The sequence below is a fragment of the Citrus clementina genome, unplaced genomic scaffold (assembly GCF_000493195.1).
Source record: "Citrus clementina cultivar Clemenules unplaced genomic scaffold, Citrus_clementina_v1.0 scaffold_33, whole genome shotgun sequence".
NCBI classification, from domain to species: domain Eukaryota; kingdom Viridiplantae; phylum Streptophyta; class Magnoliopsida; order Sapindales; family Rutaceae; genus Citrus; species Citrus x clementina.
The window spans coordinates 1-58,728 of record NW_006262318.1 but is presented as its reverse complement, the minus strand read 5'-3'; the positions used below and the strand labels follow the sequence as shown (position 1 = coordinate 58,728).

At 34.8% G+C, this 58,728-nt stretch overlaps 3 protein-coding genes and 2 pseudogenes across 3 annotated transcripts; all 5 read left to right on the top strand.

Moving 5' to 3' along the window:
• The first annotated feature begins 671 nt into the window (after window positions 1-671).
• On the top strand, window positions 672-3,714 carry LOC18045752 (receptor-like protein Cf-9). Its single transcript, XM_024186868.1, has 2 exons — window positions 672-1,287; window positions 1,418-3,714. Exons 1-2 carry the CDS (start codon window positions 672-674, stop codon window positions 3,712-3,714), a joined length of 2,913 nt encoding a protein of 970 aa, XP_024042636.1.
• Window positions 3,715-11,260: 7,546 nt separating this feature from the next.
• Window positions 11,261-12,142, top strand: LOC18045751 (annotated as a pseudogene).
• A 21-nt stretch (window positions 12,143-12,163) lies between these two features.
• Window positions 12,164-12,678, top strand: LOC112099519 (anthocyanidin 3-O-glucosyltransferase 4-like; the record flags this gene model as incomplete). The annotated part of the gene is given in 2 exon segments (XM_024186867.1): window positions 12,164-12,215; window positions 12,218-12,678. Coding segments are annotated over 2 exon segments (513 nt in total), but the record flags the coding sequence as incomplete, so codon positions are not given.
• Window positions 12,679-26,812: 14,134 nt separating this feature from the next.
• On the top strand, window positions 26,813-41,531 carry LOC18045755 (annotated as a pseudogene).
• A 10,471-nt stretch (window positions 41,532-52,002) lies between these two features.
• LOC18045753 (receptor-like protein 12) lies at window positions 52,003-55,098 on the top strand. The gene is made up of 2 exons (XM_006439084.1): window positions 52,003-52,618; window positions 52,802-55,098. Exons 1-2 carry the CDS (start codon window positions 52,003-52,005, stop codon window positions 55,096-55,098), a joined length of 2,913 nt encoding a protein of 970 aa, XP_006439147.1.
• Window positions 55,099-58,728: the final 3,630 nt, after the last annotated feature.

Below are 58,728 nucleotides of genomic sequence, written 5' to 3'. Positions count from 1 at the left end.
GAAGTTGACCTTGAGAATAATTAAGTTGAGGAGGTGTCATCACTCAACCATCGAGTGCGTAGTTTACAAAGAAGAGTGACAGTGATAATATTGCTAGTTTGGAGATAATATCAACATGCCGTGGGGAGGAAAATTTTTGAGTTGTAGTGAAAAGTCATCAAGCCAATCACATAAACTCGAGTATGCAGAATACGCAACTGGCCGTGAAGGGAAATACAAGCGGGGAAAGGAGAAAAAAAACAAAAAGAAGCAAATTAATGCAGAAAATGAAATTATAGAAAATGAAAGGAAATATAAACACAGGTCAAGTTCGATAGATCCTATTAAAGAATTGTTTTTTTCTGGATAGATTGTTAATAACACATTAAATCAATTTTTTTTTTTGTGGGATATCACATCAAATAATAAAAAATAAATATTATTAAGACTAACTTTTGTTGACTTAAAAAAATAAAAAAAGAGTCCAATGACTAAAATGTTTGAATTGCTGCAATTTGCCTATAAAAGCAAACCAAGATCCTTAAATTTCTTCACATCTACAAAGTTAAACAAATTTAATTTTTTAGAAAACTATGGGTTTATCCTCCATATGTTTATTCACAATATTCATACGGTTAGTTTTTCCTTTCTTTTTCTTTAATTTTACAATTGCTAACTTCACTGCTTCTTCTATGCCGCCACTCTGCCATGATGATGAGCGCTCTGCTTTGTTGCAATTCAAAGAAAACCGCATCAGTGGTGATTTTTATGCTTGGAAATTTGACTGTCATCCTACAATGGCATCATGGAAGCCAGAAGAAGGTAACGTTGATTGCTGCTCTTGGGACGGAGTTCATTGCAATAAGAACACTGGTCATGTCATCAAGCTTGACCTCTCCCATAGCTGCCTTTTTGGTTCTATCAACTCTAGCAGCAGCCTTTTCAAGCTTGTCCATCTTGAGTGGCTTAATCTTGCTTTGAATGACTTCAATTCCTCCGAAATCCCACCAGAAATCATCAACCTTTCCAGGTTATCATACTTGAACCTCTCTGGAACTTCTTTATCTGGCCAAATACCATCAGAAATTCTAAAGCTCTCCAATTTGGTGTCCCTTGATTTATCACTAAATGATGTTCCTGGCGGTAGACTTGAACTCCAGAAGCCTAGTTTCGTAAATTTAGTCGAGAAGTTAAGCAATCTAAAAACACTTGACCTTGGTGATGTTTCTATTCGGTCAATGATACCTCATAACATTGCAAATCTATCTTCTTCGATGATTATTTTTCTTCGAAACTGTGAATTGCAAGGTAATTAAATTTTATATATTTTCTCCTTAATTAATATACATGCAATATTAAATTCATTAGTAAAAACTATTATTATTTTTAATTTTCTACTTAAGCAATGTGTTCTTTTTTCTTTTTTAACAAATTTCAGGAAGAATTCCATCCTCACTCGGTAATCTATCCAAGCTCCTTCATTTAGACCTTTCACTAAATGAATTACAGGGTGAGCTACCTGTTTCCGTTGGTAATCTTCATTCATTGGCAGAACTTGATCTCTCTGCAAATTTTTTGTCGAGTGAGTGGCCTATTTCCATTGGAAATCTTAGTTCTTTGAAAGAACTTGACCTTTCACAGAATAGATTTTTTGGTGAATTGCCTATTTCCATGGGAAATCTTGGTTCTTTGAAAGAACTTGACCTTTCACAAAATGGATATGTTGGTGAGTTGCCTACTTCCATTCGAAATCTTTTTTCTTTGGAAAAACTTGACCTTTCATTCAATAATTTTTCGGGTGAGTTTCCATGGTCCACTGGAAATTTTAGTTCTTTGAAGTTATTAGATCTAAGGTCATGTAGTTTTTGGGGCAAAGTTCCACATTTGATTGGTAATTTCACCCAGCTACAATATTTGCTTCTTGGATTGAATAATTTTTCGGGTGACTTACTTGGTTCCATTGGAAATCTTAGATCATTGGAAGCAATACATATCGCTAAGTGTAATTTTTCAGGTCAAATTACATCTTCACTTAGGAATCTTTCCCAACTTTTCTTCCTTGACCTTGCTCAAAATTCTTATAGAGGAACGATAGAGTTAGATGTTTTACTTACTAGCTGGAAAAATTTGGAATTTTTTGCTCTCTCATTAAATAGGTTGTCAATGCTCACCAAAGCCACTTCTAATACCACTTCACAGAAACTTAAGTATATAGGACTGCGTTCATGCAATCTTACTAAATTTCCAAATTTCTTGCAAAACCAACATCATTTGCTGGTCCTGGACCTTTCTGACAATAGAATTAATGGAAAAGTACCTAAATGGTTGTTAGACCCCAATATGCAGAATCTCAATGCCTTGAACATTTCGTATAACTTGTTAACTGGGTTTGATCAGCATCCTGTTGTTCTTCCAGGGAATAAAGGTGATTTGCTGACTTTTGATCTTAGCTCTAATAATTTACAAGGACCATTCCCAGTTCCACCCCCCGGAACCATTCACTATCTAGCTTCAAACAATAACTTAACAGGGGAAATTCCATCATGGATATGCAATTTGAATATTCTTGAAAGCCTTGTTTTGTCTCACAATAACTTAAGTGGCTTGCTTCCTCAGTGTTTAGGCAATTTCAGTGATGAACTTTCAGTGCTCGACTTGCAGGGGAACAACTTCTTTGGGACCGTCCCAAATACTTTCATTAAAGAAAGTAGATTAGGCGTGATTGATTTAAGCCATAATCTATTTCAAGGAAGAATTCCAAGATCATTGATCAACTGTTCAAAGTTGGAATTTCTTGGTCTTGGGGACAACCAGATTAGTGACACTTTTCCCTCTTGGTTAGGAACTCTTCCAAACTTGAATGTTCTCATCCTACGATCTAACATATTTTATGGCATTATAAAAGAACCCAGAACTGATTGTGGATTTTCTAAACTCCGCATTATTGACCTATCTAACAACAGATTTACTGGAACGCTTCCATCAAAGAGTTTCCTGTGTTGGAATGCCATGAAAATTGTCAATACAAGTGAGCTAAGATATCTGCAAGATGTGCTTTCTCCCTATGGACAAACGTCCAATGATATACTTAGCACTTACGACTACTCAATGACAATGAACAGCAAAGGGCGAATGATGACATATAACAAGATTCCGGATATCCTAGCGGGAATTATTCTCTCAAACAATAGTTTTGATGGGGCGATTCCAGCATCGATTGCAAATTTAAAGGGACTTCAAGTTCTAAACCTCCAGAGCAATAATCTCCTGGGCCATATTCCGTCATGTTTGGGCAATCTAACAAATTGGGAATCATTGGATCTCTCAAACAACAAGTTTTCAGGACAGATTCCTCAACAACTAGTTGAGCTCACATTTCTCGAATTCTTCAATGTCTCGGACAATCACCTTACAGGACTGATACCACAAGGAAAGCACTTTGCTACATTTGACAATGCTTCTTTCGACGGCAACTCAGGATTGTGTGGAAGGCCTTTGTCCAAAGGATGTGAGAGTAATGAAACTCCAGCAAATGAAGATCATACTGAGGGCTCAGAGGAGTCTCTGTTTTCAGGCGCATCTGATTGGAAAATCATTCTGATTGGCTACGCGGGCGGACTTGTGGCAGGATTGGTTCTCGGGTTCAACTTCAGCACAGGAATTATCGGATGGATTCTGGAGAAGTTGGGAACGCAGCAAAAGGCAACGAGGAGGAGGAGGAGACGTAGAAATTGAATGCAATTATAATGTTGTGGTGATTTTCGTTTCTAATTCTGTCATTGTAATGTTGGTGGTTTTTTTTTTATAGGATCCTTACATTCCTCCTCAAAAAATAAAAATATAAACTAGTTTATTATATATTAAAAACTGGTTTCTGGTTTTGTCGCTTTTCAAATTTAAATCACTACTAGGTATGAATAAAAAAATAATAGTGTTTGGTAATTAACATGTTATTAAATGATAATTGTGGGGGATTAGGTTCTACTTCTACCATTAAAAAAATTATAATAATAATAATTTTGACAACAAAAGTAAAGATAACAAATGTTTTTATGCAACAACTATGGGTTCGAATCATCTTTAACTTTGGTTAACTTAAAACGGTGCCCCTGCATCTGTCCTTCGTCATTCCTATCTCAAAACCTAAGAAATAAACAGCATCTATATTAGACAAAAATGACAATTTGAAAAGCCATTTGCATCCCTACCTGTTCCAACAAGTGATCAAGATTTGGACGTCTTCCTAGAAGTGATATTCCAGGATTTTGCACATACCTACCTATGCTCCATCCAGGTGTTCATAGTTAGTCCCATATCCCTCAGGTGCAGGAGAAGCAAAGGCATAACTCTAATAACCACGAAGTAGACTCCTCATTATTATTATTATTATTATTATTCATGTCCACGTGGCATTAAGTTCGAAAGCTCAAGTAAAGTGAAGACGTAGTTGACAACTCTAGTGTCAAATTTCAAACATGACCAACGATATCTTATTTATTGGATTGGATGGGAGGAGGAAGCATGGTTGGCTCTCCTTCCCAATCACAACTAACAGTCTCGGTGGGCAACTGCCTACGTAACTGGTCTCTCTCACACAATTGAATTATTTTTCCTCAAATAAATGTTTTTCATTTATTGAAAGTGCTCTGCCGTTTTTCATTCATCAAGCATGGTTGGCTCTGCCGTTTAAGTGTCATTTTCATAAGAACACCACGAGTGACAAGTTTTCACCTTTAGGCAACGACGATGACTTAAGTGGCGGGAGTGAGGTTGAAAATCCTGCCTCTGATGAAGATATGGAAGATATGAAGCAATAAAGTTTGATCATAAATTCTGGGCTCTGAACATGGGAACCAACACTGGTGATTGCAGTTCAGACTCGCGCCTCTTCCATAACATTGACTCATTATCATACCATAAACAGGTCTCATTCATCTACTGTTAAAGACCGGGGAAGGAATTTTTCTCACCACGGCCTGAGGGGTTTAAGGCTGCAGCCGGCTATCCTTCTCTCTGATACTTAACAAAGCAATGAGAAAAGTTGCAGTATTGCATTATCGGCTTTTCTGTGTGTATGTTTATATATTACCTCATATAGATCCTGATAAGGAGCTAATGGTAGTTAATATTCTTGTCAATTACTACTACTATATCATATGCTTCATACTACTAGATACACATATTCCGTCTACTTTTCGACTTTTGCCAACCCCTCTGAGGCCTTGGCCCTAGAGCTCTCTGCTTATGTCCTGGTGCTTGATTCGTAGATTTGGATTGGGCTTTTTCGAGAGAAAATACCTAAAGAGAAGTGTGCGAACACTCACTCTGTCAAGTGTAAAATATGTGGTCTTAGCGCCATTGAGATTTGATCGATTGATTTTAACGGGTAGGTCCATCGTGCACCCTCAAGTCTTGACCATATAATCAAAGCAAGATGGCAACCTCCCGCGTATTTTATATTCTAAGACAAAGCCTTTAATAAAGGAGAGAAATCAATACATTCATTCAAAAATAATGCAAAAAAAAAAAAAAAACGTTTCTTTTATCGATATAAAAAATTGGGTATAAAATTATCCTCGTACCCTCCCCGAATGGGAAAAATCCCCGAGAGTACCCGTCCCCGTGGGGATTTTTGTCATCCCTATTGATAATAGATTATTTTTGTATTAGATACTTCTTTTAAATTAAAATAAATAATAATCATCATTTCACCGACAAATATGATTGTATTTGGATAAAGAAATTATACTTGGATAAAACTTAGTTTACAAAAAAAAAAAAATTGATACTCGAGCAGTTTCTACACTTTAAGCAGTTTAGCAATAGACTAGGATATTGATAATCGTTTCTTAAAAAAAAAAAAAAAACTATGCTCATAAAAATAACAAGGTGAAAAATATTATCGAATGTTTTAAAATGATTGGTCTTTAAAATAAAAATGATCATCCATTTAAATAATTTAAAGTTATATTTTGTATAAGATTCATAAGGGATCAAATTGTTTCATAGAAAACGTTGGTCAAAAACTTTTACAAGAATCTAATTTAATGTCCTTTTAGTGATACGTCCATAACAGCCATGTTGTTGCAATGTTTGCTTTATTCCACCTCGAACAAGACTGCAAATAGGCACAATACTTCCTTTCTTTTCTTTCTCTTCTTTTTTGTTTTTTTTTTTTAATTTTTTTGTTTGTTCTTATTTTATACACGCAGGCCAGACGGCCCAGACCCCACGTATCATTAAAAAAAATTGCCAAACACGGTCTTGTGTTTTTATCCATTTGGACTCGGCAGCTTGCGTCGGTGCAAATCATTTACAAATGTGACGAATTAATTGACGGTAAATCGATGACGAAAATTGAACACCCAAGCATTCCAACATCAAATGGTAAATGATCAAACGGTGGATGATTTGAGTCCCAACGAAAAAGAATTCCACATGCATCACGCCATACAATCGTTGAATGCGAAAAATAGAAAGATATGATAATAAAAATTTTAGTAATAAGAAAATTAATCATGTTAGCGAATGGTAGTTATCAAATCGGTTGGAAGGTTAATGTAATGGTGGACATTGGAACTTATGATGTACAACATAGTTTTTAGTCAAAGATTCGGAGATTTAAACAGTATTATATAAATTAAAGAGTGGTTAATGTGGCAATTAGTTGATTAATTAATTATATTCCATTTGTTTAGTTATATTCCATTTGTTTAGTTATAATTGATTAAATTGATAAGATTATCTTTCATAAATAAAATTATGACATTCAGTTTGATTCTTTTTTTTTCCAGATAAAAATCAAATCGTTTCTACTTTCTCTATTAATGCAAATTTCTCACAATTAATCTCACGGTGGAAAGTTGTCAAAAAAAGAATAAATCTGAAGGTGGAAAGAAAAAATAACCTGATGCATTTAAATTGGTGATAATAAGTAGTATTCAATTTTAGATAAAAGACCAAAAAAACCCACACGCTTTTGAAACTGTGTGTGTCTGTGTGATATTCATTTCGCCTCTATGCTGCCCAATATTATTTGATTTTATACCAATGTTATTTGATTCTTGCACCAACATTATTTGTGTATGCTGACCTACATGCAACACAGCTAATAAACTTCATCAACGTAATAACTCCTAAGCAGTAAAGAGAATATGGGAATTACTGAAAGAGAACCTCACATTATTGTTTGATCAAAATTATGTAACACATCAAACTTTCCAGACTCATCCGAAAACCTCAATCATCTTGATGAGGGTTGATCCTCTCAACTCTTTCAAGACTTCCAAGCCAGCGAACAAAGTCAACATAGATACCCAGCACTACAACAATGCCCATCTTCCAATACATCAAACAATTTTCAAAACCTTGGATGAGTCTACTAAACAAACTAAACATGATGCAAACACGACCAGTACTTCCTCAAATTGGTTTCATCTGTATTATATACTTGCGACACAGGGCAATAAATGAACTTAATGATAAACCAGACTACCTATACTAACTATATTATATACCTAACTGCTTACAAAACTTGTTTCTCCCAGCCCCATGAGATTCCTGCATTGCCAAATCCATTATGGCTAATTGGACCACAAGAATTCATTGAGTTCCACTGGGTTGGAGAATGTTTTCCAACCCGGAAATGGTCTCTCACAAACAAAATTAGACCTCTTATATCCTCTTCTACTCTTCCAATCCAAGGTCAGATCAAACTTCTTCTTCCTCAAGTAATTCTGATTCTAATCCTTCTTGTGAGTTAAATTCAAATTCTAATCCTTCTAGTGAGTTAAATTCAAATTCTCAGGTTCTTAGTGATCTGGACATGCCTATTGCTCTTAGGAAAGGTACTAGAAGTTGTGCCAAATACTCATTGTCTAATTTTGTTTCATATCACAACCTATCACCTTCTTTCTATGCATTTACCTCACAACTTTCTAGTGTAGAAATTCCAAAGAATGTGCAGGATGCTCTAAGTGTACCTAATGGAAGGCAGCTATCCTTGAAGAGATGAATGCTCTTGAGAAGAATCAGACTTGGAAGGTGGTCAATTTGCTTAAAGGAAAGTCGACAATTGGCTGCAAGTGGGTATTTACTGTCAAATACAATTCAGATGGTTCACTTGAGAGATACAAGGCTCGCCTAGTGGCAAAGGGGTTTACGCAAACTTATGGGATTGACTATTCAGAGACCTTTGCACCAGTAGCAAAGTTAAACACTGTACGAGTTCTCTTGTCTATCACTACAAACCTAAATTGGCCATTACAATAGTTGGATGTGAAAAATGTGTTTCTCAACGGGGATTTAAAAGAGGAAGTATACATGGATCCTCCTCCTGGTTTCTTTGAAAATTTTGGGTCAAATGTGTGCAAATTGCAAAAGTCCTTGCATGGTCTCAAACAATCGCCTAGGGCTTGGTTTGAGAAATTTACTACGGCTGTGAATAGACAAGGTTACAGACAAAGTCAGACTGATCATACAACGTTCACTAGAGTTTCAGCTAAATGTAAAATCACTGTGCTTATAGTGTATGTGGGTGACATTATTCATACTGGAGATGATTTAGTTAAAATGGATAGATTGAAGCAAAGTCTAGCCACTGATTTTGAAATCAAGGACTTAGGTGCCTTGAAATACTTTCTTGGAATGGAAGTTGCTCGTTCCAAGAAAGGTATAGTTGTCTCACAAAGGAAATACATCCTTGATTTATTGAAGGAAACTGGAATGAGTGGCTGTAAGCCAGTGGATAGACCTGTGGAGTACAATTTAAGGCTAGGTGAAGGAGAAAAAGCCCTAGTAGATCTACGACGTTATCAAAATTTGGTGGGAAAACTTATTTACTTGTCTCTTACTAAACCAGACATCACTTTTCCAGTCAATATAATAAGTCGCTTCATGCATCATCCTCGGGAAGAACATCTTGAAGCTGTTTATAAAATTCTCAAATATCTAAAAGGTACTCTAGGAAAGGGACTTTTGTTTAGAAAAACAGAGAATAGAGGTATTGAGGTATACACTGATGCTAATTGGGCAGGTTCAGTTACAGACAGGAAGTCTACTACAGGCTATTGCACTTTTGTATGGGGTAATTTAGTGACTTGGAGGAGTAAAAAACAAAATGTAGTTGCACGAAGTACTGCTGAAGTTGAATTTAGAGCTATGACACATGAGCTTTGTCAAGTATTGTGGCTAAAACAAGTTCTAGAGGATTTGAAAAGACCTACAGTTCTACCTATAAGGTTATACTGCGACAACAAGACAGCAATCAGCATTGCACATAACCCAGTGCAACATGATAGAACCAAGCATGTCGAAATTCATAGTCACTTCATCAACGAGAAACTTGAGAATCATATTATCTGCCTATTGTTTGTTCCAACAAAACAACAAATAGCAGATATCCTAACGAAGGGATTCGTCACACTTAACTTTGGACATCTTGCAGCAAGTTGAGAATGATTGACATCTACACACCAACTTGAGAGGGAGTATCGAGAAGTTAGGATTTTTCAGTTAGTTTTAAAGTCTTATCAGAATAAAGTTTTAGATAATTAGTTTTATTTTTAAATTCAAGTTTAGATAAGTATCCTACAATTAGGGGATATTTTTTAGGAGTTTGTTTTCTGCATTCTATTTAAGTGTAACTTGTAGAATGAATGAAACAAGAAAAAATAGTATTTCAGACTCTAAATATTCACACAAATGATAATTTTCCTTTTTTAATTTAAAACCACCCTAAGGTGGGCGGGTTAGGCGGGACCCTCTTACCTGTAAACTATTGAAACAAAAGAAAGTACATATGGAGAAGGACACAAACTAAAAGCTCCAAGCAAAATAACAACACAGCCAACAAATCCAAAAAATAACAAAAACATTATCAGAACAAATAAGAAGTTAAAGATAATTAATTAATGCAAATGCCTCAAGACTGCCTACGATACCTGTGACCAGTAACTAATGCGAAATCTTTTCTCGAACAAGAGGAATGTGGACCAACAACATTGAAGTTGGGGTCAAGATCACGCCCTCCAGAATGCTCAGGCTAAGACATAAAATAATCATCAGCCACAAGATTCTCATCAGAGCTAAGCTCCTCATCCGACTAAAAATGAATATATGTATAATGGGAATTAAAACCCATAGTCATGGATCGAATATCCTGCAGCTCAGAAAAAAGTAGTACCAGTGGAAACCCTCTGAATACTTAGATCATCCTGAATAGAAGAAGAAGGCTTAGCTATCTCAGCCCATCCAGCATTATCTCTCAAAGCAGTAGCTGTACGAGATTGGGCTGAGGAGATGGTCAATGGCAGAAGGTGGTCCTTATCGATGGTAACAGGTGTGGCGGCGGCGATGGGCGATATTTGAGAGTGCGAACACGTTTTTGGCCTTCGGTTTGGGTGTGAGTGCAGTTGTGATGGTTGTTGCCGGCCAAAGGAGAAGTCACCGGTGTGTGGGGTGGTTCCGGTATTGGCAAATCACCACCACCAGCCGCCACTAGAGCAATGGCGGCTGGTCAATGTTCGGTCAAATAGTGGGCAGTTAAGAGAACTTTTCTAACATTGCATTGGCTGATATTAATTAATTTATATATAATTAATTTAACAATAACTTTTTGATAGTACAACTTATAATTATAAACATTAAAAGAATATATTTTAATGCAGTCAATTGCAAGTAAATCATTATATTTGTTTATTGATGATACCCTACAAACTGGTTTGAGTTAATTAAAATTATAAACAGGTGCTCGGCCAAGATTCCTTGATAATCAGGGAATAATGCATGTCTGATCAATGGATGAGGACAGATTTGACAATAGTACCATAATAGATAAGTGAATTAACCTCTCAAAAAAAATAATAATAAAAGAGAAGCAAGTACGCATGAAACAAATTAAGCAATTAATCTCTCATGCGTTATATATGTTGGTCATCACCATGCGGCGGTTGCATGATATCTTGGATTAATAGTTTGATCATGAGGGAAGAAGATCCTGTTTCTTCTGTTGCCCTTTTTGCCATTATGTGGAATTCTCTGCCTCTTTTTCTTCTGTCATTTCTTTCCCCTCCTTCATCCATAAGTATGTTAATAGCCTTTACAACATCTTCCTTCTTTACCAATACCCCAATCTCTTCTTCCTTCCCAAAATCTAAGGGAACTTCCACACCAATCCTCTCCCCAATATTTAGAACTTGCACAATCAACTTTTCATTCCAAAATTGGTCCCCAAAAAGTGGCCATGTGATCATGGGTACGCCGGCTGATATCCCTTCAAGAGATGAGTTCCAACCACAATGTGTTAAAAACCCTCCAATTGAAGCGTGTGACAATCAGGGGAGCAGAACAATCAGCAGATGGAATTGTGGTTAATACTTTCGAAGAATTGGAAGCAGAATATGTCAAAGAATATACAAGGACCAAAGGTGATAAGGTTTGGTGTATTGGCCCGGTATAAGTTGAACACAGATAAAGCTGAGAGATGCAGAGGTGAAAATGGATCAACGGTAGATGATTATGAACAGTGCTTGAAATGGCTTGACTCATGGGAACCTGGGTCTGTGATTTACCCTTGTCTTGGGCGTATATGTGGCCTTGCTACTTGGCAACTTTTAGAACTTGGGTCAGGCTTAGAAGCATCAATCAGCCGTTCATTTGGTTAATAAGAGGAGGTGAAAGATCTCCCCTCTTAAATAAGTGGATCCAAGAAGAAGGATTTGAGGAAAGGACAAAAGAGAGAGGATTTATAATTCGGGGATGGGCACCTCAAGTGTTGCTATTATCTCATCGAGCAATTGGAGGGTTCTTGACACACTGCGGTTGGAATTCAACACTAGAAGGAGTGAGTGCGGGAGTGCCGTTAGTAACATACCCTTTGTTTGCCGAGCAATTTTATAATAAGAAGTTAGCTGCGCAAGTATTAGGGATTGGAGTGAGTGTTGGAATTGAGGCTACAGTGACATGGGGTTTGGAAGACAACTCTGGTTTAGTGATTAAGAGGGAGAAAGTTAAAGAAGCTATTGAAAAACTGATGGATAGAGGCAAACAAGGAGAGAAGAGGAGAAAGAGAGCAAGGCAGCTTGGGGAGATAGCAAATCGTGCTATTGGAGTAGGTGGATCTTGTCAAAAGCAGCCATCTAGATGGTTTGAAACAGCCATCTAGATCAATCAGCGTCATTGGTTAATAAGAGGAGGTGAAAGATCACAAGGGTTTAGAGAAGTGGATCCAGAAGAAGGATTGAGGAAAGGACAAAAGAGAGAGGATTTATAATTCGGGGATGGGCACCTCAAGTGTTGCTATTATCTCATCGAGCAATTGGAGGGTTCTTGACACACTGCGGTTGGAATTCAACACTAGAAGGAGTGAGTGCGGGAGTGCCGTTAGTAACATACCCTTTGTTTGCCGAGCAATTTTATAATAAGAAGTTAGCTGCGCAAGTATTAGGGATTGGAGTGAGTGTTGGAATTGAGGCTACAGTGACATGGGGTTTGGAAGACAACTCTGGTTTAGTGATTAAGAGGGAGAAAGTTAAAGAAGCTATTGAAAAACTGATGGATAGAGGCAAACAAGGAGAGAAGAGGAGAAAGAGAGCAAGGCAGCTTGGGGAGATAGCAAATCGTGCTATTGGAGTTGGTGGATCTTCTCATCGCAACATAGAAATGCTCATTGAATTTGTCATCCAACAAACCAGAGGGTAATTCATTTGATTAATTCATGAACAATCATTTTCATTCATACTACAAGGCGGTTTGATCGATCTACTTAATTTGTCAGCTTATGAGTGATGTCCTGTTAATTTGATGATAATTAAAAACATCTGTGGGTATTTGTTTATATATTTAGTTCTTCCTTCAATAAATGGAATATATTCCAAGAAGAGATGGCCATATTGGGCTGAATTTATTTAATTATTTATTTTATTCAGCAAACTTTGAGGGGATGACAAGATAATATTGCTTTAGAAGTTCACGGTGATTGCTATATTGGGCTAATGTTTCAAGCCCGCCGGCTGGCCCGCTAGTGTTTTTCGAGACAAACTATCTGTTGAATTAGTCTGTTAAAATGGAATATATTATGAGAAGAGGACTTGAACTTCCAAGATTTCATTTATTAAAGTGAGACCATCAAATAATCAAATCACACTTATTTTTCAATAATCTTTTGTTAAATCTATTATAATATTATAAATAAATTACTTGGAATATTAAAATATTTTTTTTATATTTCATTATTTACAGTTCTATAATCTAAACTAAATTCAAATAATTGTACCAAACATTTAGGTTGTATTTGGTATTGTTTTTCAATTGGTGTTTTCTAAACTTGTTTTGCAGAAGAAAGATGATGTTTTTGATGGGTTGTTTCGATATTTGAAGATACATTTGGTAGCTTATTTCTAAATTATAATTTATGAAAAAAAATGAAAATACATTTAGTATTTTGTCCAAAACATTTCTTTTTGAATAATGTGTAGGTAATTTTTTTAAATATGTATATTTATTTATTTAAAATTTTAGAAATTATCATGTTTTAAATTGATAATGATAAATGTAATTATTTTTCTAATTGTCTAATCTTTAATGAACTAAAAATGTTCATTTATTTTATCATAATTTATACAATTTAAATTTTATTTGACTATTTTAAATTTTATTTTTAAAAAATGAGATAAAAAATAATTTAAGAATATCTATAAAATTGCAAAATGTTGGAGCAAAAATAAATCTTATCTGACAAGAAACCGTAAATTTATGAGTAAATAGTAAAATATTGTGTTGATATTATAAAAAAAAAGGAAGAAATAGAGGGTTAAAAGCTTAATAAATATTGGCAATGGTTCCAAGCTACAAAAGTGAGGCAAGTAGTGTGTGTGTTTGTATAGTAGAGAATGCCAATTTCTGTTCTGCACTCTCTTTTGTGAAGTTGAGAAACAAGAACAACTTTTTTTCAGTTGATACATTTACTATTAAAAAATAGACCTAAAAAAATTTTTTTATAGTTTTCATTCTAGGAAAATGAAAAACTACAAAACAAAAACTATACTAAATGCACCTTATATTTTCCTAATAACTCTTTTTGATTTTTCAAATTTAATATTTTAAGGCATAAAAGACACTAGTTATTTTAGCTCATTTTTTGTCAAGCCTCAGATGAACTAAAATATTTAAGGAAGTAGCTTTCAGGCTATCTTGAGGGTGAACTTTGATAACTGGCGGGAAAGTTCAGCTTTGAAGAATAGAGCCACCAAAGAGGGTGCTTGATTTATGAGGGACCTTGCAAACGATGAACCTTGAGTTCAAGGATGGCAAAATTATTCATCATCCCACAAAGCAGTCCAAATTCGTCTATAAAACCTTACCTGCTGTGAATAATTTTCTGGGTTGTGAGTGGGTTTAGTATTTTAAATTGAAATCCGCTGCAGGATGCGAGTTGATTTGGTATTGAGAAAAAATCTACTGGATACTCACGCCTACATTCTTTATTTTAATTATTTATATTTTTAATTTTAATCATAAAACTTACATTAAAAAAATTAATCATAAATGAATGTCAGCTAGAGTTCTTAATTTCTAAACCTAACTTATCTCAGCGCAGCATACACACACACACACACATAAAATAAGCTTTTAATAACTAAAAATTTTATAATTTTTAAACTTAATATTACTGATATCTTATTTTAATTGATAGATTTTGTTTGTTTTACTTTAGTCACTTGAACCTAATGATTTCTTACTAAAGTTGGATTTTTATTTGTTTAATTAATTGTTAACGATAATTTTACATAATTTACTTGTTAACATTGTTGATAACACTTGTATGTTGATTAAAAGATAAAGTAAGGTATTGATATTAATGATGATAATTTACTAATAGCAGAAATATTTTGTGTCAAATTAATATATTTTGTGTATCTCTATTTATGTTGAAATTTTAATTTCTTATTTACAAGGCTATTAGAGGGCGATTGCTGGTAGTGGTCAGTGATGGTATTTCGATAATCAAGTCAATATTGTGAAGAAAGTAACCCCATCTCAAGGAAAAAGATGAATGTGAGTTGGATCCGACCTTTTGCATCAAGGCATCTTTAATCTTTTGGATACGTGGCACAACCTAATTGGTCACTTTCTTCCTTAGATAGGGGTACTTAAATTGTAATTAAATTATCTCAAGCTTCTATTTGTCCAACCATATTTTTATCTCCAACACGAATAATCCTTCTAAACTTCTTTATAAAATTAACAATCTAAATTTCAACAAATTGTATTTAATAGTATACTCAACAATTGAAAATTAATATGACGTTAAGTAATGATAATATAAATTTAAATCAATATGTGGCAAATTTTATTGGATTTAAAATTATTAAATTCAATTACAATTACAATTTGAATTTAACAGTAACTTTTTTTAAAAATTGGGAAGTTATCATTCTTATACCCTATTTTTGCTATATTATAAAAAATACTACAACATTTTGAGGGTGTAAAATTGTCCATCCTAAATTGACAAAAGCTATCTGCAGATCACTAAACTGTTAGCTGCCGTTTGAAAGTTAATGAAATTATAGCATTTACATTATCAGATTTAGTGAGGTCTAATTTTGTTTGATCAAGCATGGTTGGCTCTTCGGCATCGTAAACTTGATGAAATCGTAATAACTACGTAGAAGTATTGAAAGTGCGAAATTCAATACAATAAAATTTAAACAAATGCCCTCTCCTCTCCTTACTCATGTGCGCAGGATTGAACCTATAAATTAGTTCAAGAGATTTTACTAGTTTAAGTAGGAGCACTCATTCTAGTTATAAACATTCCATAACTATTATAATTGCTTTAATGGAACTTATTTTAGGATGAGAACATTAAAGTCTTTTTGACAATTTAAAAAAAAAAAAATGTTTTTGGCCAATAATTAGTATAATATGGAAATCTGATAGCTAGTGCAACAAATAGGGAGAACTGGTTCTACCCTTTTCTGTTACTTTAATCCTCCTTAATTACACGAGGAGAGTCAGAGTAGAGAGTTCAAGAAAATGCAGAGACATCGGACAACAGAGCCAGAGTTCTCTGTCTACGTACTGGGAAATCAAATCCTCAAATGAAACACAACATACAAGCATTGATGGAGTAAAAGATCTCATTCAAGGCACTGCTGTAGGATACGGAATACTCAACACGCCGTGAAGGAAAAGTTAAGTGAACTGGTAGTAGTGGGGAAAGGAGAAAAATGAAGCAGATTTACTAAAGACTAATACCTAAATTGATGCATGACTTTGACTCCAAATTAGCGATATTAACATCCATTATAATGACATGGCGAATTTAACATTGACTGACATAGAACGGCGTTCATTTTTACATCTCTCCTTCGTCATTCCTATCTAAGAAACTAAGAAATAATTTTCTGACACGACATATGCATAGAACACGCAAAGACCTAAAACAGGATGCTGATCAAACCCGGTTAACAAGTTATGATGTGTTAAATTTGTGTTTGGATCCTGTACATTGGGACTTAACCGCTGATGTCAGCTGAAATTTTTCTAAGAAGAGTCTTCAAGTTGTTCCAATGTACAGGATTACCAACGGAAACAGGTATTTGTCATGAATCTTACAATGACTCCGGAAGAGCTTTTTTTTTTTTTATAAAAAAGGAAAAATAAAAATTAACGCCTAATGAAGATCACAATAAAGTTCAAAAAGTATATTAATGAGATTATAAGAAAGTGAATTTATGATACCGAACTAAAGACTGTCTGTGTGTTACAGAAACAATTTAAAGTTTTATGTGTCGTTCTAAAAGCTTTAATTCACTTTACTGAAAAGTCTGGGTGAAGATGTGCCATCAAGTGACTACATTGTGACTGAGGCTTGCACCGGAGCTGGAAGATTTCAAGAGTTAAAAAAGATGTTGCTGTGTTTGTTTGCCTAGAAAGTGAAGAGAAAATATTAAAAGTTTTGATAGAAAAATAGTGAGCCAAATTGCTCAATTATTTAATTTAGTATGTCCGCTTTTTTTTTTATAATTTTTTTCTGAATTGCAGGATTTCACTGCTTTGTTCCCTTTCGAATTCGATTTCTAACATCAGGTTTGTTCAATTCTTTACTTGCCTTTCCATTCAATGTTTAAAAAATGCTTGCTGGCAATGGTTTGTCTGAATGTTGTTATATTTTGTAATTTTTCAGTCAAAGCTTGCATGTGTGTGAACTGATTTTGCTTTGATGATATAGCACTTTTCATTAACTAATGTTTTTTATTGTAATTTTGAAAATTATCCCAGTAGAATATTTTTATTTATTATTTTTTCCCCACAAAACTCCAGATATTATCATATTTTTTAGTGTGTTTTATCTATCCATTCAAACTCAGTTTAAGTTTTGCTTCGGTTTGTACATGATATGGTTATCTAATAAAGATCATACAACAAAGCATAATAAAATTAAAATGTAATTAATTATGTATGCTTGGGCATGTGGATTTTGTGAAGCAGATTATACGCCAAAAGCCAGAGCTTGCTGGAAAGTTAAGACATAATTTTGGAAGATATATTAATAATCATTTCAATGCTATTATATGGATACTAAAAGAATTATGTGTGTGTGTGTGAAAGAAGGAGCTTTTATTTTTCCTCAAGCAAATAGTCCAGAAAATTTTCCATAAATAAGCCTCATGGTAAGAACAATGGATGTATATTATAATCAAGAATATCTTTCAGAAAAATTTGCATAATTAATGAAATTTGCACAAATAAATCAATAGCAATAATTCATATACATTGTAAATATAATACATTGTTACTTACTTCACTTGAAATACTTTTAATCAAACACTTAGTTTACTTGAAATACTTTTCCAGCAAACAATAATGATCATAGCCCACGAACAGAAACAATTACAAGCAATTCAATAAAGCAACAAAAGACAAACCAGACAAGGAAACAAAGAAATTCAACTAAACAATCATCATAACCAAGAAATACATCTAAAGTCTGAGTTTTGCCATGATACAAAGAACTGGAAACTCAAATCAAAATTACAGAATTTGAGGCAAATGAACACAACCCAGATAATAGCTATCATAAACACAAACATTAAGAAAACAACCTATACCACTCATAAGTGCATAATATATATTACAAATTCCACAGGTAAATATAAACAAAATTGAAACTTGTTAAAATATCAGGGCATGAACTCTACTCAAAGAAGTTTGAGATGGATTTTTATTAGGGGAATTTCATTAAACAAGGCTGTGCATGTCTACAAAAAGCAACTACAAAAATAAAATCTACAATAAAAACAGTGGTTACAAGCAGCAAATAAATCACGCATGACCCATCACCCATCAATTTATTCTAAACAAAAGCCCCAACATATTATGAACAAAGAGGAAGAAAATGAAAAATTGCATGTAATAGAATAAAGGAGCACTAAAAAATGAACAACGGGTGAAGGAAAACGCACCACTGACAGAGGCGTATGAGAGTGGCCGGTGTCGGAATTGCATCAATTAGAACTGCCACAGTCGGAATCGTGCAGATGAGAATGGGCGTTTAGGGTTTGTTTCACAAAAAAAAAAATTTGATTTGAAATGAAGTTAAAAAATGAGGAGGATAAAATTGAAATTGAATAATATGTAAGGCTAATTTAGTAATTTAATTTACAGCTGAAAAAAAAATTGTTAAATTGCCAAAGCCTAGCTACAAGTGTTGCCCAGCTACCTCACCACACTCCCAAACAGGCTCCTCGAGTTGTCAGTCAACGCATGACTTTGACTAAATGAAACACAACACACAAGCACTGGTGGAGTAGAAGATCTCATTCGGCACGCCATGAAGGAAAAGTTAAGTGAACTGGTGGTAGTGGGGAAAGGAGAAAAAAGAAGCAGATTTATTCCATGAGCCTTTGCCACGCCCTAGTCATACAGACAATACAAATACAATCAACGCATGACTTTGACTCCAAATTAGCGATTACTTTTGCATCCACGCCTTTCATGCAATTTTCAGTAACGATAGACTCTCACTAGTCTGGAGTTTTCATGAGCCTCTGTCACGCCATAGTCATACACAGAGATGGTAACTTATGATACAATTAATACATGAATCCAACTCCAAATTAGCGATTTTGAATTGACCTAAATTACTCTCACCATTATTATCTGTGTTATATTTTAAAAAATTATTTTCTTTTTTTGGGTTCAAATTTTTTTTGGTTATATTGTAGGAACCAATTTTAATTTTAGTTGACTAAGAATAGTGTCCAAAAATACATCACTCTTTCGTCATTCTTATGCTAAAAACTAAGAAATAATTTTCTGACACGGCATATGTACAGAGCATGCAAAGACTTCTTATTACTAGTCTTGAGTCTCTGAAATTGATCGTCTGTTGACTATAATTTATGATGATTAATAGTGGGTCCGATGATACGAAATGAAAGGTTTTTAATTGATCTAAGTTGAAAATTGAAGAAAATTGTAAAACTGAATAAATGCTGCTGTTTGGCAGCTGAGAAAATGCAGAGGAAAATTCTTTATTTCAGTAATGAATTGATATTTTGTACATACAAACAATCACGAAACGTGCAGCTATTTATACATGCTACACTTGCTAACTAATTGCTTACTAACTAATTATTAATCACAAGCTCACTCAGCTAATCAAATAACAGAATACAGAGTATGCATTGTGATGTTAGTTAGGCTGGTAACTACTGCTGACGTGGACCTTATGACGTGGCACAAATGACAGCTGGTAACTTGATACGCTGACTCTTCTTCCTCACTTCTGCACAATGAGCTATCTTCACAGCCCCCCTCAAACTCAAAGGACATGAACAGACATTGAGTTTGTCCCTTAAATAATTGAACTGAGGGGAAGATAAAGGCTTGGTTAAGATATCTGCAATCTGATCTTCACTTGGCACATAACAGATTTTGAGATCACCAGATAACACTTTGTCTCGAATAAAATGAACATCAATCTCAATGTGTTTGGTTCTTGAATGGAACACAGGATTCTTTGCTAGCTCTGTTGCACTTATATTATCACACCATATTGTTGGTCTCTCTACACAGTATACTTCCATTTCCAGAAACAATGACTTTAACCAAGCTATCTCTGAAGCAGCTGAAGCAAGTGCTCTATATTCACTCTCAGCTGAAGACTTAGTGACTACTGTTTGCTTATTTGAAGACCATGAAATCAGATTATTTCCAAGATACACACAGTAGGCTCCAATCGACTTCCTATCATCCAAGTCACTTCCCCAATCTGCATCAGTGAATGCAGTGATTTTCAAATCACCATCCTTTACAAACTTTAAGCCATAATCCTGTGTCTCCTTTAGGTATTTAAGAACCCTTTTGCAAGCCATGAGATGTTGCATAGTTGGTGCAGAAACATATTGGCTTAACTTGTGAACAGAATAAGCAATTTCTGGTCTTGTCAATATCAGATACTGGAGACCACCTACAATGCTTCTATAATGAGTTGCATCTTCAACATAGTAACCCAATTCTCCTTTAACTACCTTCTGTAACTTTGAGTCTTTGCCACTGCACATTGGTGTTGTCACTCCTTTGCACTCAAGCATGTCTACTTTAGCAAGCAAATCTCTGATATACTTCTTCTGAGACAAATAAATGCAATCCTGACCATACAGCACTTCTATACCAAGGAAATAGGACAATCTTCCTAGATCTTTCAATGCAAAAACAATATTAAACTGTTGAATGAAGCTATCCAATTCTTCACTGTTAGGTCCAGTAACTAATATGTCATCAACATATATCAATACCATAATGAGTGACACTTTAGTTTTTCTTAAGAATAAGGAAGAATCAGATTTTGAATTTCTGAAACCCCATTGAAGAAGACATCCCCTGAGCTTTTCAAACCAGGCTCTAGGAGCTTGCTTAAGACCATATAAAGCTTTGTGTAATCTGCAAACATAGTTAGATTTACTCTTATCAACAAAGCCTTCAGGTTGCTGCATAAACACTTCCTCTGATAACTCACCATTCAAGAATGCATTGTTGACATCCACCTGTCTAACTATCCACTGATTCATCACTGCAAGACTAAGAACTACTCTCACTGTTGCTAGCTTTACCATTGGGCTAAAGGTATCAAAGTAATTCACACCTTCAATCTGTTGAAACCCTTTTGCCACCAATCGAGCCTTATACTTAGCTACACTGCCATCAGTGTTATACTTTATTCTATACACCCACTTATTCCCAACAACTTTCTGATTTTCTGTTCTTGGTACTAGAGACCAAGTTCTGTTTTCAATTAGTGCATCATACTCATTTTTCATAGCTGTAAACCAATTTGTGTCTTGCAAAGCTTCACCAACTGAATCTGGCTCTTTGTGAACTAACACTGCAGTATACATTTTTGGCTTAAAAATACCTGCTTTTCCTCTTGTGGTCATGGGGTGATTGTTTTGAACATGTTGAATATTGTTTGAGGTTATTTGGGACTGAGATGGTAATGGAATTTGAGTAGGACCTGTAGTGTTTGGTGAGTCTAGATCATGAACAGGTTCAAGAGCAGGATTGAGATTTGGTGTTTGACATTGTGTAGCTTCATTTGCTTATTGATGATCTGCTGATGAGAACAGTTCTGTGCTGCTGGAACATGCTGGAGAGTAGGATTCAAAATTGCTGTTATAAGGATTTGACACAACAGGAAGATTGGATAAATGGAAAACTTGATGAGGGGACAAAGCAGAGCTGGATATTGATTGTGTTTTGTTCTCAGAATTGAAAGCAAGATCTGAAGAAAAAGGAAATGCATTTTCATCAAATATGACATGCCTTGCTATGTATACACGACCAGAATGATGAAGGCATTTATATCCTTTGTGAGCAGAGCTATAACCAATGAATATGCATTTACTTGTGTGAAAATCAAATTTATGCTTATTGTAATCTCTCAAATATGGATAGCAAGCACAACCAAAACATTTCAGCATCTTATAATCAGCTTTATGTTTGAAAAGTTTTTCATATGGTGTCAACATTTTAAGAGCTGAAGTTGGTAACCTATTGATATGATAAACTGAAGCATGGAAAGAATCCCACCAAAAATGCAAAGGAAGTTTGGCTTGAGCTAACAATGTAAGACCCAATTCTACCACTTGTCTATGTTTTCTCTCAACTAAGCCATTCTGATGATGAGTATGAGGACAAGAGTGCCTAAATAAAATGCCACACTGATTTAAAAATTCAGTGAATGATATGTATTCTCCCCCCCAGTCAGATTGTAGTATCTTAATGGTTGTTTGGAATTGGTTTTCAACTTGTAACTTGTATAGCTTAAAAACCTCTAAAGCTTCTGATTTCAATTTCAATGGGTAGATCCAAGTATATCTAGTGAAATCATCAACAAAACTAATATAATATCTAAAACCTTCTCTTGAAATAACTGGTGAGGGACCCCAAAGATCAGTGTGTATGAGCTCAAGAGCTGATTTGGTTTTGATTTCTGTAACTGGGAAATGCAACTTGTGTATCTTACCCAACTGACATGCTTCACAGAAATGTTGTGTTGGTTGCTTAACCATATTCAGAGAAAACTTATTAGCATGATGGAGTTTAAGTAAATGCAATAAGCTTTGAGAATTTGGGTGGCCAAATCTTCTGTGTAGAAGAGCTATTTTATTAGGCTTATCAGAACATACATCAAAACCATTCTGTAAACAATTGTTTGAATTATTTATGTACTTTACAGATGGCATATGAGAAGCAAGATGACAGAATGATAACATTGACAGAGGTTTATTAGCTTGACTATGAGACAGAGGAGAATTCTTGGTAGAAGACATAGGTTTGACTAGCAGTTTATACAACCCTTTCTCAGCAATGCCCTGCATTAGAACTTGTCCCTTCAGCAAATCCTTCACAACACAAAATGATCCAAGAAATTAAACAGAAATATTATTGTCAGTGGTAAGTTTTGAAATGCTTATTAAGTTCTTGGTGATAGAGGGAACAAGCAAGATATCTTTAAGTGCAATATGTAAATCTGCAGGTTGAGATTTTGAATTCTTGAATGAAAAATAAGAGCCACCAATATGAGTTATTGACAAACCTTCACCATTGCCAATAATGAGCTTCTCATTACCTCTAAACTCATCTCTGATATTCAGATTTCCCATGCTGTTTGTCAGATGATGAGTGGCACCACTGTCCAGGTACCAACCTTCATCTGCAGGTCCTTCACAATATGCAGCAGAAGCAGTTCCAACCCAAGGCATACCAGAATTATTAGATGCACAAGGATATCCAGACTGTGACATGTGTAATCCATTATTGTTGACAGACCATGGATTATCATTTGTTGGATAGTAAGGTATGTATGCAGGTTCATAGTTAGCTATGTAGGCAGACTTTGAACCTTTTCCTTTCTGAAATTGTCTTGGTGACTGAGGTATGTAATTCTCTTCAAATCTATGCCAGCATTCAACAGCTGTATGTCCTACTTTGAAGCAAATCTGACATGTATTCATAGAATCATCACTGTTGGATACTTGTGACTCAAAAGGGGGTAAATTTCCAGTACCATTGAAACCAGTACTGCCAAAAGAGCCTCTTCCAGAAGAACCAAATCTATTGCTTCCCATCATCATTTGATTTCTTCCTTGATTACCAAAATGACCAGTTCCAGCAGGAAAACCCCTTGGATGAGAATTCAAAAACATTCCTCTACCATTAAACATACCATTTCTACCACCTGAGTGACCATTATAATTACCCTGGACACCTCCTGTATATCCTCCTCTCCTAGTATGACCTCTTATTTGAGCATAGTATGCATTCATCATACTATTATTATTCCAGTTAGACATATTAGCATAGTTTTGATGGGTGTCGAAGCCAACAAAAATAAATTCTTACTCTAAATAAATTGTGTATAGTGATTGAGCAGGGTCGTGTCCACAGAGATCGGTAATTATTTAAATCCTTTTGAAACGTAAAACGTAAAATGGGGGAATTGTTGACAATAATAAAAATCAAATTAAAAATAACAAGAATGCAAATTAAAGTTGTAATTCAAATTGGAGAAAGCTTTGGTTGACGGAATTAACTCAGCTTGATTCGACTACTGATCATTGGTTCAAATATAGATTATTATTACTCATGAATAGACCGGTTATAGCTACTGAGACCCTCTAATAGCCAATCTCTCCTTAACTAGTCGATAACCAAGGTACGACCGTTGGTTATTTCCCTAATCAATAGACAACCCTAGATACGATCATAGAATTTAATCAATTGACAGCCTGAAAAACCAGAGAGACCCAAATCCTAATCAACACATATGATGATTCATTTAAATTAGATTGTTTATTCTCACAACACAACTCTCTACTATGTTATTTGTCACAAACATTAAATTCTTCATACGATGAATTCTTTAATTGACAATAGATTAAGTTGATAATTAAATAGTGGCCAATTACCTAATTAACAAACATAATCATGAAAATAATTCAGAGAATAAACAAATACCCAAAAAGTAATAAAACAATTAAAGCACAAGAAAGATCTCACAGTAGTGATGAATCAAAGCTTCATTAACCTGCAACCAGAAAAATGGGTTTAGTTCCTCATAGAGAGAAGAGAAAAATTAGATCTAGGGTGTCTTTTTCTCCAATCCAAAAATCCCCCCTTTTTTCACAATAGATTCCTCCCTTAAATACTCTCTCTCTCTTCTCTTTTAGAATTCTATTTAAAATAAAATCCTAATATCTGAAATATTAAATTCGTAATTACAAAAATAACCAAAAATACAAAACACGTTAAACTAAAAACTGCAGGTCCGCAGTTGACAGCACGCGCCCACGCCTTATCAACAAAGTTCTTCTGACGCTCATAATTTCTCCAAGAGAACAATCATCCTTAAACATCATCTTATAGCTCAATTTTATCATCAATCAATAGAATTGCACCTACAAAAGTAAAACACAAGTAAATCACTATTATTAAGTGCAAAACATTGATATTAAGGGAAGTAAATAATGCAAAACTAGTGCATAAATTGCACTCTAACAAGTTTGCATTAATCATGTGCTTTTCACTTTGATTTTGTTCAAGCCTAGCCTCATGAGTAAGTAATAGGGCATAAGCATCATCATAATCCAATTTGCTTGCTGTGATAAAGGTAGCTAAATCCAAATAGCCAGCTCCTAGACCATTGAGGATTTGCTGCAACATATCTCTATCTGATACAGGACTACCAGCACATGCTAATTTGTCTGTAATTTGTTTCATTTTTAAGCAATATTCTTCAATACTTAGTGAATCTTTTCTTAAGACACTCATGTCATACTTAAGTTGAAGAACTCTAGCCTCAGATTGTACACCAAACCTTTTCTCTAGTGTTTTCCATATATCGAATGAAGTAGTGCATGAGTGAACTAAACTGAGAATACCTTCAGTTATTGAGCTAAGAAGCCAACTGAGTAATGTTTGATCTTGAGATCTCCAGATTGTGTATTCAGGATTCTCGATCTGTTGAGAAGAGCTAGCAACTGAAGATGCTATGAATTGGTTTGGTGCAATCTTTTCTCCATTAATGTATCCTTCAAGTCGATTTCCTCTAATGGAAGCCAGGACTTGATTTTTCCAGAGCATGTAATTAGATCTATCCAATTTGATTGGTGTGATGAAAGAAAAAGTTGTATGATTCGTAGCTACTGTATTTTGATTGTTTGTAATAGCCATGATTGGCTCTGATACCATGAAGAAAATTGTAAAACTGAATAAATGCTGCTGTTTGGCAGCTGAGAAAATGCAGAGGAAAATTCTTTATTTCAGTAATGAATTGATATTTTGTACATACAAACAATCACGAAACGTGCAGCTATTTATACATGCTACACTTGCTAACTAATTGCTTACTAACTAATTATTAATCACAAGCTCACTCAGCTAATCAAATAACAGAATACAGAGTATGCATTGTGATGTTAGTTAGGCTGGTAACTGCTGCTGACGTGGACCTTCTGACGTGGCACAAATGACAGCTGGTAACTTGATACGCTGACTCTTCTTCCTCACTTCTGCACAATGAGCTATCTTCAAAAATCATGTCAACTTTGGTAAATCCAAATTCATTAATTTGTCTTATGTTTGTGTCTGATTAATTAGTTAATCGTGCCGAAATTGTCACTACTACTATTGTGACTTTGTTTCCATTAAAATTAATTTAATTATCATCTATTTTTCACTATTTTTTTAATTTAATAAACCTCGGTTAAGGAATGGAATTCACCATTTTTCGCCTGTTGTTTGTAAGATTTGTTTGAATTTTGAGTTGATATCATATCCAAATAATATTAATCATTTTTTTTCTTAAATTTCAAGTGGTCTGGACCACTTCGGAATTATGTTTTTCATTTTTTTCAAACAAAAATAAAAATGAATGTATTACTCATTTACTCATTTTCATTTTTTCCCTGTGCTAATTAATTAATCCTCACGTTTGCTATAAACGTATTTTCGGTGGTGAAGGAATGGTAAAAGTTTACGACATCACATCAAATAATAAAAAATAAATATTATTAAGACTAACTTTTGTTGACTTAAAAAAAAACAAAAAAGAGTCCAATGACTATAATGTTTGAATTGCTGCAATTTGCCTATAAAAGGAAACCAAGATCCTTAAATTCCTTCACATCTACAAAGTTAAACAAATTTTATTTTTGAGAAAACTATGGGTTTATCCTCTATATGTTTATTCACAATATTCATACGGTTAGTTTTTCCCTTCTTTTTCTTTAATTTTACAATTGCTAACTTCACTGCTTCTTCTATGCTGCCACTCTGCCATGATGATGAGCGCTCTGCTTTGTTGCAATTCAAAGATAGCCGCATCAGTGGTGATTTTTATGCTTGGAAATTTGACTGTCGTCCTACAATAGCATCATGGAAGCCAGAAGAAGGTAACGTTGATTGTTGCTCTTGGGACGGCGTTCATTGCAATAAGAACACTGGTCATGTCATCAAGCTTGACCTCTCCCATAGCTGCCTTTTTGGTTCTATCAACTCTAGCAGCAGCCTTTCCAAGCTTGTCCATCTCGAGTGGCTTAATCTTGCTTTTAATGACTTCAATTCCTCCGAAATCCCACCAGAAATCATCAACCTTTCGAGGTTATCATACTTGAACCTCTCTGGAACTTCTTTATCTGGTCAAATACCATCAGAAATTCTAAAGCTCTCCAACTTGATTTCCCTTGATTTATCACTAAATGATGTTCCTGGTGGTAGACTTGAACTCCAGAAGCCCAATTTCGTAAATTTAGTCGAGAAGTTAAGCAATCTAAAAACACTTGACCTTGATGATGTTTCTATTTATTCAACGATACCTCATAACATCGGAAATCTATCTTCTTTGACGTTTGTTTCTCTTCGAAACTGTGAATTGCAAGGTAATTAAATTTTATATATTTTCTCTGTATTTAATATACATGCATGTTATTGTTAAATATATATATATATATATATATATATTTTACTCGAAAATTACCAATTGCAATGTTAAATTCATTAGTAAAAACTACTATTATTTTAATTTTCTACTTAAGCAATGTGTTCTTTTTTATATATACAAATTGCGGGAAGAATTCCATCTTCGCTCAGTAATCTATCGAAGCTCCTTCATTTAGACCTTTCACTAAATGAATTACAGGGTGAGCTGCCTGTTTCTATTGGTAATCTTCATTCATTGAAAGAACTAGATCTCTCCGCAAATTTTTTGTTGAGTGAGTGGCCTATTTCCATTGGAAATCTTAGTTCTTTGAAAGAACTTGACCTTTCACAAAATAGATTTTTTGGTGAGTTGCCTATTTCCATAGGAAATCTTGGTTCTTTGAAAGAACTTGACCTTTCACGAAATGGATTTTTTGGCGAGTTGCCTACTTCCACTCGAAATCTTTTTTCTTTGGAAAAACTTGACCTTTCATTTAATAAATTTTTGGGTGAGTTTCCATGGTCGACTGGAAATTTCAGTTCTTTGAAGCGATTAGATCTAAACTCATGTGGTTTTTGGGGCAAAGTTCCACATTCAATTGGTAATTTCAGCCGGCTACAATTTTTGTATCTTGGAATTAATAATTTTTCGGGTGACTTACTTGGTTCCATTGGAAATCTTAGGTCGTTGAAAGCAATATATATCGCTAAGTGTAATTTTTCAAGTCAAATTACATCTTCACTGAGAAATCTTACCCAACTTATCGTCTTTGACATGGCTCAAAATTCTTATAGAGGAACGATTGAGTTAGATGTTTTACTTATTAGCTGGAAAAATTTGGAAGTTTTAGCTCTCTCATTAAATAGGTTGTCAGTGCTCACCAAAGCCACTTCTAATACCACTTCACAGAAAATTCAGTACATAGGAATGCGTTCATGCAATCTTACAAAATTTCCAAATTTCTTGGAAAACCAACATCATTTGCTGGTCCTGGACCTCTCTGACAATAAAATTCAAGGAAAAGCACCTAAATGGTTGTTAGACCCCAATATGCAGAATCTCAATGCCTTGAACCTTTCGCATAACTTGTTAACCGGGCTTGATCAGCATCCTGTTGTTCTTCCAGGGAATAAAGGTGATTTGGTAACTTTTGATCTTAGCTCTAATAATTTACAAGGACCACTCCCTGTTCCACCCCCTGGAACCATTAACTATCTAGTGTCAAACAATAGCTTAACAGGGGAAATTCCATCGGGGATATGCAATTTGAATATTCTTGAAAGTCTTGTTTTGTCTAACAATAACTTAAGTGGCTTGCTTCCTCAGTGTTTAGGCAATTTCAGCGACGAACTTTCGGTGCTCGACTTGCAGGACAACTTCTTCTTTGGGACCATCCCAAATACTTTCATTAAAGAAAGTGGATTAGGTGTGATTGATTTAAGCCATAATCTGTTCCAGGGAAGAATTCCAAGGTCATTGATCAACTATTCAAAGTTGGAATTTCTTGGTCTTGGGAACAACCAAATTAGTGACACTTTTCCCTCTTGGTTAGGAACTCTTCCAAAATTAAATGTTCTCATCCTACGATCCAACATATTTTATGGCGTTATAGAAGAAACCAGAACTGGTTGTGGATTTTCTAAACTCCGCATTATTGACCTATCTAACAATAGATTTACTAGAAAGCTTCCATCAAAGAGTTTCCTGTGTTGGAATGCCATGAAAATTGTCAATACAAGTGAGCTAAGATATCTGCAAGATGTGCTTTTTCCGTACGGGCAAATGTTTTTTTTTGTTTTTTTTTGAATTTTTTTTGTTTTCTGTGTCTGAATTTTTTTTGTTTTTTTTTAAACGATGAAGATGCGTTTCTAAAGTCACTACACTCCATATTCAGCCATCTTCAACACAAAAAGTTAACAACAGTTAGTTTCTACAATAAAAAATCAATAAAAACTTAACCAAGATTCCACAATTGTCGACTATTCCCTCCCCCCAACCAGAACGAAACATTGTCCTCAATGTTTTAAAGGAAATAAGTAGAGTTTAGAAGACATCACCTGGATGGTGCAATATAGAAAAAAATATTTACAGGCGGAGAGTTAAATGTAATTTGTACTTCTTACTGCGGCTACTGTTACCATCATTATTTGGACGCTCCAATACAAAGGTCCAGGGGTCTGGCTCCGGTCTATAAGCTTGTAACAGATCAAGTAGCTCATTAGCAGTGTGGGCACAAATAAAAAGTTTTTTCGCATTGGAAGGAATGAAATAGTTTTTTATTGCGTAGTTAAGAAATGCGATGAAGCCATCATAAAAGTTATAGATATTTAACAAACCGATGGGTTTTTGGTAAATGTGCAGATGGGCCCAAAATGCTAGTGTGATAAGTGCCTCTAGTGTTGCAAGATCTCCTCGAAGGAAAATAAAAGCATCAGCATGATTAAGCATTTCAGTTATTCTTTCTTGCATACCTGAGACGACTAACTCTTCTCCAGTCGGTGGGTCAGACAAACTGCCCAAAGGTTTTAGGGCTCTTGGGATGATGCCTAACACTTGACTTCCTCTGACAAAAGCAGCTTTTGAGACCAATTTTGATAACCCTCGGTTACCTCCACCATACACCAAGTGTAATTTTCTCTCTGCTATGCTTCGCCCAAGATCTATGGCTGCCTCAACAAACTCTTTATGTTTGCCATAATTAAATCCAGAAAGCACACAAAATGTTCTTAAATTGTCTGTTGGGAGTAGCTGCCATTGGAATATTTCTCAAAAATAATTTGTGAGTGCTTAACAAAAAGTCATATTTAAAAATCTTGGTGACAGTGGGTCACAACTGTGTATGAGGTGGCATGTCAGTGTCAAATAACACGTAAAGCACATGGCTCGCGAGTCAAAAAGAAAATAGTAAAAAGAAAAAGAAACAATGATAAAATAAAATTATTAAAGACAATAATGGAAAAGATAAAACAACAGTGAAATAAAATAACAGTGAAGTAAAAGGATATTTACAAGTAGTTGCGACTGTGGCTCACATCTTCCTATGGTTTTACGTCCAGAAACGGCTTGAGCCCTCTATGGGCCGAGGATAGGCTTCCTATCCAGTTTTCTTATAAACTGGCAAACAGGGTCGTTTATGGTCAGATTCTCGAGACTGTATCGTGCATGCTCTTTCTGAAATAATGGCCATAACTGGAGAATCGCTCCTTGCACATATCCACTGGGATGCGTTTCAAGAGATAAAAGGATATCATCCAATGACTCCTTATTCAAGCCATCCATAATGAATTGAATCTTATCTTTCCTGTTATCAGACATCATTCCTAAAGAACATGGTTTTTTATCGCAACTCATTCTAGCACATTTATGACAAGCAACAGAAATTCTTTGAGCTCGTCGTTTTCTTGCATAATTTCCTTTACCACAACCAGGCATGTATGCAATAAATTTTGGAGGTAACTCACCTGCCAATCGTACTTTAGCCTCGATTAACCAACGGATGTCAGCAGGTATGTTATCCCTCATGAGCAATCGCATGCGTTCGGACCGAGCTTTATAGATTGTAAGGAGGGCATTTTGAGGAAGTGAAGGGAATCGATTGTGAAGCTTTGCTAGAATCTCGTTTCTGTCCATACCTTCGCCTCAGAATATTAGTTATTATGGGAAACTGAAGTAACCGACTTGATTGTCACGGAGTACCGTTATCCGCCACTTCAACGGGGTAACAAATTAAAGCACACAAATATAAAAACAAATTAAAACATACAAAGAAAATTAAAATCTCCTCTTATTGAAATTACCTCAAGCTCCAACTGGATGTTGTAAACACTTCTTTCAATGTCTCTGAGTTGGCTTTCTAAATCCTCAACATAGGATACTAACTCTGGTGGTTGTCGAGCCCAAATACGATGTGTCTTACAAAATTGAATCTGCCTTTTGAGATGAGATTTTACACGTTGAAGTGGTTTAAGAATGTTCAGGAGGAACTATTTAAGTATGGTACTCATGATTAACAATAATAAGAGAAAACTTAATGGTTAAACAAACACACTTATGCAAAAATAATTTCAATTAGCAAAAGAATAATAAAAAGAAAGAAAAAAATCAAATCACCGAAAAAAAAGAAAAAAATCAATTCAAATCTTGTGGGTCACTCAAATTTATTTCGATGTCCTCTCCATGTGTTGGTAATCTAGATATGGCTTTAATCTTTGACCATTAACTTTAAACGTGACACCGTTCTTTGGCTCCTTAATTTCAATTGCCTCATATGGAAAAACAGTATGAACAATAAAGGGGCCATACCATCGAGAGCATAACTTACCTGGGAATAGGTGCAAGCGAGAATTGAATAAAAGCACTTTCTAACCTGGAGTGAACGATTTTCTCATAATTTGCTTGTCATGGAAGACTTTCATTCGTTACTTCTAAATCTTGGCATTTTCGTATGCATCATTGCAAATTTCTTCAAGTTCTGCCAGCTGTAATCTTCTTTCTGAACTAGCTTGCTACATGTCAAAGTTGAATTTCTTGATGGCCCAATATGCACGATGCTCGAGTTCCACAGGTAGGTGGAAAGCTTTTCCATACACTAGCCTGTAGGGTGACATCCCAATCAGGGTCTTGAAAGCCGTTCTATATGCCCATAATGCATCATCAAGTCTTAATGACCAATCTTTTCTGTCTGGCCTCACCGTCTTTTCTAATATGTGCTTTATTTCTCGATTGGAGATGTCAACTTGGCCACTGGTTTGCGGATGATATGGGGTTGCCACTTTGTGAGTGATTGAATACTTCATCAAAAGAGCCTTGAATGCTTTATTACAAAAGTGGGCACCACCATCACTGATTATTGCTCGAGGGAATCCAAAGCGCGAAACAATGTTGTTTTTCAAAAATCCTATCACCACCTTGTGATCATTGGTTCTACATGGAATTGCTTCTACCCATTTCGATACATAGTCAACAGCAACCAATATATATTGATGGCCAAAAGAAGGGGGAAAGGGTCCCATAAAGTCGATACCCCATACATAAAAAATCTCAACCACTAAAATTAGATTTAGTGGCATCATGTTCCTTCGTGTAATGCTCCCCATTCGTTGACACCTATCACATGAAGAACAGAAAGTGTAAGCATCTCGAAATATAGTTGGCCAATAAAAACTACATTGTAAAACTTTAGTTGCTGTTTTCTTAGCACTGAAATGGCCTCCACAAGCTTGTTCATAGTAGAATGAAAAAATATTCTGAATTTCATTTTCTGGGACACATCGTCTAATAATTTGATCTGCACAATACTTGAACAAATACGGGTCATCCCAAAAGAAATTCTTTATTTCTGTAAAGAATTTAGCCTTGTCTTGCTTGGTCCAATGCTCTGGAAGTTGACCTGTAATAAGATAATTAACGATATCAGTATACCATGGTAATACTTCCACACTCATCAATTGTTCATCTGGGAATGACTCATTCAATGTTAAAGGTTCAGTAATTGTATCAAATTGGAGACGAGAGAGATGGTCTGCCACAACATTTTCTGTGCCTTTCTTATCTTTAAACTCCAAGTCGAATTCCTACAAAAGTAACACCCAACGAATTAGTCTAGCTTTTGCAACTTTCTTTGTGAGAAGATATTTAAGAGCAGCATGATCTGTAAACACAATTATTTTACAACCAATGAGATAAGATCGAAATTTTTCCAATGCAAACACTACTGCTAGCATTTCTTTTTCAGTAGTTGAATATTTCAACTGTGCATCATTCAATGTCATACTAGCATAGTAAATAACATGGGGAATTCGATCAACTCTTTGTCCTAACACTACTCCTACTGCATAATCAGATGCGTGACACATGACCTCAAATGGCAAGCTCTAGTTTGGGGGCTGAATGATGGGTGATGATGTCAACAACCGCTTTAATTTTTTCAAATGACACAAGACATGAATCATTAAAGACAAAAGGTACGTCCTTAGCAAGTAGATTGCATAAGGGTCTAAAAACTTTGCTAAAATCTTTAATGAAACGTCTATAAAAACCAGCATGCCCAAAGAAATATTTTACTTCTCTAACTGTTTTGGGTGGAGGAAGATTATAAATGAGATCCACCTTGGCTTTGTCAACCTCAACACCTTTGCTCGAAATGATGTGACCGAGAACAATACCTTGTTTTACCATAAAATGGCACTTCTCCCACTTTAAGATCAAGTTCTTTTTGATACATCTCTGCAGAACTAGTGTTAGATGATGTAAACATTGATCAAACGAGTCACCAAAAACAGAAAAGTCATCCATAAAGACTTCAAGGAATCGTTCAACCATATCAGAAAAATACTTAACATGCATCGTTGAAATGTAGCAGGTACATTACATAATCCAAATGGCATCCTCCTATATGCAAAAGTGTCAAAAGGGCAAGTGAAAGTGGTTTTCTCTTGATCTTTTGGTGTTATAGGAATCTGATTATATCCTGAGTAGTCATCTAGAAAATAATAAAATTCATGGCCTGCCAATCTATCAAGCATTTAATCGATAAATAATAAAGGAAAATGGTCTTTACGCGTAACAGAATTCAACTTTCTATAATCAATGCATACACGCCATCCTGTAGTCACTCTAGTTGGTATCAATTCATTATCGGCATTGGTAACTACTGTGACTCATGACTTTTTGGGGACAACTTATACAGGACTGACCCATGTACTATCAGAAATTGGGTAAATGATACCTGCATCTAATAGCTTAAGGACTTCAGTTCTAACAACTTCTTTCATATTAGGATTCAACCGACGTTGCATTTCCCTAGTAGATTTAACATTTTCATCAAGGTGAATGTAATGCATGCAGTCTACTGGGTTTATACCTTTTATGTCTGCTATGGTCCATCCTAATGCTCCTTTGTGCTCTTTTAAAATATCCAACAACTTACTTTTTTATTCGTCATTTAGAGATGATGAGATGATTACCGGCAGAGTGCTTTCTTCTCCCAAAAATACATATTCCAGAGTGTTGGGTAATGGTTTGAGATCGAGTTTCGGTGGTGATTCTGATTATGGGATGAGTTTCTTTTCTGATGGTGCTAGTTGTTCAACTCTTGGCTTCCATTTATTAGTGTCCATGGATGGTGCTGAGTTAAGTAGAGCGTTGACCTCATCGACCGATCTGTCAATATCAAAATCCAAACCAAAGTGAGTTAAACATATTTGTAAAGGATCATCACTAAGGTTTGAAACAAAAGTATTATCAATTAATGCTTCTATTAAATCCACATCAACAATTCCATCATCTGCATTGTGAGGTTTGGCAATGTTGAAGATGTTCAGCTCCATAGTCATGTTGCCGAAGGACAACTGCATATTTCCAGTCTTGCATTAAAAATGAGCATCCGAAGTTGCCAAGAAAGGTCGGCCTAGAATAATGGGGATGTGCTTCCTTGAATCCTGTATTGGTTTAGTGTCAATTACAATGAAATCAACAGGAAAATAAAACTTGTCTACCTGGATAAGCACGTCCTCCACAATACCACGAGGTATTTTTGTGGACCGATCTACAAGTTGTAACACCACTAGAGTTGGGTGTAATTCTCCCAGTCCAAGTTTCACAAATACTGAATAAGACAACATATTTACACTAGCTCCTAAATCCAACAAAGCATTCTCAATTGTGTGGTTCCCTATACTACATGAGATAGTGGGGGAGCCTGGGTCTTTGCATTTTAGAAGAATTTTGTGTTGGAGTATAGAACTAACGTTTTCTATTAAAAATGTCTTCTTTTGAACGTGAATGTTTCTCTTTTTAGTACAAAGGTCTTTAAAAAACTTGGCATAAGATGAAACTTGTTTTATAGCATCAAGTAAAGGGATATTAACACTTACCTGTTTGAAGATTTCAAGAATCTCACCTGTGGATTTTCCCTTCTTTCTTTTAGCTAACCTCTGAGGAAATGGAGCTTTGGGAACATATTCTCGTGGGTTGGTTTCTTCTTTCTCCTCCGATGGTGAGTCCTCAATATTCACAGGTACAATTTGATTTTCTTTTGTCACCGGCATCTCCACTTTATTGTCGACTTATTTTCCTTTTCGCAAGGTCATGACTGCTTTGACCTCTCCATGCTGTTGTGGTGAACTGGTACTTGCTTCATGTACTCCTTTAGGATTAGGCATTGGTTGACTTGGAAATTTACCTTTCTTAACAGTCATTGCCAAGGTCTGAACTGAAGAAGCAAACTGTCCCACTATCTTCTCAAGGCTTGAAACTGATTGGGCTTGTGAGTTGAAGCCTACTCTCAACTCATTTCGTAGTCCATCAATGGTGCGGTTCTGTTGCTCAATCGTAGAGTGAGTAACATTCTTGAGATTCTAGAATGCATCATCCCATGGTCTAGGTTGAGAGTAGTTCTGGTTCTAATTGTATGGTCTAAATAGTAGCTGAGAGGCTTGAGGAATTTGAGGATTTGGTTGCATTGGTGGAGCTGGAGCTGCTGGTCCATTCTGTTGGAATCCTTGAGACCATGAAAAATTGGGATGGTCTCTCCATCCAAGGTTATATGTGTTAGAGTATGGGTTGTAATTTGATGGTTTTCTCATTACACCTATGACATTGGCTTGATCTGAGTATGAGTCATGGTCGTGTGGCTCTGTTGATTTAGCAGTCGATAACGATGCTATTTGTCGAGAGAGACCTTCAATTATCGCTTTGACTTCTTTAATTTATGAACTTGACTCGCCAATGTGAACCTCATTCACTCCCTTAATTCTTCTAGTATTCCTGAGTGATCGACTCCGTTGTTGGGAATTATCCACTTGTCGCTAGAAGAATTCCCAAATTCTGATGCACTTTTTGACATTAGCTCTCCTCCACTTGTTGCCATTAGCCATTCTTGCACATTCGACAATAATCCCTCCAAAAAGTATTTGCATTGGTGCCATTTCTTGTACCCATGATGTGGACACTTCAAAAGTAGCCCATTGAATTGCTCCCATGTGTTCGAAAAACTACTCGTCTTCTCTCTGGGTAAACTCCGAGATTTTCCTGCGAATAACATTGGATTTATGCACTGGGAAATATTTGTTCAAAAATTTTGTTACCATTTGTTCCCATGATGTAATGCTATTAGCAGACAAAGTATTTAACCATGAACGAGCTCTATCCTTTAAAGAAAATGGGAATAGTCTAAGTTTAACATCATCATCTAAAAAATTCTCATCTTTAAATGTTTGACAAACAGTATGAAAATCATTCAAATGATTATATGGGTCCTCATTTTTTAGGCCATAAAATGTGGGGAGACAATTTAGCACACTAGGTTTTAGTTCAAAACTCTTAGCAGCTACATTTGGGTATCTTATGCATGATGTGCTCAAATTAGCTAAGGGACTAAAGTAGTCCTTAAATGGCCTCTCCTGTGGTGCTTGTTGTTGTTGCAAATCCATTTTATTTTTAACATGTTTGTGTGTGCGCAGTGTTTTTTCTAGTTCAAGGTCTATAGGTTCCAGATTAGGTAATAATGACCTACAACCATGCATGCAAAGAACAAAAAATAAATGGGAACAAAACGAATAAAAATAAAGAAAAAGGAGAAATTACGATACTAACCTTATCGCGCTATTACAAATACACAAAAAAAATGAAATAAATTAACCAAAAAAAATTAGTAAGATAAACAAAAATTACAAAGAAAAAAATAACTTGAAAATTAAATTACAGAATTTTAAAGAAGAGAAAAAGAAAAGAAATACTAACCTCTAAATGGAGTTCATTTTTTTTCTTTTTCTTTTTTAAAGAAAAAAATACAAGAAAACAATTAAAAGAAATTATTCATAAAAATTAATTCTATGAATTAAAATTACTTACCTCCCCGGCAACGGCGCCAAAAACTTGTTGTGCAAATTTTATTGAACTCCCAAGTGCACGAATCTATTGTAGAATAGAATAATGATGACGAGTGTCGATCCCACGAGGAAGTGAATTTTAATTGTGTGTAGAATTAATTTTGTAAATGGGTGGTTGGATTTATGGTGAAATTGATTTGGAATATTCTAAAACTTAAATTAAAATGGCGAGAATAAATTGAAGATAAATCTATTGAATTGATGTACTTGGGTATCTGGATCTGTATTAACATGCACCATGGGCTAAATATTCATTATTAATACCAATTAAATCATGAAGGGGGGGGGGGGGGGGGAGGTTTCCACACCTCATGAACCATGCTCTAATCAATATGGTGCTAAGGGCTTATCGTGCCAAATAACAATAACCTTGTATTAGGGAGCCGGTGAAACCAAGACGGTACTAAACAAGATTATTATTATTTGTTGACGAGAAGTCAAAACATCCACAAAAACTAGAGAGGAAGAGAAAATAAATTTATCAAATAAAGGTCATGACACATGTTGAGACTTCACCTTCAACCCAAGCTTGAAAGAAAATTAGCTACTCATAATTGAACTAAGGGCAAAATAGAAATTTATTAAAATACATAGAAAATACAAGATGGAGAAGGAATTACAGAAAATGTAGTCCAAAAATAGATTCAGAGCTATCAAATTAGGGGGGGAAGGCCCCCTTTTTATAGATACACTGAGTAAATCATGGCTATCAGATTAAAAATAGTTTGGACGCTCAGGATTGCGCCACGTCATCAATCAACAGTACACGGTTTGAACAGTAACACGGTTTGACCCGGCTTGAACAGTAATGCGATTTGGTTGAAAATAATCCTGTGTAATGCATGTACCGTACGCGTGATTTTTGGTCCACTAATATGCTGCCACGTCACCAATCAACAGTGCATAAGAATTTTAGCCCAACAGGATCGTGACACCTCTTCAGTCAATGCCACATCATCGGTCAATGCCACGTCATCGATCCGTCTATGTGAACAGTGTCGTGAACAGTATCGTAGATAGTACCGTACATGTGAATAGTACCGTACATGTGAATAGTGCCATTTTTCCTTTTGTGCTCCTCCTAAGGTTTTCGACTGTTCTGAGTTCAAAAGTGATGTCCGTTTTGCCATCTGATCTCTTGTTCATTATGAAATGACTATAATGCCCCTAAAATACATAAAATACTTAATTAAAATAAAACACACATAATTAAATCACAAGAAGGTTAAATACATAAAAGTAAGGGTGTTAGTAAAACTTGAAGTGTAAAATGACGATTTTCTCCTTTATAAATATACATTTTCTAGCACTCAACACCGGTACAACATGATAGGACCAACCATGTTGAAATTGACAATCACTTCATCAACGAGATATCCTAACCAAGGGACTCGTCAAACCTAATTTCGGATATCCTGTCAGCAAGTTAGGAATGATTGACATCTACGCACCAACTTGAGAGGGAGTATCGAGAAATTAGGATTTTTCAGTTAGTTTTAAAGTCTTATCATAATAAAGTATTAGACAATTAGTTTTATTTTTAAATTCAAGTTTAGATAAGTATCCTATAATTAGGGGATATTTTTTATGAGTTTGTTTTTAGCATTCTATTTAAGTGTAACTTGTAGAATGAATGAAACAAGAAAAAATCATATTTCAGACTCTAAATATTCACGCGAATGATAATTTTCCTTTTTAATTTAAAACCACCCTAAGGTGGGCGGGTTAGGCGGGACCCTTTACCTATAGACTATTGAAACAAAAGAAAGTACATATGGAGGAGGACACAAACTAAAACCTCCAAACAAAATAACAACACAACCAACAAATCCAAAAAAATAGCAAAAACATTATGAGAACAAATAAAAAGTTAAAGATAATTAATTAATGCAAATGCCTCAAGACTGCCCGCGATACCTGTGACCAGTAACTAATGTGAAATCGTTTCTCGAACCAGAGGAATGTGGACCAACAACATTAAAGTTGTGGTCAAGATCACACCCTCCAAAATGCTCAGGCTGAGACTTAAAATAATCATCAGCCAGAAGATTCTCATCAGAACTAAGCTCCTCATCCGACTAAAAATGAATATCTGTAGAATGGGAATTAAAACCCATAGTCATGGATCGAATATCCTCCACTACAGCTCAGAAAAAAGTAGTACCAGTGGAAACCTTCTGAATAGCTAGATCATCCTGAATAGAAGAAGAAGTCTTAGCTATCTCAGCCCATCCAACATTATCTCTCAAAGCAGTAGCTGTAAGAGATTAGGCTGAGGAGATGGTCAATGGCAGAAGGTGGTCCTCATCGATGGTAATAGGTGTGGCGGCGGCGATGGGTGATATTTGAGATTGCGAACACGTTTTTGGCCTTCAGTTTGGGTGTGAGTCCGATTGTGATGGTTGTTGCCGGCCAAAGGAGAAGTCACCGGTGTGTGGGGTGGTTCCGGTAGTGGCAAATCACCACCACCAGTGGCGGCTGGTCAATGTTCGGTCAAATAGTAGGCAGTTAACAGAACTTTTCAAACATTGCATTGGTTGATATTAATTTATTTATATATAATTAATTTAACAATAACTTTTTGATAGTACAACTTATAATTATAAACATTAAAAGAATATATTTTAATGCAGTCAATTGCAAGTAAATCATTATATTTGTTTATTGATTATATCCTACAAATTGGTTTGAGTTAATTAAAATTATAAATAGGTGCTCGGCCAAGATTCCTTGATAATAATCAGGGAATAATGCATGTCTGATCAATGGATGAACACAGATTTGACAATAGTACCATAATAGATAAGTGAATTAACTCTAAAATAATAATAATAATAATAAAAGAGAAGCAAGTACGCATGAAACAAATTAAGCAATTAATCTCTCATGCGTTATATATATTGGTCATCACCATGCGGTGGTTGCAAGATATCATCACCACGCGGCGGTTGCATGATACCTTGGATTAATAGTTTGATCATGAGGGAAGAAGATCCTATTTCTTTTGTTGGCCTTTTCTTCTGTCATATCTTTGCCCTCCTTCATCCATAAGTATGTTAATAGCCTTTACAACATCTTCCTTCTTTACCAATACCCCAATCTCTTCTTCCTTCCCAAAATCTAAAGGAACTTCCACACCAATCCTCACCTCAATATTTAGAACTTGCACAATCAACTTTTCGTTCCAAAATTAGTCCCCAAAAAGTGGCCATGTGATCATGGGTACGCCGGCTGATATTACTTCAAGAGATGAGTTCCAACCATAATGTGTTAAAAACCCTCCAATTGAAGTGTGTGACAATATCAGGGCAACAGAACAATCAGCGGATGGAATTGTGGTTAATACTTTTGAAGAATTGGAAGCAGAATATGTCAAAGAATATAGAAGGGCCAAAGGTGATAAAGTTTGGTGTATTGGCCCGATTTCGACTTGCAATAAGTTGAACACAGATAAAGTTGAGAGATGCAGAGGTGAAAATGGATCGACGGTAAATGATTATGAACAGTACTTGAAATGGCTTGACTCATGGGAACCTGGGTCTGTGATTTGTTCTTGTCTTGGAAGTATATGTGACCTTGCTACTTGGCAACTTTTAGAACTTGGGTTAGGCTTAGAAGCATCAAGTCAGCCATTCATTTGGGTAATAAGAGGAGGTGAAAGATCACAAGGTTTAAAGAAGTGGATCCAAGAAGAAGGATTTGAGGAAAGGACAAAAGGGAGATGATTTATAATTCGGGGATGGGCACCTCAAGTGTTGCTATTGTCTCATCGAGCAATTGGAGGGTTCTTGACAAATTGCGGTTGAAATTCAACACTAGAAGGAGTGAGTGCGGGAGTGCCGTTAGTAACATGCCCTTTGTATGCCGAGCAATTTTATAATGAGAAGTTAGTTATGCAAGTATTAGGGATTGGAGTGAGTGTTGGAATTGAGGCTGCAGTGACATGGGGTTTGGAAGACAAGTCTGGTTTAGTGATTAAGAGGGAGAAAGTGAAAGAAGCTATTGAAAAACTTATGGATAGAGGCAAACAAGGAGAGAAGAGGAGAAATAGAGCAAGGCAGCTTGGGGAAATAACAAATCGTGCTATTGGAGTAGGTGGATCTTCTCATCGCAACATAGAAATGCTCATTGAATTTGTCATCCAAAAAACCAGAGGGCAGTAATACATTTGATTAATTAATGAACAATCAGTTTCATTGATACTACTGTTGAGTTGATTTTATTACTACTTAGTAAAAAAAAAATCCTTATTGTTAAGGGTGACGTTATTTGTTGATTTTAGTCTTCCATGTCTTTAGGAGTCGTTAAACATAGGTTCTTGTTTTGTTGCTTGGTTCGTTATGTAAGGCTATTTAATAGCCAAAGTTATTCTCATTTTATAACAGTGAAAATTTTTTCAGCATTTAGAATTCTTCCATACTCTGTAGCTTTTAACATTTGGTATCAGAGCCCCAGTGGGCCTGAGAATAGAAAGCTGCAGCTTTCGAGTGACTTGTATTCAAGAAAAACCAGAGAAGAAAGAGATGGCAAGTGAAGGGAGTTTTGTTCAGCCTACGATTCCACATTTCGATGGTCATTACGACCATTGGAGCATGCTGATGGAGAACGTCTTTAGGTCCAAAGAATATTGGAACCTTGTGGAGACTGGTTTTGTCGAGCCTGCAGACGGAGCTGCTGTAACGGAAGCACAACAAAAGAGCCTCGATGAGATGAAGTTAAAGGATAGGAAAGTGAAGAATTATTTATTTCAAGCAATTGATAAGACCATCCTTGAAACAATTTTAAAGAAGGACACCTCAAAGCAGATTTGGGACTCGATGAAAAAGAAATTTTAAGATAATGCTTGGGTGAAACGTTCCATCCTTCAAGCACTAATGAGAGATTTCGAGACCCTTGAAATGAAACCAGGTGAAAGTGTTATTGATTATTTCTCAAGAGTCATGTCAGTAGCTAATAAGATGAGAAATTATGGAGAGGATATGCAGGATGTTAAAGTGGTAGAGAAGATTCTTCGATCATTGACTGAGAAGTTCAATTATATTGTTTGTTCAATTGAGGAGTCAAAGAACATTGATCAGCTTTCAATTGATGAGCTAGAAAGTTCATTAATTGTTCATGAGCAAAAATTTCATAGGAATAGTGGAGAGGAACATGTGCTGAAGATAACACATGAGAATAGTTCAGAAGCAAGAGGTCGTGGTAGAGGAGGTTTTCGAGGAAGAGGAAGAGGACGGGGCAGACAACAATTTGACAAATCTACAGTGGAGTGTTATAATTGTCACAAACTTGGACATTTTCAATGGGAGTGTCCAAGTAATGAGACAGGAGCAAATTTTGCAGAAACTCAAGAAGAGATGTTATTGATGGCATGTGTGGATGTGAACAAGGACAACAAGGAAGATATGTGGTATCTTGACTCCGGTTGCAGCAATCATATGTGTGGAAAAAAAAGAATATTTTTAAGATCTGAATGAAATTTCAGAGATTCTTTGAAGTTGGGCAACAACTCAAGCATGGCTGTAATGGGAAAGTGTAACATCAGGTTGCAAGTGAATGGAACAACACAAAATATTACCAGAGTTTTCTATATACCTGAATTGAAGAGCAACATGTTGAGCATTGGGCAATTACAGGAAAAGGGGTTTACTGTTCTGTTCCAATATGGAAGGTGCAAGGTGTTTCATCATGAGAGAGGTTTGATCGTGGATACGAAGATGTCTGCAAATCGAATATCCATATTGCAAGCTATATCTCAACCTATAACATCTATTTGTTTCAATACAATTACTGAGGATCTGGTGCAGCTCTGGCACTGCAGATATCGACATTTGAGTTTTACGGGTTTAAAAACTCTTCAACAAAAGGCAATGGTGAATGGTTTACCACAACTTAAAACTCCTTCAAGGCTATGCAAGGATTGTTTGGTGGAGAAGCAGCACAGGGATTCATTTCCAAAAAGAAGCAACTGGAGAGCTTCTCAAATCCTTCAGTTGTTACACGCTGATATTTGCGGACCGATCAAACCAACCTCCAACAGCAAGAAACGGTATTTACTTACCTTTAATGTTGATTTCAGTAGAAAAACATGGGTTTTCTTTTTGACAGAAAAATCTGAAGCCTTTGATGTTTTCAAAAGATTTAAGATCCGAGTGGAAAAAGAGACAAACACGCCACTTCAAGCGCTGCAAACTAATCGAGGAGGAGAGTTTACATCACAAGAATTCAATAATTTTTGTGATGCAAATGGTATACAGAGAAAATTGACAGTAGCATACACACCACAACAAAACGGAGTCGCAGAACGAAAGAACAGAACCATTATGAATATGGTACGAAGCATGATTTCAGAAAAGAGAGTCCCCAAAACCTTCTGGCCTGAAGTAGTCAACTGGACGGTGCATGTTCTAAATCGAAGTCCAACCTTTGCCGTGAGAAATATGACTCTGGAAGAAGCATGGAGTGGAATCAAACCTTCGGTAGAGTATTTCAAAGTCTTTGGCTGCATCTCTCATGTTCATGTGCCTGATAGCAAACGAACAAAACTAGATGATAAAAGTTAGATTTGTGTTCTATTGGGAGTAAGCGAGGAGTCGAAGGCTTACCGGCTTTATGATCCTATTTCACAAAGGATTATTATAAGTCGAGATGTTGTGTTCGAGGAAGACAAAAGCTGAGATTGGGATAAGAAGTATGAGGAAGCAATTGCATGTGATTTGGAATGGGGTGATCGTGAGGAAAAAATGGTGGAGATCGATAGAAATGTAGGGAAGAGTGAATCTGATTCTGATGCTAGTGTTGAAGAAAGGGAGAATTTTTCCTCTGATTCTCCAATCGAGGAGAGCTCACCTAGCTCGAATGCAGGGAGGATTAGGAGACCACCAGCTTGGATACAAGACTATGAGACAGAAGAGGGACTATCTGAAGAAGAAGTTCAGTTGGCCATGTTTGCAGCTGCTGATCCTATTCGCTTCGACGATGCCGTAAAAAGCGAGAAATGGAGGAAAGCCATGGATGTGGAAATAGAAGTAATAAAATGGAATGATACATGGGAACTAACAGAATTACCTGAAGGTGAAAAGAAAATTGGAGTGAAATGGGTTTACAAAACCAAGTTTAATGAGAATGGTGAAGTTGATAAATACAAGGCAAGGCTTGTAGTGAAGGGGTACTCTCAGCAACATGGGGTAGATTATATAGAAGTATTCGCACCTGTAGCACGTATGGAAACAATTCGTTTGGTAGTAGCTCTTGCAGCTCAAAAAGGATGGGCTATCTATCAGCTAAATGTTAAGTCGGCATCTCTATATGGTGAGCTGAATGAAGAGGTTTTTGTGGAACAGCCGCTTGGTTATGTGAAAAAGGGTTATGAACACAAGGTTTATAAATTAAAAAGGCACTCTATGGCCTTAAGCAAGCACCGCGTGCTTGATACAGCCGCATAGAAGCTTATTTTTTGAAAGAGGGTTTTGAGAAATGTGACTATGAACATACTCTATTCATCAAGACAGGGAAAAAGGGAAACTTTTGATTCTGAGTTTGTATGTAGATGATCTCATCTTTACTGGCAATGATGAATTGATGGTCTCTGAATTTAAAAGTTCCATGAAACATGAGTTCGATATGACTGATCTTGGCAAAATGAGGTATTTTCTTGGTCTTGAAATCTTGCAGAATTCAAGAGGTGTGTTTATCTGTCAGAAAAAATATGCATTAAAGGTGCTGCAAAGGTTTGGGATGGATGGAAGCAACTCAGTTCAAAATCCAATTGTCCTAGGTTGTAAACTCGTCAAGGATGAAAGTGGTGTTAAGGTAGACAACATTTATTTCAATCAAATTGTGGGTAGTCTCATGTATCTTACAGCTACTCGACCGGATGTGATGTTTGTAGTGGGTCTTATCAGTAGGTACATGGAGAATCCTACTGAGCTTCATCTCCAAGTAGCTAAAAGGGTGTTGAGATATTTGAAGGAGACACTTGATTTCGGAATTTTCTATAAGAATGGAGGAAATAATGAACTCATTTCTTACACTGATAATGATTATGCTGGGGATTTAGAAGATAGAAAAAGCACTCCAGGTTACGTTTTTTTGTTGAGCTCAGGAGCAGTATCTTGGCTATAAAAAAAGCAACCAGTAGTGAGTCTCTCCACTACTGAAGCTGAATTCATTGTTGCGGCTTCTTGTGCATGTCAAACAGGTTGGTTGAAAAGGGTGTTGGATAATTTGGGTCTGAAGCAAGGTAAGACAACTATTATTCAGTGTGATAGTAGTTCTGCAATCAAACTTTCGAAGAACCCAGTAATGCATGGTCGAAGTAAGCACATAAATGTGCGTTTTCATTTTCTTCTAGAGCTTACAAAGGCTGGTACTGTAGAATGAGTCTATTGTAGCACACAAGAACAATTAGTCGATGTAATGACTAAGCCACTCAAGTTGGATGTCTTCTTAAAGCTGCGTGCATTATTAGGAGTCTGCTCTAAAACTGATGTAAACTGATGCATTAGCATTCAGTTTAAGGGAGGAAATGTTGAGTTGATTTTGTTACTACTTAGTCAAAATAAAATCCCTATTGTTAAGGGTGACGTTATTTGTTGATTTTGTTACTATTTAGTCTTCCATGTTTTTAGAAGTCGTTAAACATGGGTTCTTGTTTTGTTACTTGGTTCGTTATGTAAGACTATTTAATAGCCAAAGTTATTCTCATTTTATAACAGTGAAAATTCTTTTCAGCATTTAGAATTCTTCCATACTCTGTAGCTTTTAACAACTACAAGGCGGTTTGATCGATCTACTTAATTTGTCAGCTTATGAGTGATGTCCTGTTAATTTGACGATAATTAAAAAATCTGTGGGTATTTGTTTATATATTTAGTTCTTCCATCAATAAATGGAATATATTCCAAGAAGAGATGGCCATATTGGGCAAAATTTATTTACTTATTTATTTTATTCAGCAAACTTTGAAGAGATGACAAGATAATATTGCTTTAGAAGTTAACGGTGATTATTGGCTAATGTTTCAAGCCCACCGGCTGGCCCGCTAGTGTTTTTCGAGACAGACTATTTGTTGAATTAATCTGTTAAAATGGAATATATTATAAGAAGACTTGAACTTCTAAGATTTCATATATTAAAGTGAGACTATCAAATGATCAAATCACACTTATTTTTCAATAATCTTTGGTTAAATCTATTATAATATTATAAATAAATTACTTGGAATATTAAAATAATTTTTTTATATTTCATTATTTACAGTTCTATAATCTAAACTAAATTCAAATAATTGCACCAAAAATTTAGGTTGTATTTGGTATTGTTTTTCAATTGGTGTTTTCTAAACTTGTTTTGCAGAAGAAAGAGGATGTTTTTGATGGGTTGTTTCGATATTTGAAGATATATTTGGTAGCTTATTTCTAAATTATAATTTATGAAAAAAATGAAAATACATTTAGTATTTTGTCCAAAAAAATTTCTTTTTGAATAATGTGTAGGTAATGTTTTTTAATATATATATATATATATATATATATTCATTTATTTAAAATTTTAGAAATTATCATGTTTTAAATTGATAATGATAAATGTAATTATTTTTCTAATTGTCAATCTTTAATGAACTAAAAATGTTCATCTATTTTATCATAATTTATACAATTTAAATTTTATTTGACTATTTTAAATTTTACTTTTAAAAAATGAGATAAAAATAATTTAAGAATATCTATAAAATTGCAAAATGTTGGAGCAAAAATAAATCTTATCTGACAAGAAACCGTAAATTTATGAATAAATAGTAAAATATTGTGTTGATATTATTAAAAAAAAAGGAAGAAATAGAGGGTTACAAGCTTAATAAATATTGGCAATGGTTCCAAGCTACAAAAGTGAGGCAAGTAGTGTGTGTGTTTGTATAGTAGAGAATGCCAATTTCTGTTCTGCACTCTCTTTTGTGAAGTTGAGAAACAAGAACAACTTTTTTTCAGTTGATACATTTACTATTAAAAAATAGACCTAAAAAATAAATTTTATAGTTTTCATTCTAGGAAAATGAAAAACTACAAAACAAAAAATATACTAAATGCACCTTATATTTTCCTAATAACTCTTTTTGATTTTTCAAATTTAATATTTTAAGTTATAAAAGACACTAGTTATTTTAGCTCATTTTTTGTCAAGCCTCTGATGAACTAAAATATTTAAGGAAGTAGCTTTCAGGCTATCTTGAGGGTGAACTTTGATAACTGGTGGGAAAGTTCAGCTTTGAAGAATAGAGCCACCAAAGAGGGTGCTTGATTTATGAGGGACCTTGCAAACGATGAACCTTGAGTTCAAGGATGGCAAAATTATTCATCAACCCACAAAGCAGTCCAAATTTGTCTATAAAACCTTACCTACTGTGAATAATTTTGTGGGTTGTGAGTGGGTAAACTGAAATCCGCTGCAGGATGCGAGTGGATTTGATATTAAGAAAAAATCTACTGGATGCTCACGCCTACATTCTTTATTTTAATTATTTATATTTTTAATTTTAATCATAAAACTTACATTAAAAAATTCAATCATAAATGTATGTGAATTAAAGTTCTTAATTTCTAAACCTAACTTATCTCAGCGGAGCATATACACACACATAAAATAAGCTTTTAATAACTAGAAGTTTTATAATTTTTAAATTTAATATTACTGATATCTTATTTTAATTGATAGATTTTGTTTGTTTTACTTTAGTCACTTGAACCTAATGATTTCTTACTAGAGTTGGATTTTTATTTGTTTAATTAATTGTTAACAATAATTTTACATAATTTACTTGTTAATATTGTCGATAACACTTGTATTTTGATTAAAAGATAAAGTAAGGTATTGATACTAATGATGATAATTTACTAATAGCAGAAATATTTTGTGTCAAATTAATATATTTTGTGTATCTCTATTTATGTTGAAAATTTAATTTCTATTTTACAAGGCTATTAGTGGGCTTGCTGGTCGTGGTCAGTGATGGTATTTCGATAATCAAGTCAATATGGTGAAGAAAGAACCCCATATCAAGGAAAAAGATGAATGTGAGTTGGATCCGACCTTTTGCATCAAGGCATCTTTAATCTTTTGGATACGTGGCGCAACCTATTTGGTCACTTTCTTCCTTAGATAGGGGTACTTAAATTGTAATCAAATTATCTCAAGCTTCTATTTGTCCAACCATATTTTTGTCTCCAACATGAATAATCCTTCTAAACTTCTTTATAAAATTATAAAAATAAATATCCTTCTGACCTTGAAAATTAACAATCTAAATTTCAAAAAATTGTATTTAATAGTACACCCAACAATTGAAAAATAATATGACATTAAGTAATGATAATATAAATTTAAATCAATATGTGGCAAATTTTATTGGATTTATTAGAAAAGAAGAAAAAAGAAGAAAGAAGAAAAATAATATGACGTTAAGTGAATTGGTAGTAGTGGGGAAAGGAGAAAAAAGAAGCAGATTTATTAAAGACAAATACCTAAATTGATGCATGACTTTGACTCCAAATTAGCAATATTAACATCCATTATAATGACATGGCGAATTTAACATTGACTGACATAGAACGGCGTTCATTTTTACATCTCTCCTTCGTCATTCCTATCTAAGAAACTAAGAAATAATTTTCTGACACGACATATGCATAGAACATGCAATGACCTAAACCACTTGACTGAAATCGAGCTTGCCATCACCTAAGACTGATTGATACTCGAAGACTTCTAATTCCAGTCTTGAGTCTTTATCCGCCCTTGAACGTCTGTTGATAATTATTTATGACGACTTATAGTGAATCCGACACTATAAAAAATAAAAATATGTTTAATTGATCTAAATTAAAAAATCATGCCAATATTAGTAATTCCAAATTTCATTAATATTTCTGGTGTTTGTGTCGGATTAACACTTAATTTTAATTTCTAGAATGATTTTGCATGAAATTATGGAATTTTGGGTTGTTAACGTGAGATATTTGTTACATTTTAGGTGCACTAATTAGCGCCCATCTCAGAAACCATCAGCTAAAGCTCATTACAAATTGGCGCAATATTAAGTTGAGGAGGGGTGTCATCACTCAACCAACGAGTGCGTAGTTTACAAAGAAGGGTGACAGTGATAATATTGCTAATTTGGAGTTAATATCAACATGCCATGGGGAGGAAAATTTTAGAGTTGTAGTGAAAAGTCATCAAGACAATGACATACCCTCGAGTATGCAGAATACTCAACGGGCCGTGAAGGGAAATACAAGTGGGGAAAGGAGGAAAAAAAAGAAAAAAGAAGCAAATTAATTCATTGACCCATTAGATGAAAAATTATAGAAAATGAAAGGAAATATAAACACAGGTCAAGGTCCATAGATCCTATTGAATAATTTTTTTTTTTCTGGATAGATTGTTAATAACACATTAAATCAATTTTTTTTTCTTTTTTTTTTTTGGGTGGGACGTTGCCTCTTCAGAAGTTAATTATTGTTAGCTAATGGCTTAATCATCAGTTCCAAATTTTATTACTTTTGCATCCATGCCATTCATGCATTTTTCAGTAACGATAGACTCACTAGTCTGGAGTTTCCGTGAGCCTCTGTCACTCCATAGACACAGAGATGGTAACTTATGATACAATTAATACATGAATCTGACTCCAAATTAGCGATTTTGAATTGACCTAAATTGCTCTCACCATTATTATCTGTGTTATATTTTAAAAAATTGTTTTAAATTGCTCTCACCATTATTGAATTGACTTAGAGCAACAGTGTCCAAAAATACATCTCTCTTTCGTCATTCTTATCTTAAAAACTAAGAAATAATTTTCTGACACGGCATATGTACAGAGCGTGCAAAGGCTTCTAATTACTAGTCTTGAGTCTCTGAAATTGATCGTCTGTTGACTATAATTTAAATGAAAGGTTTGTAATTGATCTAAATTGAAAATCATGTCAATTTTAATAAATCCAAATTCATTAATTTGTCTTGTGTTTGTGTCTGATTAATTAGTTAATGGTGCCCAAAATTGTCACTTCTACTATTGTGACTTTGTTTCCATTAAAATTTATTTAATTATCATTTTTTTCACTAGTTTCATTTTTATTTAATAAACTTCGGTTAAGGAATGGAATTCACCATTTTTCGCCAGTTGTTTGTATTTTGAGTTGATATCATATCCAAATAATATTTATGATTTTGTTTTTTAAATTTCAAGTGGTCTGGACCACTTCGGAATTATGTTTTTCATTTTTTCAAACCAAAAAAAAAAGATTGATTTATTACACATACGGTAAACACCAGTGCAAGAGTTGTCTAATGGTTTTTGATAAGGACTTGGTGACAAAAAAATTATCATCATTAAGTTATTTATTATAACTAATAATATTTGCTTGTTCAATACACAGGAGGGTGATTGAGAAATTTGGGATGGCCAAAAACAATGAGGAGAACTAATTACATCTCTCCTTTATTTACATCTCTCCTTCGTCATTCCTATCTAAGAAACCAAAAAGAAATAATTTTCTGACACGACATATGCAGAGAACTAATTAGCGCCCATCTCAGAAACCATCAGCTAAAGCTTATTACCAATTGGCGCAATATTATTCTTGACCTTGAGAATAATTAAATTGAGGAGGTGTCATCACTCAACCAACGAGTGCGTGGTTTACAAAGAAAATTCAAATGCCGTGGGGAGGAAAATTTTAGAGTTGTAGTAAGAAGTCATCAAGACAATGACATTCCCTAAAGTACGCAGAATACTCAACTTGCCGTGAAGGGAAATTCAAGTGCGGAAAGGAGAAAAAAATAAGAAGAAAATTAATTCATTGACCCATTAGATGACAAATTATAGAAAATGAAAGGAAATATAAGCACAGGTCAACTTCGATAGATCCTATTAAAGACTTTTTTTATTTTTTTGGGTGGGACCTTGCCTCTTCAAAAGTTAATTTTGTTAGCCAATGGCTTAATCATCAGTCCCAAATTGTCACTTCTACTATTGTGACCTTGTTTCCATTAAAATTAATTTAATTATCATCTTTTTTCACTAGTTTTTTTTTTAATTTAATAAACCACGGTTAAGGAATGGAATTCACCATTTTTCCCCAGTTGTTTGAATTTTGAGTTGATATCATATCCAAATAATATTTATCATTTTTTTTTCAAGTGGTCTGGACCACTTTGGAATTATGTTTTTCATTTTTACAAACAAAAATAAAAATGAATGTATTACGCATTTACTCATTTTCATTTTTTCCCTGTGCTAATTAATTAATCCTCACGTTTGCTGTAAACTTATTTTCGGTGGTGACGGAATGGTAAAAAGTTTACGACATCACATCAAATAATATAAAAAAATATTACTAAGACTAACTTTTGTTGACTTAAAAAAATAAAAAAAGAGTCCAATGACTATAATGTTTGAATTGCTGCAATTTGCCTATAAAAGCAAAACAAGATCCTCAAATTTCTTCACATCTACAAAGTTAAACAAATTTTATTTTTGAGAAAACTATGGGTTTATCCTCCAAATGTTTATTCACAATATTCATACGGATAATTTTTCCCTTCTTTTTCTTTAATTTTACAATTGCTAACTTCACTGCTTCTTCTATGCCGCCACTCTGCCATGACGATGAGCGCTCTGCTTTGTTGCAATTCAAAGAAAGCCGCATCAGTGGTGATTTTTATGCTTGGAAATTTGATTGTCGTCCTACAATGGCATCATGGAAGCCAGAAGAAGGTAGCGTTGATTGCTGCTCTTGGGACGGAGTTCATTGCAATAAGAACACTGGTCATGTCATCAAGCTTGACCTCTCCCATAGCTGCCTTTTTGGTTCTATCAACTCTAGCAGCAGCCTTTTCAAGCTTGTCCATCTTGAGTGGCTTAATCTTGCTTTGAATGACTTCAATTCCTCCGAAATCCCACCAGAAATCATCAACCTTTCCAGGTTATCATACTTGAACCTCTCTGGAACTTCTTTATCTGGCCAAATACCATCAGAAATTCTAAAGCTCTCCAATTTGATGTCCCTTGATTTATCACTAAATGATGTTCCTGGTGGTAGACTTGAACTCCAGAAGCTTAGTTTCATAAATTTAGTCGAGAAGTTAAGCAATCTAAAAACACTTGACCTTAGTGATGTTTCTATTCAGTCAACGATACCTCATAACATTGCAAACCTATCTTCTTCAACGTTTGTTTCTCTTCGAAACTGTGAATTGCAAGGTAATTAAATTTTATATATTTTCTCCTTAATTAATATACATGCATGTTATTGTTAAATATATATATTTTACTAAAAAATTGCCAATTGCAATGTTAAATTCATTAGTAAAAACTATTATTATTTTTAATTTTCTACTTAAGCAATGTGCTCTTTTTTCTTTTCTCTTTTTTAACAAATTTCAGGAAGAATTCCATCCTCACTTGGTAATCTATCCAAGCTCCTTCATTTAGACCTTTCACTAAATGAATTACAGGGTGAGCTGCCTGTTTCTGTTGGTAATCTTCATTCATTGGAAGAACTTGATCTCTCTGCAAATTTTTTGTCGAGTGAGTGGCCTATTTCCATTGGAAATCTTAGTTCTTTGAAAGAACTTGACCTTTCACAAAATAGATTTTTTGGTGAATTGCCTATTTCCATGGGAAATCTTGGTTCTTTGAAAGTACTTGACCTTTCACAAAATGGATATTTTGGTGAGTTGCCTACTTCCATTCGAAATCTTTTTTCTTTGGAAAAACTTGACCTTTCATTCAATAATTTTTCGGGTGAGTTTCCATGGTCAACTGGAAATTTTAGTTCTTTGAAGTTATTAGATCTGAGGTCATGTGGTTTTTGGGGCAAAGTTCCACATTCGATTGGTAATTTCACCCAGCTACAATATTTGCATCTTGGATCGAATAATTTTTCAGGTGACCTACTTGGTCCCATTGGAAATCTTAGATCATTGGAAGCAATAAATGTCGCTAAGTGTAATTTTTCAGGTCAAATTACATCTTCACTTAGGAATCTTTCCCAACTTACCGCCCTTGACCTTGCTCAAAATTCTTATAGAGGAATGATAGAGTTAGATGTTTTACTTACTAGCTGGAAAAATTTGGAATTTTTAGGTCTCTCATTAAATAGGTTGTCAGTGCTCACCAAAGCCACTTCTGATACCACTTCACAGAAACTTAAGTATATAGGACTGCGTTCATGCAATCTTACTAAATTTCCTAATTTCTTGCAAAACCAACATCATTTGCGGTTCATGGATCTTTCTGACAATAGAATTCAGGGAAAAGTGCCTAAATGGTTGTTAGACCCCAATATGCAGAATCTCAATGGCTTCAACTTTTCGCATAACTTGTTAACCGGGTTTGATCAGCATCCTGTTGTTCTTCCCGGGAATAAAGGTGATTTGCTGACTTTTGATCTTAGCTCTAATAATTTACAAGGACCACTCCCAGTTCCACCCCCCGGAACCATTACCTATCTAGCTTCAAACAATAGCTTAACAGGGGAAATTCCATCGTGGATATGCAATTTGAATATTCTTGAAAGCCTTGTTTTGTCTCACAATAACTTAAGTGGCTTGCTTCCTCAGTGTTTAGGCAATTTCAGCGATGAACTTTTAGTGCTCGACTTGCAGGGGAACAACTTGTCTGGGACCATCCCAAATACTTTCATTAAAGAAAGTAGATTAAGCGTGATTGATTTAAGCCATAATCTGTTCCAGGGAAGAATTCCAAGATCATTGATCAACTGTTCAAAGTTGGAATTTCTTGATCTTGGGAACAACCAGATTAGTGACACTTTTCCCTCTTGGTTAGGAACTCTTCCAAACTTGAATGTTCTCATCCTACGATCCAACATATTTTACGGCATTATAGAAGAACCCAGAACTGATTGTGGATTTTCTAAACTCCGCATTATTGACCTATCTAACAACAGATTTACTGGAACGCTTCCATCAAAGAGCTTCCTGTGTTGGAATGCCATGAAAATTGTCAATACAAGTGAGCTAAGATATCTGCAAGATGTGCTTTCTCAGTATGGACGAACGTCCAATGATATACTTAGCACTTACGACTACTCAATGACAATGAACAGCAAAGGGCGAATGATGACATATAACAAGATTCCGGATATCCTAGCGGGAATTATTCTCTCAAACAATAGTTTTGATGGGGCGATTCCAGCATCGATTGCAAATTTAAAGGGACTTCAAGTTCTAAACCTCCAGAGCAATAATCTCCTGGGCCATATTCCGTCATGTTTGGGCAATCTAACAAATTTGGAATCATTGGATCTGTCAAATAACAAGTTTTCAGGACGGATTCCCCAACAACTGGTTGAGCTCACATTTCTCGAATTTTTCAATGTCTCGAAAAATTACCTTGCAGGGCCTATACCACAAGGAAATCAATTTGCTACATTTGACAACACTTCTTTCGACGGCAACTCAGGATTGTGTGGAAGGCCTTTGTCCAAAGGATGTGAGAGTGGTGAAGCTCCAACAAATGAAGATCATACTGAAGGCTCGGAGGAGTCCCTATTTTCAGGCGCATCTGATTGGAAAATCATTCTGACTGGCTATGTGGGCGGACTTGTGGCAGGATTGGTTCTTGGGTTCAACTTCAGCACAGGAATTATCAGATGGATTCTGGAGAAGTTGGGAATGCAGCAAAAGGCAACAAGGGGGAGGAGGAGACGTAGAAACTGAATGCAATTATAATGTTGCTGTGATTTTTGTTTCTAATTCAGTCATTGTAATGTTGGTGTTTTTTTTTTTAAATGGATCCTTACATTTCACCGTAAAAAATAAAAATATTAACTGGTTTATTATATATTAAAAAATGGTTTCTGGTTTTGTCACTTTTCAAATTTAAATCACTACTTGGTATGAATAAAAAAATAATAGTGTTTGGTAATTAACATATCATTAAATGATAATTGTGAGGGATTAGGTTCTACTTCTACCATTAAAAAATAATAATAATAATTTTGACAACAAAAGTAAAGATAACAAAGGTTTTTATGCAGCAACTATGGGTTCGAATCATCTTTACATGCATCCAAGCTAATGGTGACACTTGAATGATATGGCCAATTTAACTTTGGTTGACTTAAAACGGTACTCCTGCATCTGTCCTTCGTCATTCCTATGTCAAAACCTAAGAAATAATTTTACAGCTATGTTTCTGCTTCTAATGATCAGCATCTATATTAGTGTACTGGACAAACAAGAAGCAAATTTATTGACCAATTAGATAACAAATTAATTATTGAAAATAAAAGGAAATGTAATAAAGCCCCGAAGAATAAGTTTGATATATCTAATTTTAAATTAAAAAAAAAAAGATATTTACACAATAATTATAACTGCCTTATAATTATAACTTAGAAGAAAGCTATGCTATTTTCTAACTGCCTTATATAAATTTATCAGGAGAACAAACATTACATTTTACTATTTGTCATGAATCTTACAATGACTCCGAAAGAGCTTTTGTTTTTTTTTTTTTTTAAAAAGGGAAAATAAAAATTAACGCCTAATGAAGATCATAATAAAATTCAAAAAGTATATTAATGAGATTATAAGAAATTCAATTTACGATACCGAACTAAAGACTGTCTGTGTGTTACAGGAACAATTGAAAGTTTTACGTGTCGTTCTGAAAGCTTTAATTCACTTTACTGAAAAGTCTGGGTGAGGCTTGCCCCGGAGCTGGAAGATTTCAAGAGCTAAGAGATATTGCTGTGTTTGTTTGCCTAGAAAGTGAAGAGAAAATACTAAAAGTTTTGATAGAAAAATAGTGAGCCAGATTCATTTCATTAAGCTACAAAATGAACTGAGATTACAGGGGTTTATGTCCAGGAGCTTCTATAAGCAACAAAATCATGAGCGTGACCTCGGCCGCTTGTAACAACATTTGAGATTTCAGGGGTTTATATATACATGTCCAGAGGCTTCTTAAGCAAAGCAACAGCCTCCATAACTGACTGCTGACGTGGTTGATGACTCAGCATATTGCTCAACATCAAGAACCTGTTGATGATAATTGATGCAGAAATTTTTTTTCCTCACTTAATTTTGAAAATATGCTCTTTCGACATTTGAATATTGCTCAAGTATTCATTTCCTGTTTGGATTTGGATAGATCGAGGTAAAATATCAGAGTTTCGCATACAATTGGCCTCCAATTTCTGATCGTAAAATTTTTCACATAATGAATGACAATACTTTTTCGTTGATTGGGAAGAGGAGCATCCTTCTTGCTGCATTTCTATTGTCAGCATTTGGATTTGCTGTTACCATGAGTACGCATACTTGTACCGTGAGAAGAACTAGAGCTGCTACCAGAATGCATTTTCAGAAGCGGCAAGTTTGGTCATGTGGACCAAGGAATGTTTAGTTGCTCATATATATATATAGTCTTGTGGCCCATGAAATGCTGGATTGTTAGATTTTTTTTAAAATAAATGTTAAATGTATGCGGGCTAAATTATTTAGAATATTATTAGTGGGTGTTGTTAGTTAGGGGTTTTGCTAATCGATGACAGCAGGTTGATGAAGTTATATTTGTTGCACATGATGACAAGTTTTTGTTTTAAATTCATTTATTTCATTAAATTTATAAACTGAATATTAATAATGTTTTGTTGCTTAATTTATTGATAATGGAAACCATTTATCATTGCTGCCCATTAGTACATTATGTTGAAATTTGTCTCAACTATATGTCAGCTACTAAACAAAAAATGGATAAATCTTGGCTTAAATATGATATATTGTTTGATGAGTATGAGGCTGATGTGAAAAAATTTATTAAGACTGTAGTTGAAGGATTATGATTCTTTCCAAATAAGAGTTTATTTCTTCTTATAATTCCTATAAATCTGAATAGTAATAAATATGATATGCTTACCTTGCTTGTCTCCTAAGAAATATCTAGACATTTAATGAACTTTCTGTTTAAACTAACTTCTTCCGCTAAATAAATCCTACTCACCAATTATAAAATCCTGTCACTAATTGACTTGTTAAATTAGACATCTAATTAAACTAGGACACAATATTCCTAATCAATTGGAATTTCACTAAATTAGCTAGGAATTTAATAACTTAAACCCTATTACATGAAATTCAGTAAATAAAATTTCAATTTACCAAACTTGCCATAAGATGTCAACTCTATATAAAAAATAGACCTAACACAATTAATTAGGGGATATAGTAAACCCTATCCCTCATTAAATGCATAAAGCTAAGGTGATATAAAATCTTACTCTTTAAATGCATAAAGCTAAGATGATATAAAATCTTAAGAAAACCATGAATGTAGGACCTACATTAACAAAAATGACAATTTGAAAAGCCATTTGCATCTCGAGAAGAAGTGCGTTAATCTTTGAAGGAGAGAAATCCTACCAAGGGATGTGAGTACATTGAAGACCCAAGTTTGACTACAGACATTTGCAATGCAAGTACATTGCAAATGGTCAAAGAGGGATGAAGAGAAGGAGTTGGATCGCCAGCATGAAATTAGAGTCTAACCAAATATTGAACCAACCCCTATTAAAGGCATTTTCAACAACTAGAATGAAAGCAAATAAATAAATTTTTTAATTAAATTATTAATTAATAGTACAATAACCCAAAATTAAAAATATGTTTTCTTTGATTAATTTTAAAAAAAAAATTCAAACTGTAAAACTAGACATCCACATCTATTCCATTAATCCGTTATCTAATTAGCTAGTTAGGTACTATTTTAGTTAGTTTAGAAAGTGTACTGTTTGATCATTAACATCGTAAACTTGATGAAATCGTAATAACTACGTAGAAGTATTGAAAGTGCGAAATTCAATACAATAAAATTTAAACAAATACCCTATCCTCTCCTTACTCATGTGAGCAGGATTGAACCTTTAAATTAGTTCAAGAGATTTTACTGGTTTAAGTAGGACCATGCCATAAATATTATGATTGTTTTAATGGAACTTATTTTAGGATGAGAACATTCAAGTCTTTTTGACAATTTAAATAAAAAATTATGTTTTTGGCCAATAATTACTATAATATGGAAATCTGATAGCTAGTGCAACAAATAGGGATAACTGGTTCTACCCTTTTCTTTTACTTTAATCCTCCTTAATTACGTGAGGAAGAGTAGAGAGTTCAAGAAAATGCAGAGACATCGGACAAATTAGAAATCTAATCCTAAATGCACTGATGGAGTAGAAGATCTCATTCAGCATGCCGTGAAGGAAAAGTTAAGTGAACTGGTGGTAGTGGGGAAAGGAGAAAAAAGAAGCAGATCTATTCCATGAGCCTTTGCCACGCCCTATT

What these genes read in the sequence shown, in the direction of transcription:
- LOC18045753 (XM_006439084.1), top strand. Translation starts at nt 52,003, where the DNA reads ATGCCGCCACTCTGCCATGACGATGAGCGCTCTGCTTTGTTGCAATTC. An exon ending in TCGAAACTGTGAATTGCAAG is followed by an intron (nt 52,619 to 52,801) that starts GTAATTAAATTT and finishes AACAAATTTCAG; the next exon opens with GAAGAATTCCATCCTCACTT.
- LOC18045752 (XM_024186868.1), top strand. Translation starts at nt 672, where the DNA reads ATGCCGCCACTCTGCCATGATGATGAGCGCTCTGCTTTGTTGCAATTC. An exon ending in TCGAAACTGTGAATTGCAAG is followed by an intron (nt 1,288 to 1,417) that starts GTAATTAAATTT and finishes AACAAATTTCAG; the next exon opens with GAAGAATTCCATCCTCACTC.